This window comes from Aedes aegypti, chromosome 3, assembly GCF_002204515.2.
Source record: "Aedes aegypti strain LVP_AGWG chromosome 3, AaegL5.0 Primary Assembly, whole genome shotgun sequence".
NCBI lineage: Eukaryota > Metazoa > Arthropoda > Insecta > Diptera > Culicidae > Aedes > Aedes aegypti.
Genome location: NC_035109.1, coordinates 89,583,024 through 89,647,203, shown reverse-complemented (window position 1 = coordinate 89,647,203; position 64,180 = coordinate 89,583,024). Strand labels below are relative to the sequence as shown.

General features: G+C 38.4%; 3 protein-coding genes across 3 annotated transcripts; 2 read left to right on the top strand and 1 right to left on the bottom strand.

The window, feature by feature from the left end:
* Positions 1-8,192: 8,192 nt before the first annotated feature.
* Positions 8,193-53,800, bottom strand: LOC5566172 (pseudouridine-5'-phosphate glycosidase). Its single transcript, XM_001650482.2, has 7 exons — positions 53,443-53,800; positions 30,286-30,382; positions 30,007-30,160; positions 9,280-9,642; positions 8,870-9,206; positions 8,608-8,717; positions 8,193-8,309 (listed from the first exon to the last, which is right to left on the bottom strand). Exons 2-7 carry the CDS (start codon positions 30,369-30,371, stop codon positions 8,208-8,210), a joined length of 1,152 nt encoding a protein of 383 aa, XP_001650532.2. The 5' UTR covers positions 30,372-30,382; positions 53,443-53,800; the 3' UTR covers positions 8,193-8,207.
* LOC5566173 (EF-hand domain-containing protein 1) lies at positions 30,425-53,623 on the top strand. Its single transcript, XM_001650481.2, has 4 exons — positions 30,425-31,402; positions 31,460-31,644; positions 41,888-42,512; positions 52,959-53,623. Exons 1-4 carry the CDS (start codon positions 30,669-30,671, stop codon positions 53,377-53,379), a joined length of 1,965 nt encoding a protein of 654 aa, XP_001650531.2. The 5' UTR covers positions 30,425-30,668; the 3' UTR covers positions 53,380-53,623.
* Positions 53,801-59,216: 5,416 nt separating the features above from the next.
* LOC5566152 lies at positions 59,217-61,316 on the top strand. The gene is made up of 5 exons (XM_021853728.1): positions 59,217-59,457; positions 59,521-60,212; positions 60,281-60,614; positions 60,674-60,873; positions 60,953-61,316. Exons 1-5 carry the CDS (start codon positions 59,293-59,295, stop codon positions 61,017-61,019), a joined length of 1,458 nt encoding a protein of 485 aa, XP_021709420.1. The 5' UTR covers positions 59,217-59,292; the 3' UTR covers positions 61,020-61,316.
* The last annotated feature ends 2,864 nt before the right edge of the window (positions 61,317-64,180 follow it).

The following is a 64,180-nucleotide window of genomic DNA, read 5'->3' as shown; positions in this document are numbered from 1 at the left end:
AAGCTATTCTGAAGGGGACGGACCTGGTGTAGGGGTTAGAACAGGAAGGGAAATAAAGCCGTTGGTCCCGAGATAACCTGCCCAAGGTTAAAAATCTCATTAATAAAGATAGAAAAAAGAAGCCATTCTGGATTCATTAGCTGGTAACATCGAAGAGTTCCAGTTTAATTCTGAGCGATGATCGAAGGCCCATTGGGCCAGGGGCAAGCAATCAAGGGAAGTTCCACAGAACCACAATAAGTTCCGCAGACGTTCGAAAGATCAGCGGAAAGCTTCTCCAGTTTCAGATGAGCAGAAGAAAACTCCAGCCACTACGTGCTGGAACTGCGACACAATGCATTTTTCAAATCACTGCAGTTTCCGAAACCATCGACGCATCATATTCAGATAGTTTGGCCATAAGGAGGGTTACTGCTTCAGTGCAAAACGGTCATCAAGCCAAAGAAGCAGCGTAGCGGTAAGTTCTCTACGAAGACCATCGCACTATCCGTCGGTAATGTCCAAAGCAAGCGTAGGTTTGTGCAGGTGCAAATCAACGGTGTGCCTGTGCGTTTGCAATTAGACACAGCATCGGACATAATAATTGTGTCCGAACAAGTTTGGAAGCAACTAGGCCAACCAACAGTGGTTCCAGCAACACAGATCGCCAAGTCAGCATCGAGTGAACCTCTCGAATTGGAGTACGAACTTGCATGTGAGGTTTGGCTCAGCAGGAGCAAAATGGCCAATGGACAATGGACTACTTTTGCAACCAGTTCACTGCTTAACCGGTTGATATCAGTTTCTTGCAGAAGGCGTACCCCAAGCTGTTCAGCAATTCTCTGGGCCTGTGCAACAAAACCAAAAATCAAATTAGTTCTCAAATAATCTTGTCGACCGGTTACCGTCCCAGTAGACCAGTTTTCTACGCCATGCTCCCTACAGTGGATCAGGAGCTCGATCGTTTGAACATCATTACACCAGTGGACTATTCAGAATGGGAAACGCCAATCGTGGTGGTCAGGAAGGCAAATGGTAGCATACGCCCCAACCATAAGATAATTTCTCCAAGTTAGCGGGCTGTTCGGTATTCAGCACAATCGATTTGTCCGATGCGTTTCTGCAAATGGAAATCGATGAAGGTTCTCGTAGCATTCTCACCATCAATACACACCGAGGTCTGTATCAATTCCACCGACTAGCACCAGGGTGAAGGCAGCTCCAGGAGCATTCCAGCAAATGATAGACACCATGCTGGCTGGACTCCCGGGTACGTATGGCTATTTGGACGATGTCATCGTCGGAGGCAAAAACGCCGAGGAGCACCAACACAATCTGCACGCAGTTCTGCAGCGGATTCAAGAATATGGATTCACCATAAGGCCAGAAAAATGCTGCGCAACATCAACTCGGGTATTTGGGTCTTCTGTTAAATCGCCATAGAATCCGCCCGGATCCTATCAAAATCGCAGCTGCCACCGCCAAAAGACTTCTCCGTCGTGCGTTCCTTTCTGGGGGCCATAAATTATGATTAGGGTTACCATCCGTCCTGATTTAGCAGGACATGTCGTGATTTTAAGCTTTTTAGACTAAAATTGTTTAACAAATCCGATGAGTTTTGCAGATTTTTCCGAAAATACATGAAATGTCCTGATTTTCTCAACTGATCAGATGGTATCCCTAATTATGATGGGAAATTTGTCGCAAATATGAGGACTCTGCGCTATCCGCTGGACGAGTTACTCAAAAATAGCTCATCGTTCAACTGGACGGCGGAATGCCAGCAGGCATTTGTCAAATTTAAGGAAATATTGTCCTCGGACCTACTGCTCACTCATTATGACCCTTACTTTACTTTACTTTTGCTGGCTCTTCGTCATTCAAGACATGACCTGCGCCACAATGTTACGCCAACTAACTCGGTCCATGGCTGCTAACCTCCAATTCCTCGATCGCCCCACACTTCCAAGATCCTGCTCCACTTGGTCAAACCACCTAGCTCGTTGCGCTCCCCTTCGTCTTATACCGTCCGGATTTGAGTTGAACACCATTTTTGCGGAATTGTTGTCCGACATTCGCACAACGTGTGTGATACTGGGTTCACCGTAGAGTTGCGCAAGCTCGTGATTCATTCTTCTCCTCCATACGCCGTTCTCACATACTACGCCGAAGATCGTCCTAAGCACACGTCGTTCAAAAACTCCTAGCGCTTGCAAGTCCTCTTCGAGCATTGTCCACGTCTCATGCCCGTAGAGGACTACCGGTCTTATTAGCGTCTTGTACATGGTACACTTAGTACGGAAGTGAAGTTTACCAGACCGCAAGGTCTTGTGGAGTCCATAGTAAGCACGACTTCCGGCAATGATACGTCTTCGAATTTCTCAGTTTCCAGGGAAAACCATTCTCGTCCATAATCTTCCATAGCTCTTCGCGATAGACCGCTTTGAAAACGATGAATACGTGGTGCGTAGGGACTTGATATTCGCGACACTTTTGGAGGATCTGCCGCAACATAAAGATTTGCTCTGTCGTTGATCGCCCGTCCACAAAACCGGCTTGATATCTTCCCACAAATCTGCTTGCCAGTGGCGATAGACAGCGGAAGATGATCTGGGAAAGCACTTTATAAGCTGCATTAACCCATATCCGCCCAGCGTCCTAAAAATAGGACAGAAGCCCCGAACGCCCAGCGTCCTATAAATAGGACAGTACTTGTAGTGCAAATATCTTGAAAATACAAAGGTTTACGAGAAAACTGTCTTCTGCAAAGTTGATCACAGGACTGCTGACTTCCACTTGGTAACTATTTCAATTCAGAATTAACTCACCAGGTGGCGCACAGACGCCAACAAATGTTGCATATATAAGCAACATATGAAACAACTTTCCGACGTACAAATATTTGCTTCGTTTATATCTCAGTCCAGCGATGAGATACAAAATTGGTGTCTTCGACAAAGTTGAACAACTAAATAACATCTATTTGCATAGAACCTTATAAATTCGGAAAACACTCCCGAGATGGCGCTAGTGAGCCAAAACTTTATCTGCTTATATCTTAGTCCAGTTATGAGATACAAAACTGGTGTCTTCGACAAAGTTGAACAACTAAATGATACCTATTTGCATAGAACCTTATAAATTCTGAAAATACTCCCAAGATGCCGCTAGTGAGCCAAAAAATTATTTGCTTATATCTTAGTCCAGTTATGAGATACAAAACTGGTGTCTTCGACAAAGTTGAACAACTAAATGATACCTATTTGCATAGAACCTTATAAATTCTGAAAATACTCCCAAGATGCCGCTAGTGAGCCAAAAAATTATTTGCTTATATCTTAGTCCAGCGATGAGATACAAAAATGGTGTCTTCGACAAAGTTGATCAACTAAATGAGACCTTTTCGCCTAAAACCTTATTAGCTCGGAAAACACTCAAAAGATGGCGCTAGTGGTTGAACATTTTGATTGTTCATATCTCAGTTCAGTGATGAGATACAAAATTGGTGTCTTCGACAAATGTGTTCAACTGAATGAGATCTATTTACCCGAAAACTTAATAGTTTGGAAAACATTCACTAGATGGCGCTAGTGGGCAAAGATTTTGTGTTGCTAATATCTCAGTCAAGTTATTAGATACAAAGTTTGTATCTTGGGCAATGTTGAACAACTAAATGAATCCTATTCGCCTAGAATCTTATTAGTTCGGAAAACACTCACAAGGCTCTAGTGGTCAATTTTTTTTTATATCTCAGTCCAGTGATGAGATTCAAAATTGGTGTCTTCGACAAAAGTGTTCAACTAAATTGGATCTATTCGCCCAGAAACATAGTAGTTTGAAAAACTCTACCAAAATTATTTGCTTATATCTCAATCCCAGTGATTGGATACAAAGTTAGTGTCTTTGACAAAGTTGAAGAACTAAATGAGACCTATTCGCCTGGAGACTTATTACTTCGGAAATCACCTAAATGGCACTACTGGGCACAAATTTATCAGTCCACTGATTTAATCCAAAGAAAGCTATGCGCCTAAATCCTTCTTATTTCGGAAGTCATTCTCATGATGGCGCTAGTCGGCAAATATTTTATTCGCCTACATTGAAGTCCAGTGATGAAAAATTTGGTATCTTCGAAAACAATGATCAACTAAAGAAGATATTTTCGCAAAAAAAAACTTATTAGCTGGGATTTGCTTTTCTTGCGAAATATCAAGGAAACAATCAATAATTGGCCTGCCTAGATCAAAACAATCGATACTTACTATCGTGTCAAGCAACAATCGCTTATTTCGGATGCAATGCTCCTTACATTTTTAGATGAACCTTGACACCATTTGTTGATGACTAAAAGAAGAAAACACATGTTTTCTTGTCGTCGAATGAAAAAGATGATCTTTTGAAGGGTATGAAGAACGAAAAAACCGACAAATTGACTTATCCATCCATGCACTGAACTCCAAGGGTGAAGGGCGGCTGTCAAATGAGAGTTAAATGAAATAGCCGCCAACCTTAGTCCAGAACCAGTTTTATGGCTTAACGTGGAAAAGTAAAAATGATTATTCGCAAAATTACAGGTAATAAATGCGCTTGACAGATATCATTTGCAAGCAGTTTTTTACTACGCGCTACTGCAATGCGTTGTAGCCAATTCAATCAGAAAATTCTACTATATTCCTAAAATGAATGTTCGAGAAAATTGATTACGCCTTCACCTTTGTTGGGTCGTATTTTTGTTTGGTTGTTCGCCTTTTAGAACCAGCGGCATGTTGAGGTAGCAGTACAGAGTCTCCCTTGCTGAACTCACTCGGTCCAAGAATTTTGACATTCGAGCGGGCACGCTTCCGTATGCTCCCCAGGTATTCTGGCCCGTTCTAGTGTCAAAAATCTTGGACCACGTGCATTCGGTTCTATTGGTGGATAAGACCATATGCATCAGTGATGCAGTAACTTCAACGTTATAGACGAATAATGGTGACTTCAAATATTCACGTCTGTAAAGCATGTAATAGTTGGAGTGCAATATTTGACTGTCAATGGACTGAAGGACTATCTTTTGATTAGCACTAACGAAATTCTATTATTGAAAAAAATAAATTTCGATAGCTGTCAGATCCGAGCCACATTGTATACTAATAACTTGACCCAGCAAAAAATATGTTGATAGTTATGTTTTCATTATCAGCTGGCAAGTTTTATAGAATCTTTTTGAAGACTATTGTGATAAATCTGTAGGTTTTTTTTATAATCAATATATTTGACGTAAGATTTTATTTTGTTTTTGGTATAAAGGGTGTATGTATGCATAATTGTACATGTACATGTATGGAAATGTATGTATGTCTGTATCTTACTTACGTGTAGAGCAGAAAATTGAATTGAAGTCACTAAATGATTTAGTTCTGGCATGCATCTTTCGCCTCTGAAATTTTTATTCTTTATGTTGCAATTTCTTTATCAGGGTACGTCCATAAATTACGTCACGCAAAGTTTTGACATATTCATCCTCCTCAATTTTCTTATATATCACACTTTTTGTATGGATTTCAATTTTTATATGGGTAGTCACGTTTTTTTGTAACCCCCTCCATCCTCTTCTGTACGGGACGTAATTTATGAATTACCCCTCACCTGCAGTTTTTTCAACTTGTTTACATTGTAATGGGTCGAAGAGCATGAAAATATTTTTGATTATTTTCGAAAATAATCTTTTAGAACTACTAGATATGGACGACACACTTTCAAGAATTTTTTTGGATCCCCACCATAGACTTGAATTTTTTTGGTGAAATAAGGTTTAATGTATGGGAATATGACTATGAATAACAAAAACGGAGCTGAATTTCAATTGTGAGATACCTTGGGCGTTAACGGGTTAAGAATGGTGATCGCTCGATAGTTCTCACATTATAACTTGTCACCCTTTTTGTATATTGGGTATATTATTCCCTCCTTACACTCCTCCGGTAGCTGTTCTGTATCCCAGATCCTGGCTATCAATTGGTGCAAACAAGTGGCCAACCTGTCCGGGCCCATTTTAATAAGTTCCGCTCCAATACCATCCTTTCCAGCTGCTTTGTTGTTCTTGAGCTGTTTTAAGGCATCCTTAACTTCGCCTATTGTGGGAGTTGGCACGTCTCCCTCATCCGCCGTACTGATGAAGCCATTCCTCCTGCTGTCCTGATCTTCCTCCTCTGCACCGTTTAGGTGTTTATCGTAGTGCTGCTTCCACCTTTCGATCACCTCACGTTCGTCCGTCAAGATACCTCCATCCTTATCCCGGCACATTTCGGCTCGTGGCACAAATCCTTTGCGGGATGCATTTAGTTTCTTGTAGAACTTACGTGTTTCTTGAGAACGATACAGCTGCTCCATCTCTTCGCACTCCAACTCTTCCAGGCGGCGCTTTCTATCCCGGAATATATGGGTTTGCTGTCTTCGCTTCTGTTTGTATCGTACCACGTTTTGACGGGTGCTTTGCTGCAGCATCATCGCCCACGCTGCATTCTTCTCGTCCAAAACTGTCTGACACTCCTCGTCGAACCAACCGTTCCGTCGATTTGCTTCCACGAACCCAATGGCACCTTCCGCTGCGTTGATTATGGCTGCTTTGAGACTACTTCAGCAGTCCTCAAGAGGGGCTTCGGTGAGCTCTCCCTCTTCCGGCAACGCTGCTTCAAGGCTTTGTGCGTAATCAGTTGCGACTTCGGGTAGCTTGAATCATTATGACCCAAAGCAGGAAATAATAGTGTCCGCCGACGCGTCATCGGTTTGATTTGGGGCAACTATTAGTCATAGCTTCCCTGACGGCAAGATAAAGATCATTCAGCACGCTTCTCGGGCACTTACTGCAGCTGAGAAAGGCTAGATTCCGGCTCCAAACAAACCATGCGCCGTTACTATGATTTTTTGGGTCCAAAAAGGTTTTCCGGTTTACAGGTCAGTAGCGGTCAATAGCGTAAATTGTTTACCTCTCAGTTTCAGTATGGTCTAACAAGCAACCAAATCCGATCAGTTCTTCGCAAAGTTTGCCGTTTCGTCCGAGACGATTGGTCAACGTCAAAGCTCGATTCGCTGGACAGCGAAGTACGGCGATTCCGCGACCGTCAATCATCCAAGACTGCATTATGTTCGGGGACAGATTGGTGACCCCCACGTCGTACCGGAAAAGATGCTTGAATCAACTTCACAAGGGTCATCCAGGTGTGCAATGGATGAAAACCATAGCAGGCAGCTATGTTTACTGGCCGAAATTAGACGAAGGAATGGCCAGTTTCGTTATGAGATGCCAACACTGTGCATCAGCAGCACGGTCTCCTGCAATAGCCAGGGCAGAACCGTGGCCATCTACAATTGCTCCATGGCAGCGCGTTCATGCTGACTATGCGGGCCTTTTGGACGGAGAATTCTATCTCATCGTTGTCAAATTTATCGGTTATCGGTTATTTTTTTTTTGCTTTTCAAAACTACCAGGGCCTATTGAGGCCAATAATATTACAAGGGTAAAACCACAACAATCATAACATATTTAAAATTACAAATTTAAGCTCGAAGCTGAAGGACCTCTCAGTCAATCTCTTGACATGCACACCAATTACTTAAAATTAATGAAAATAAACATGAATATAATGCAAGAATAAAAAAAATCTTGATCCTATATAGCGTATCTATCGATCAACAACCAAATTGATATAGATTTACATATTTAAATAATTTTTATTACGTTTTCTATATATTTGGGCAATTTATTTATCATTAAAGTATTTCCCTATTCAAACAACAGTCAACACTCTTGCTGTTGTCATCTCTGGAAACGTAGCTTCGTACCATTTAATACAGTATTTTCATACCTAAAGCATTGAATTAAGAAATGTATTTCGTTATTATTATTTTACAAAATTCTAAATTTTAAAAGAAATTTGGTGGAAGTCTATCTATTTAGTTTGATACAGAACTATATTTTTCATGGGTAGGTCGCGAGCCTGATGACGTAGTGGATCGTGCATCCAAAAAGTTTGGGACCTTTGCACTATTAAAAAAAATCTAGCACATAAAATATCAATCTTCTACATTCTGGCATTACGTCTAAACTAAGACAAAGCCTGCTTCTCAGCTTAGTGTTCTCGAACAGTTCCACAGTTATTAACTAAGAGTTTGTCAATTGGCCATTTTTGCATATTGTCTAAGAAAGTTCCAACCCGAAAAGATCTTCGACAGTCGAATTGCCAGCTTCACCAACATATCGAAGCATCATCGTAGCTAGAAGTACTTACCTTCCATTCATCATCCTTCACCGTGATACAAGTGTCGACAATTGATCCACCGATAACCACCTAAAAAGACAGAAGACTGTTCAGTTCTAACCGGAAAACCCCCGCGCGCAACGCTCAGTCAAAATGAAGTACACTCTGCAACAAGGTGGCGATCTATATGTCCTTCCGCTGTTCTTTCAAATTGGCGGACGAATTTCTTTCCAAGGGGAGAGACATTTTGAAAAAACCAAACCAATCCGATTACTATCGCTAAACACATTACTTTAATCACATTACATTTGCATTACTATGAGGTAGATAAATTAGATGTGTACACAGCAAGGAGAATGATTATTGCTAGACAAGATATTTAACTGACCGGTGCTCGTTGGCTGCCGGACTTGGCAGCGCCCCCGCCATTCTCCAAACGTGCCAACTCGACCGCGATTTCCGCCGCGACGCTCGCGTTGTTCTTTACCAGGGCAATGTCTGAAACGGGAAAATGGTGCATAATGGACAAAGGTGTTCAAATCTTGCAACGCACAGTGTTTTTATTTTTTCGATTTTGCGCGCTATTCAAAAATTGCACTAATTCGACAAAATAAATCACTATGCAACGGGGTCACAAAGAATAGACTTACTCGATTCAAGGCTTCTTCCCTTAGTGTGCAGTGAGATAGCTGCCAAAACGAACGGAGTCATTTCCTTTCCGCCGACGGCATTCTGGCCAGCATCGGACAGGGCCTGCTCGGTGGCATCCTCAATCAGTTTGCGGTCGATTGCGTGCTCCTCGGGCAGTGGTACGCCGATCAGGAATCCGGACTGCAAACCCAGGGAATTGTTGGCGCTGAGCAGCTCGGCGGCTTCAACCGGGTTGTTCAGGTTGCAGTTCGCCTTGCATCCACTGGTGGGGAAGTAGAAGGCCGGGAATTCCATGTCCGGGCATTGGTAGGACGCAACGCAGACACCTTGGGTTTCCTGGAGAGGGCGGAGGAACATTGCGAGAGGATTAGGTTGGAAGATTGCCGAAACAGTCTGCGAGTAGTCCTACCAAATACTCCAAAGTTCTCGGAATGTCCAGAATGGACTTGACGCCGCTGGAAACGACGGCGACTGGCGAGCGACCGAGCTCGATCAGATCGGCGGAAATGTCCAGGCTGTGTTCTCCACCGCGGTGAACACCACCGACTCCACCAGTGGCGAAAATTCTTATTCCGACCATGCTGGCTACCACCAGGGTTCCGGCGACGGTTGTGCCACCGTTGAGCTTGCGGCTCACCACATAAGCCAGATCACGGCGCGATGTCTTCAAGGTGCTCTCTTTGTCGACGCGAGCCAACACCTTCAGCTCGTCGGAAGTGACGCCGACCTTGACGCGGCCGTTGACAACGCCGATGGTGGCCGGGATGGCGCCCTGCAATGGGAGGAAATGCGTTTGTAAGTAGTGTAGAAACAATTGGAGTAAGGATCAGGTATTCAATATAATAAACATATCTGGCAAAGTACAGATAAGAATACCGTACAGTGGTCGACAATTATTTTGCCAAGTCAATTTTTTTACAAAAAAGGAGCTGACATTAGTTTTATTAGAAACATTTCTGGACAAACATTTGAAGAGGGCCCAAGACGTCTTAAGCCTTTTTTCAGAAACGTTGCTGTTGAGCCCTTTTTAGCCCGCCCACGCAAACTAACGCCCCTATCAGAAAGATTGGTATGAGCTCTTCCTGATAGTGGTATTGGTGAACGTGATCAAGTTGAGCTGGGCGTCTTGCAAAGCCAATGTTTACCAATGTCGGTGTACTCTTTTGAAATGTTTGTCCAGATTTATGCTTGTAGTTATACTATTGGCCAGCTGCATTCCTGCTTCTAGCAATCAGATTGTTCTAAGATTTCAACTGCATGATGGCATTAAGGGCTTATGAAGTATCGAATATGCTTCATAAGGGCTTATCTGACTTCATGGTTCCTCTCTTTCGCTAATAGCTTCGTTGCTTTTTAGAGATTAGGAAAATGGTGTGTTAGTTGAAATTTGTGAAATATGAAATTGGTATTTTGTCTACTAAAGTATCAGAAGACAGTTCCGTCGAGAAATTGAAAAAAATACTTTTAGAGACTTGCATTAAAGTATTGATCAAGTATCTAACAAGAGAGCTTCTATCAACCCTGCCATATACAAATAAAATATCATAAGTAGCATCGCACTGCAATCTTCCCAAACCAATTTTTCGAATTTCAAACTCGGAACGAAAATAAGCCCAGCATTGCTCAAAACCGCCTAGTTATTTAATTCAACAAGTTTTCCCTAATTCCAACTTTCGCCTACATCTCTAGCATTTCTCCTACGGCCGAAACGATTATTCCATCCCCACATACCTTCCATACCTACCCGTCTCAACGTAGAGCTGTCCAAGAATAATAATAAATCCTATCCATTTTCCGGTCCCAATCCATATTTTCTTTTCCGGCAGGCCGATGCGGTTGCAATATAAATTCGAAAAGTTGTACCATCCCCCACTTGCACTACATAGGAAAAGCCACAACTGCACAAAGGCTGACCCAGGCTCGTCGACGAAATCGGTCTTCTAATTGAATATGCGGTTTATGCAGATTTGGCCTCCTCCACGACCGAAGTTTACATTGTATCAATTTGGTCCGCACGCTTACTCTTGCAGCAGCAGCAGCAGCAGGTCGACGCCATTAACCCAAACCCCTCTGCAATCTGGGTCATCCATTCGAGTTACTGCTCTATGGGATGTACCTTTTTCTTGTCACACAAAACTTTACCCAATCCGCTTTTAAGCGAACATCCAGCAGGCTTCTTCACTAACAGCACTTCACGGAAGATGATGAATTAGGGTGTGTCAACTTTTACATTAGTCGTATGAAATTATTGTCACAAGGCATTAATGAGCCTAATTTTTGATAATGTAGGGTGCCGGTACCAATGGTTGTAATGTACCAGTAGATTGGACTATGGAATAAAACATACATTTTTCGATAAAAATGACATGTGCTATTTTTGGTGGATAGATCGCCTCTAGCTTAGTCGATATGCCAAATTTCAGCTTTTTATTCTATCAAAAAGTCATATAAATAATTAAGTTTACGCAAAAAATTTGCTCCCTTGCACCAATAGTCGCCGTTGTGTTCCAGTAGTGGATCAACGGATGGAAGCAGTTTTTAAAATGGATGTATAAAAATTGAGAAAAGTCCCAGAGATGTACTTTATGCTTCATTCGAAAGATATTAATTGCTGTTTCGAGGGAAAAATGTAAAAGCTATGTAAAAAATTACCATTTTGTTTAAAATTCCTTGTATCAATCCTGAACGTCTACTACTGGAGCACTAGCGCAACTACTGGAACACGTGTACCAATAGTGGCTCAAGCGATTTTATGTTAAAAAATTAGTTTTTTTACTCTTTTTATATTTTTCCCACATAGTAGAGGATGAAATCTTTCTGTTGACGCCGAAAGATCTCTGTTACAGCTTTTCGTTATTTTGTTATGATTTTTTAAAGCTTAGGTAGTCCACTAATGGCACCGGCACCCTATGCTCCGTGTTAATAGATAATGGAATTTTAGAACATGACAATTAGATGTTCGAGCGTTCGGGACCATAACCTTCTGTTGGTTGGACACTTTTATTCAAGAGTACTTAACAATTTAAACATTTATCGAAGCCTTTGCTGTTTTCGTTTGAATTTTCAGCGTATTTTTCATGAGATGCAGCGTGATCCTTGTCGAAACTGGCCGAATGCCGTTTGGTTGAATTGGCCTAATTACGAACAAAAATCAAATTGCTTCAACGCTGATGAGTTGGATTCTTAAGCGTGGATCAATAACTGAACAGCAAATTAATTTGTTGATTTTTATGATGTGGCCGAACGTCATGTTTGTCGATATATTAGTGGTCCAAGAAAAAAAAACAATTCAGGACGAAGTTATGAACTCGCGTCAAGACTCAGCAAGAGAGCCTAAATTTTGAGCAAAACTATTCATTTCGATCATTTTTGAGCAAAATCAAGCTGTGTATCAATGGTAGGGTGATCAGTGAGAACTTGCAATTTTCCCAGTATTGCAGTGAATGATGCTGATACAAACCAACACCAAACAATTCATTCTCAAAACGGCTTTCGCATTGTACAATAAGATTTTGATTATTCTTGATCTCTTTTTGGAAATAATGCAAAGAAAATGTATCTTGCCGTATTCTCAATTCGTCGTATCGTTTTCATTTCTGTCGCAATCAGTTTCCAGATTCGTCTCACAACTTACGGCTCACTGTGATGTAGTGAGTGGTCAAAACACAACATATCAACGCTATAATAAGTTTTAAGGTACCGTGGGGCAAGTGGGTAATGGAATTCGCATAGTTGAGATTCTTCCAATTCTAGAGACTTTAAATTGAAACAAATGAGGTTGTGTATATTTTTTAGCTTGACTCCCACCATATATAAGCAGCATGCTGAAATTGATTTTTATGAAAAATTGAAGAAAAAATACAGAAAATGTTTTTGAAAAATGTCTCCTTACATTTCACTTGCCCCAAAAGTGGGGCAAGTGAGAAGTTTACCGTTTTGAACAATAAATTCAAAAACAAACAGTTATATTCACGATTTCTATTACTTTTAACACTTGTTAAGGCTTCCCAATGAACAATAACATAAGTAACATGTAAACAAAGAAAATGTTATTCTTTTCACTTCAATTTTCTTCTGTTTAGTCATGTTAGTTGAAATGAATCGACAACATTATAACTGCAACATTTCCAATGTTAGTTTTTACATTATAGTACAGCAATTGCATTTCTGCTCTGTAGAATTTCCACCGCTCGTTATTTGTTTTTGAGAAAGTCGGATATGACGTCAGATAGCTTCTTCTTCTTTATTTGGCTTTACATCAATTATCTTGATAAAGCCTCGCCAACAATATTTCGCCAATTCCCTCGGTTCATGGCCGCTTCTCTCCATCCTCGACTGTGACCCACGCTCTCCAGGTCCTGGTGTACCTGGTCAATCCACCTAGCTCGCTGCGCCCCACGCCTTCTTGTTCCGACCGGATTCGTGGCGAACACCATCTTTACAGGGTTGTTGTCCGGCATTCTTGCAACATGCCCTGCCCAGCGTATCCTTCCAGCTTTAGCTACCTTCACGATACTGGGTTCGCCGTAGAGTTGAGCGAGCTCGTGGTTCATCCTTCGCCGCCACACGCCGTTCTCCTGCACGCCGCCGAAGATCGTCCTTAGCACTCGGCGTTCGAAAACCCCAAGAGCTTGCAAGTCCTCCTCGAGCATAGTCCACGCCTCATGCCCATAGAGGACTACCGGTCTTATGAGCGTTTTGTACATCGTGCATTTGGTGCGGGGGTGAATCTTTTTTGACCGCAGTTTCTTCTGGAGCCCATAGTAGGCACGACTTCCGCTGATGATGCGCCTTCGTATTTCCCGACTAACATTGTTGTCAGCCGTCAACAAGGATCCGAGGTAGACGAACTCGCCACCAACTCGAAGGTATCCCCGTCTATCGTAACACAGCTTCCTAGGCGGGCCCTGTCGCGCTCAGTTCCGCCAACCAGCATGTACTTTGTTTTTGACGCATTCACCATTAGCCCGACTCTTGTTGCTTCGCGTTTCAGGCGGGTGAACAAATCTGCCACCGTTTCAAATTTTCTCCCAATAATATCCATGTCGTCCGCGAAGCAAACAAATTGTCCGGATCTCGTGAAAATCGTGCCTCGACTGTTAAGTCCGGCTCTCCGCATGACACCTTCAAGCGCAATATTGAACAACAGGCACGAAAGTCCGTCGCCCTGTCGTAGTCCCCGCCGAGACTCGAACGGACTGGAGTGTTCGCCAGAGATCTTCACGCAGTTTTGCACACCGTCCATCGTTGCTCTGATCAATCTTGTGAGCTTCCCGGGAAAGCTGTTCTCGTCCATGATTTTCCATAGCTCTATGCGGTCGATACTATCGTATGCCGCCTTGAAATCGATGAACAAATGGTGCGTAGGGACCTGGTACTCACGGCATTTCTGGAGGATTTGCCGCACGGAAAAGATCTGGTCCGTTGTCGAGCGGCCGTCGATGAAACCTGCTTGATAACTTCCCACGAACTCGTTTGCTATAGGCGATAGACGACGGAAGAGAATCTGGGATAGTACTTTATAGGCGGCGTTTAGGATGGTGATTGCACGATAATTTTCACACTCCAGTTTGTCGCCCTTTTTGTAGATAGGGCATATAACGCCTTGCTTCCACTCCTCCGGTAGCTGTTCCGTTTCCCAGATTCTGACTATCAGCCGATGCAGACAAGCGGCCAACCTGTCCGGGCCCATCTTGATGAGTTCGGCTCCGATACCATCCTTGCCAGCGGCTTCGTTGTTCTTGAGCTGTTGAATGGCATCCTTAACTTCCCCCATCGTGGGAGCTGGTTGATTTCCGCTGTCCGCTGTGCTGACGTAGCCATCGCCTTCGCTGTCCTGACCTTCTATGCCTGTGTTCTCTGCGCCATTCAGGTGTTCATCGTAGTGCTGCTTCCACCTTTCGATCACCTCGCGTCCGTCCGTCAAGATGCTCCCATCCTTATCCCGGCACATCTCAGCTCGCGGCACGAAGCGTTTGCGGGATACGTTGAGCTTCTGATAGAACTTCCGCGTTTCTTGAGAACGGTACAGCAACTCCATTTCTTGGCATTCCACCTCTTCCAGGCGGCGCCTTTTGTCCTGGAATAGGCGGGTTTGCTGTTTCCGCTTCAGTCTGTATCGTTCCACGTTTTGCCGCGTACCATGCTGCAGCATTGCAGCCCGCGCTGCATTCTTCTCCTCTAAAACCTCCTGGCACTCCTCGTCGAACCAATCGTTTCTTGAGCTCCGTTCCACATATCCGACAACGCTTTCGGCAGCGTCGTTAATGGCTGCTTTGACTGTCCTCCAGCAGTCCTCAAGAGGGGCCCTATCGAGCTCGCCCTCATCCGGCAACGCTGCCTCAAGATGCTGCGCGTACGCATTGGCGACATCCGGTTGTTTCAGCCGCTCGAGATTGTACCGGGGCGGGCGTCGGTACCGTACATTGTTGATGACGGATAGTTTTGGGCGCAGTTTCACCATCACCAGGTAGTGGTCGGAGTCAATGTTGGCGCCACGATAGGTTCTGACGTCGGTTATGTCGGAGAAGTGCCGTCCATCGATCAAAACGTGGTCGATTTGCGATTCTGTCTGCTGAGGTGATCTCCAGGTGTACCGATACGGGAGGCTGTGCTGGAAATAGGTGCTACGAATGGCCATGTTCTTGGAGGCGGCAAAATCTATCAGTCGTAGGCCGTTCTCGTTCGTCAGCCGGTGGGCGCTGAACTTTCCAATCGTCGGTCTGAACTCCTCCTCCTGGCCAACCTGAGCGTTCAAATCTCCTATGATGATCTTGACGTTGTGGCTTGGGCAGCGGTCGTACTCGCGTTCGAGCTGCGCGTAAAATGCGTCCTTGTCATCATCAGTGCTTCCGGAGTGTGGGCTATGCACGTTGATTATGCTGAAGTTAAAGAATCGGCCTTTGATTCTTAACTTGCACATTCGTTCATTGATCGGCCACCACCCGATCACGCGCCTTTGCATATCACCCATCACTATGAAAGCTGTTCCCAGCTCGCGTGTGTTGCCGCAGCTCTGGTAGATGGTATGATTACCTCTAAACGTTCGCACCAATGCTCCTGTCCAGCACACCTCCTGCAGCGCTACGATGTCGAAACCGCGGGTCTTCAGTACATCGGAGAGTATGCGAGTACTTCCAATGAAGTTGAGAGATTTGCAGTTCCACGTACCGAGTTTCCAATCGCTAGTCCATTTTCGTCGCTGTGGTCTTTGCCGATTGTTCCGGTCCGTATTCTCTCGTTGACGTTCCTGTGCTGATGTGTTTTTACGGTTGGCTTGCAGGGCCTGACACCAACCCCCTAGATTTCCGGAGGACCATTCCCCCTAAATGTTCGGAGGGCCATAGTGCGCAGTTTAGCTTAGAGTCCTTCTCTGGCACTCGGACGATGATCAGCCGCCCCTGACATGGGGAACAGACGCTGTTGTGAGCCGCTCCTAACGTGGAGTACAGACGCTCCAGGTTTGCAAAAGCAAACCCCCCCTTCCCTGTCAGCATACGACCAAAGTTCCCACCGGGGGTTGGTTACCCGATCTTCCCCAAGGTTACTCGTACCCCGGCCAGTACCACGAGGAGGTAGGGATAGGAGTTGCTGGGCAAGAGGCTAAGGACCGCACAAAGGGGTCTATTTTATTCCTGCAGGTACGCGAGGTACCAATGGTACGCCATGCCCAGCCATTTACCGCGCCAGATAGCTCTTCGGGAGAAATCAAACGGAATCCTTCAATAACGTATTTGGGATCTTTTTTATGTGGATAGACCTATACCCCATTTTTATGTTTTGAGCTAGCTTTACATAGACATTCCACGAGATTTCCGTGTGTTCTCTAATATTGCAATTTTTCAGTCAACGTCTTCCTTTTAATTGGCTGCCCGAAATAGACATATTGATATTGTAATGTTTGGCAACATCTTCTAGAGAATTTCCATGATTTCTAATAGCTTTTAACGCTTGAGTATAGTGTTTCTTGAATTATCAGCACGTTATGTTTTTCTATGATCATTGCGAACCATGTTTACTTATGGCTACTTAAAGAGAAAACACAAATTCAATCTCTAATGATAAACTTTTCACTTGCCCCACCTGATAAGAGAATTAACGGTGTTTAAATTTAGTTATTTTTAGGTCTACGTCGAATTAATTCTAAAACTTTTTTTATTGCAGTTTGAAACTGTCACAGAGGACAACTAAGAAGTGGTACAGAAAATTATTTTCCGCAACTTTTTTCCACTGAAAACATTAAAATAAGATTGTACGCCGCCAACTTGTTACGGAGTAACAGTTGACAGGTTAACAATTTTTCACTCTATTATGCAATAATGGCTGAAAAATCTCAGAAATCTCTTACCTATCGTAATGTTCTCAATGACCTCAAAGGTTTACGCATGAGTTTAAAACGTTAATTCACATATTCAGTAAAATATATCAATTGTTTTCACTTACCCCATTTACCCACTTGCCCCGCGATACCTTACTAGAATATATAGATGTACGGGCATCTCCCTCCATTCCTTCAGCATGATGGAATATACTAATTTCCTTTAAAATTCATTGTTCGCTATCAAAATTCAGCCCAAACATATAAATACAATTCCTTGTGACCGCATACAATTATGGCATTTGCTCACAGTTCAGCGAAAACAACACATTTTTACATCGAGTATCGCGCACACATTTTATCTCAGTACTACGGATTGAACATAGTTTACATTCTCAATTTAACGAGGTCGTTGAGGAAATTTCATGAAATTTCGTGAGTTATAGAACTTTTACGGCGTGTGATTGGAATGAAATGCTTAAGTAAAGAAGTACGAAGGTTTTCCATATAGTAGTAATTTATCGAAATACAGTAGTTTTATTGCACTTTTTGGTGTACAAGTGAACGAACCTTCACTAACCTTAAAACATCCCCATACTAACATAGTTATTAAAATAAATAAAATGTAAACAATGTAAAAAAAGAAAAGATTTCGGCTCTGTTATGCCCTACGGCACCTGATAAATAAACGAATTAAGTAAAAAAAAGTGAACGAACCATAACAGCATTCATAAAATTACACTTGGAAAACGAATCTATGTTGCAGGTAAGTTGGAATGTTTGCCTTAGTGGAACATTTTAAGTTTGATACGACGAATAATAGCGTTTACGACGAAGTAGAACGAAACCCTACTTAGATAAAAAGCTCCTGACCCCTATGTCAAAAAAACATTTTGCAACGATTCATAGCAAAACGGCCGTAAAAAGCCACTAGTGCGACTATAGGGGACTGACTACTAAGAAAACACCGACCCTACATGTTGAATAATTTTTTGATTTAAAAAAATGCTATTTAATTTAATTTATGGTAATTCTATTTAATACCAATCGGCAATACATCGCAAGATGTAAAGTTTAACAAACATGTTTTCTTGTCTTAAATATATTTTTAGCGTGTTATTTTCAAACAAAATTAAACAAGTGAAAGCCGCAATTATCTCATAATTCAATGAAGCTCAATAAGCGAGTCAATATGTTCTAATCAGTTTACTTTAAATTATCAACAATTATTATTTAGTATTTCAATTCAAATGAAAATTTGAATAAAATTCACAAGAAATTTTAAACCCATTTGTTTCGTAAAACTAAATTTGAGTATTTTTGTTCCGATGATTTTAAATTCTGATTCTACTAAGAATGCTGGAAAGAAGGATGAGCATCCTAGAAAGTTTCTGATGAATCCTCTCAGGGATCTCTCAGAATTCTCATCAGTATCCTTCCCGAATTTTCATTGAATTCCTCGCAGAATTCACATAAGATTTTTTGCAGGATTCTCATCAAAATCATCGTAGGAATTTCTTCAGAATTCTCACAGGACTATCATCAGAATCCGATCAGAATTTTCTTCTTAATCCTATATAAATTGTCATCAGAATCCTCGCAAGATTCACATCAGTCTCGTTTAAGTTTTTCATTAGAATTCTTAAAAAAAAAATCTGTTTAAAATCCGAGGAGGCTCATAAGAATCTTCTCAAGATTCTCATCAGAAACCTCTCAGAATTCTCATCAGATGCTTGTCAGAATCCCCGTAGGATTGGCATCAATTGTTCAGAATCCTTAAGTTCTCATCAGAATTCTTACAATATTTTCATCAGAATCCTTTCAGGATTTCATCAGCACTGATGTCAAATTTCCTCAGAAACGTAGGAATCTTATCAGAATCGTTTCAAAATTCTCAACAGAATTCTTACAGGGTACTCATCAGAATTGTTCCAGGATTTTTACCCAAATCTTTCCAGGATTTGCATCAGAATCATTCGAGGATTGTAATCGAAATCCTTCCAGTATTCTGTCTAGAATTCTTCCTGGATTGTCCTCCGAATTCTTCTTGGATTTTCATCAATTTGCTTCCTGGATTTTCAACAGATACCCTCCTAGATTTTCATCATTATTTTCCACGACTCCCATTAAATCTTTCCGGGGATCTTACCCAAGATTAATAGGATTCTCATCAGAAACATTGCAAAGATCGCATCTGAAATTAGGATTTTCATCACAAATCATTCATTCCAGGATTTTCAAAGAGAATCTTCTAGGATTATCATTAGAATATTTAGGATTCTCATCAGAATTCTACTAGTTTTGATCAAAAACCTTTTAATATTGAAACCGTCCAGGACTCTTATCAGGACCCTTGCAGTGTTCTTATCAGAAACCTTCCGAGGATTTTGTCAGAGTCCATTCAGGATTCTCATCAGCTTTCTTCAGAATTATCATTAGAATCCTTTAAGGTGATTATAAAACGAAGCCAAACTTAGAATTTTCAAGTGCACAAGACTGGAGAATCTGACAACAGTTCGCGTTGAAAAACCAATCCAACTGCTTGCTTGCTGGTGGTGACCAATGGAATAAATTTTCAACGCGGAGCGCTGTTTGGTTCTCTCGTCTTGTGCTCTTGAAAATTTGAGTTATGGCTTTCTTTCTATAATCACCTTAAGGATGTCCTACACCATTAGAGTGTCCATTTCCCGGCCACTTTGCTCGTCGGGATTCGGGACAAAAATATATGCTTGTCCCGGGAAATCCCGGGATCCCGGGATTTATCAAATTTTCAATAAAACTAGCTTTTCGGTTGAAATGGAAGTACAAATTCAACAATACAGTACAAAAGTAAACGGATGTCAGTCCCACTGTAGATTTTCGCATCGTGTAACACAAAAATTAGTCGTTATTTGGTCATCTTTATATTTTTCTTGAAAATGTAACGGAATGAAAGACAAATTCTGAAAGTTTCATTGAGATCGAAACATGTTCCAATTCCTGGAAGCTTTTGAATATATGTATGGAAAACGAGATTGAAAACTTCTCAGTCAATTTTCTCAATGCCTTCTTTTTACAGATGGCACTGACTTGCGATTTGCGTCAGTTTAGGTCTTCTTCTTCTTCTTGGTATTAACGTCCTCACTGGGACAGAGCCTGTTTCTTAGCTTAGTGTTCTTTTGAGCACTTCCACAGTTATTAACTGAGAGCTTTCTTTGCCAAAGTTGCCATTTTCGCATTCGTATATCGTGTGGCAGGTACGATGATACTCTATGCCCAGGGAAGTCAAGGAAATTTCCATTACGAAAAGATCCTGGACCGACCGGGAATCGAACCCAGACACCTTCAGCATGGCTTTGATTTGTAGCCGCGGACTCTAACCACTCGGCTAAGGAAGGCCCCTAGGCAGTTTAGGTGTACTTTCAAATTTGTTATCTCAGCATAGGGGTATAAAGACGGTTAATGTTGAAAAGTAAAGCATTAGAACTTTGCAGCTAGACAAATAAAAATATGTGTTTCTTACTTTGTAAATTGATCTTTTCATGAAAATTGTTACTCGTTCATTCTCTTTTTCATTATGCTTTTCTACTTTATCAAATTAGGTTGATAGTGAGGAAAAATGTCATTGTTTTCCATTGAAATTCAGTGTTTTCCATCAAACTCTACGTACATTTCGGGAAACCCGGGATTCCCGGGATATCAAAAATAAAATCCCGGGAAACGGGAAATCCCAAAATTTGTCGAATCCCGGGATTTTTTGTCCCGGGATGGACACTCTATACACCATTGATTCCCAAAGTAGGCGAATTCGTAATTTGTATTTGGCGAAAATTTGTAATACAGAATTTGGGGGGCGAAAAATCCAAAATGGGGGCGAAAAAGCTAACATGGGAGCATTTAAAAATAGTTACTCATAACCATTGGAGGACACACACGCTCATACTAATGCATCTGAAAGATAATCAATTCTAAACTTAACTATTTCCCGAATTATTTTACCTTAGATCGTCACCCAGGCGATTGCACTTATTCTTGAAAAAAAAAACAGACAAAAATTGGGTTCCATTTATTATTCACAATTTCTGAAAATTATTGCAGTAGTTTTAGAAATAGCAGATCACAATTAACGAATCATATCACATATATTCATACGCGCCAATTTGTGACGTAGTTGGAGAGCGAGGTCTTCCGAAAACCCAGAATTGATTCTATGAAAGGGGGTCGAACTTGCATCGAAAATCGATTAAGTAGCCTGTGATACACGCCAGATGTTGCCCAAATTATAAATTACAGTCCAGTTAATGATTGCTAATAGTTGTCGGTTCTGATATGTAAGGAAATATTTTTTAATGTACATGATAATTATTGCATTATGATTCTAAGGATATGCGAGTCTTAGCAATGCATAGCATAGACTGACTGTACATGTCAATGGTTGCTACTCCGTGATTGATCCGAACCGGTAAGAATTGCACTTCGATCCAAATGAATAAGGGATGGGATTTTCCGCATATTCTCGAAGTGCAATTTTAGCAGCTCTCATATTATTGATCAATAACGGCGCCGGCCAAGTCCTTACAGTCAGTTGGGAAGGGTAAGGAACGTTATTGTGTAATGATCGTTGCTTCTAAAGACCGAGAATACCTCTGCATCTCCACAATCATCACGGGACAGGTTGATTAGTGAGGAAGGAAAAAGATCTGGGAGTCACCTTTGGTCGGTGATGCGATCCATGGATTAGGAGGGAAAATACGAAACTTAAAACTAGTGTTGCATTTTTGTATCGCAGTAAAAATATATTGAGAGAAATTATGAAAAAAGTCGACATTCATAATATCGAACTATTCAGAGGTTATTTTTGGTAATGACGAAGACAGAAAGGATTGCGTATTTTAAAAGTGTATGTAACAGAAATAAGGGTATTGTCGACACATGTAATGACGAACCATTCAAAGTATGTTTGAAAATTGAAATAAAATTTAAAAAAAAAAAGTTACGTTGCAACAAAAAAATGTCTTACGTCGACATTCATAATGTCGAACTATTCAAAGGTTATTTTGATCAATGACGAAAACATAATGGTATATTAAGTTTGAATGAAACGCGAAAAAGTCGACACTTGTAGTGACGAACCATTCATAGCTTGTTTGAAAATAAAATAAAAGCTACTTATAGCAACGATAAAAATGAATTATCATAAGCATGAAACGATCTCACCAGTACTTCGTCCTCGGCTGAACACGAAGCTTTTCGCACTTGATCAACACGAACCGAACACGATTGGTCTTGACTCCGTTGCGCGTCCCACCGGAACATGCAACCGAATCAAAAGACCACGCACTATTCTCGTTTTTTTGTCCGCACTCGAATGACGCGAACCGAACACGCTTTGTTTTGATTCCGTCGCGCGTTCCATCGGAACACGCAACCAAATCAAAAGACCACGCACTCTGCTCTGGCCTCTGCAAAGCACTGGGCAAACGAACGAAGCCACCGAAATACATTCCGAGCGCGCGAAAATGAATCGGATTGATCTGGTCTTCGCAAAGCACTCTATGATTCTAAGGATATGCGAGTCTTGAACAAAAAAAAATACGCTAAAATACATTTGTTTCAAAAGCACATATGTTTGATATTTTTAACATTTTTGATAATTTGATCGAATTTCGTTTTTGAAAAAAACTAACGCCCAACTAAAAAAATTGAATAAGGGGGGCGATTCCAGATAAATATTATCCTCAAGGGGGCGAAAGTTAAAAAAGTTTGGGAAGCACTGCCCTACACTAAACTGTCAAAATTTTGAGAATTGATAAATTTAGTCAAAATATATGAGCAAAACAGTACAACAAAGTCAACCACGTCTTTTAATAACTGTGGAAGTGAAAATGCTCTTAGAACAGAGTTCAAAAGCAGGCTCTGTCTCAGTGGAAACAAAATGCATAGAAAAAAAAGAAGAAGTTGAAAATGGTTGGAAATTCGAAAAAAATAGTTAAATTCAAATGTATTGGAAACAAAAAAATGTCATATAAAGGCAAGGAAGCTAATTTCAGACAGAAACATAAACAAATAAAAGTAGATTTGAATGTGCCCATATAAAAGTATACGAACACCACAGACAATAAAAATTATGTAAAAGTTAGTAAACGGGACAAAAGTAACATCAGTCAAAATTAACAGATTCAATTATTAGTAATGAAATATTGGTATCAAAGCAAATGACTAAGAATCATGAGTTAACAACAGCGTAGGGGAAAATAAAAGCATCAAAATCATACAGTAGCATGCAATGAAAACCTTTCAAATGTTAACTGTAGTAGTGCTAATAAGAACAATGAAGTTAAACAGGTACTGTGAAAGGAGGTGAAAAAAATGTGAGGAAAGCAAAACGACCTACATGTAAACATATGATGTAATAATAAACTTTAAAAACATACTAAACATGTTTTTCCATAGCAACCGAGTATCGCAAAATTATTCTTAAACTGTAATTTTTATTATATAAAAAGAAGAAAAATTGAAATCTCAAGCGTTCATGATATCTTGAAAAATTCGCTTTTTTCAATTTCAAACATGATCAAAAATTAAAATTGATTTTAATCATTATTGATTACATTTTGATATTTCTCCAAACGTCGCTTAAGGTGAAATATCTCGGAATCCAAAGATGGCCGTCACAATGGCCGACTTGTGCCCCTACTGACGTTTTCAAAGGCACAAAACTGGAGAAATAGTTGGCAAACGTTTCTGATCTTCTTATTTTAAGCTTTCTGCTAGTGCACAAAGCCAAAATAAAAAGTTCACTGTTGTTGGACGCTTTCTTCGCGAGATTTGTGCCTTTGAAGTTTCAGTGCAATCTTAGAAGTTGATTCCAAACTGTGTCACCTTAAGCAAGTGTTCATTTGAATACTGAAATGATCGTAAGATTTTTTACGTGAAATAGAAAAAAAAAATTCTAATGACATACTCAGACATGAAAACGAGCTCCCGTTATTTTTTGGCATTTTTTTATATTTACCGATACTATTGCCACTATTACTGGCACATACGCCCTATGTATTATGAGTTAGTTATATTACTTTTAAATTTCAAGCTGCCAAGATATCATGAATACCAATCATCAATCATTACCCACACCATTTGAGGAGGCAAATTCCGTTCTATTCCATTTTGAAAATGTATCGGCATATTTGTACAGGAAAGTGCATAACCTATTAAATTTTCAGCTTCATTGGTCCACTAAAACTCGATATTTGTTTCTTCAAAATTTCGATGATAGTGCTTAAAACATGCAAGTGTGCTTTAAAGGAAAATAAAACAAGCTACCGATTGTGTAATTTATGAAGAATAGAACATTGTTCTCCCCCGGTTCGCGTTAACAGATTTGCTGTCTAGCTGTGAATCGCTGAACGAGAGTGGGAGATTTTTATCGACACAGTTGAGTTTTGTTACTCGATCGATGCCCCACAATCGTCGTTAATTTAAATTTTAATAGTTCCTGAGAGCAGATACTCGCAGATGTGTTAGGTTTAGAAACCGTCTACAAGTGAACGGAAAATCACAGCATATGCATCAAGTTTAAGTCAGAGTTTGCAATGCTAGAAGCCCTGTGGAAAAACTCGGAACTGCACAATTTCAAATATGCATCCGGAAAATCAGTGCAAGTTTCCATGGTGGTTGCAGGTCGCAATATTGAATACGTTCGTGTATTCGACCTGCCACCGGAAATCTCCGAGACGACTTGTTATTGGCATTTCAACCGTATGGAAAGGTGGATCGGATAGAGAAAAGATTCTCGGGAAGCTGGGCTTGGATCATGTGTATCCCCCCATCAATTTTAATAAAGAACCAGAAAGCAAATAGTGATCAATGATGGTTTAAATACTAATTGGTTCCTGTGCCAAAATCGAGGACATCGGATGAACTCCTGTACAAAGAGGAAAAATGCGTATGCTGCTGCAATTGCCAAAGCGGCGGAAACGGTGGAGAAATTAAACGCAACTGAGGATGAAATCGAGAAAATGATAGAGGAGGAAATTCTCGAAGTAAGAGCCAGCACAGGGTGTCTACTCGTTTACAGAAATGAAATTCCCTGATATTTCCAGATATTTTCCAGGTCTTGAAAATTATGTCTAGGTTTGAAAAAATCTCCAAAATACATAAATGATTGGCGAGTAGGTAATGATGTTAGTTATTTAGTTAGATGACTAAAAATATGTTTTCAAAGATTGGTAAATTATGTAACGATAAATTTCAAAGTGTTTTTCCCAAAAACAGTCTATTCAATCTTAAGGAAAAAAAAGCTTTTCGACGTAGGTACCCAGAATATTTCTCTGGAGAGAATGTTTTGTATTTTTTCCGAATTGATATCTTGGAAAACTCTGGGTTGGTAGCGATTTATCGCTTCGAAAAACAGGACCTTAGAGACTTCTTGTTTGAAAAAGAAACAATTATGAACCAAGACCTCGTTTTGGTGGTACATGGATTATGAATACAAAACGAAACCTAACAGGAACCACGACATGAGAATTAGATTCCTAGGTTGAACAGACATTTTTATAAAATTATTTCTAGGACTCTTTTGGAATTCCTCGTGACAATACAAGTATAACTGCTCGTTTTACTGTAGATTTCCTCCACAAAAATCGTTTCAGACATTTTTCAATGAAGCAGGGCTGTCAATGATATACGAATGCGAAAATGGCAACTTTGGCAAAGAAAGCTCTCTGTTAATAACTGTGGAAGTGCTCATAAGAACACTAAGCCGAGAAGCAGGCTCTGTCCCAGTGAGGACGTTAATGCCAAGAAGAAGAAGAAGAAGAAGAAGAAGAAGAAGAAGAAGAAGAAGAAGAAGAAGAAGAAGAAGAAGAAGAAGAAGAAGAAGAAGAAGAAGAAGAAGACGACGACGACGAAGAAGGGATGTCAATGAACAGGAATGTCTCCAGAGGAATGTCAAGGAAATTTTTCAGATTGATTTGGAGAAAACTGTTAAAAATATTCACGTGGAATATCGAAAGATAATCCTAGAGTAATTTCTTTTGAAACTTGTGTGAGTTCTAAGTATGCTTTGATAAATTTCTACTAGGATATCTAAAAAAACTCCTATATTTTTGATAAAAGTAGACTTGTAATTTTCTTGATAAATTGCTAAGATAACTGAAAAGAACTACAATCTTTGAGTAATTTTCTACGAGACGTTTTGAACAAATTCTTTGATGCAATTCGGACTGAATCCCTGTAAAAACTATCTATGAATGATCGGAGCAATAACTGTAATAATTGCTGTAGTATTTACTGGTGTGGAATATGAAATAAAGTTTTGAAGAATAAATGGAGATTTGAAAATTTTAATTGATTTTTTTAGAAAAATCTTTGAACCGCAGCAATAATATTCTGATAAAATGCTGGAGAAATGCAGTGAGAAGTTCTGAAGGAACTAAATGAGGAATCCCAGGTCAAATTCATCGAGGAATTCTTGGGAAAGTTTATAATAGATTTCATCGAACAATGCCTGAATGTTTTTTGGAGCAATTCCTGAGAGTAATCGCGAAAGAATCAAAATGAAAATGCCTAGAATAAATGAAAAATAGGCAAGGAATTATTGTAGGGTTTCTTGGAAAACATGTCGATTTTTTTAGGAACTCTGCAATAAAAAGAAAACCTGAAGGATCTGTGGGAAATCTTCTAGAAGTAAGTGAAAAAGCATCTGAACGAAATCCGGGGATAATCGCTAGGATTTTTTCAGGGTTATCTCTGTGAAAATTACTGCAGGTTTTTTTTCTTAACTCTAGAATAAACATTTGTGGAAGCGTTGGAGTGCTCTAGGATTTTCTGAAGAAATTCTTCTAAGCATCCATTGAAAAATCGCTGGTAGCATTCCTGGAAGTAGGGGAACTTACGTATTCTCGGCAGTCTAAGCCGATGCCGCGCTTCTATTGTGATTTTTTCGGACATCAGCAGACAAATTACGTGTATGTTTGTTTACATTTATGCGCTGCTCAATCCTTTATCGATTCACACCGACAGACTTGTTAAAAGCTTTTTGGAAACGTTTTTACAACGCTGCGAACATCTCTTGTCAGTGTGACTATCGTCGGCAGCCCCATTCTGTTCGGCAGCTTTCCCATAAGAGCTGCAAACGAATCACTTCGGCAGCTCCAAATCAGTCGCATTTTGAGGCGTGTTCATTTGAATTGCTGACATCTTTGTCGAAATTGTTTGTTCCGCCTCGAAAATCTCGTTAGCGGGTAGCTGAAGAACAAAGAATCATCTGAATGTTTCCATTAGTGTGTTTTTATAGAAAGATACTGTGTATTTGGCGTTTGAAATTTGATTGCCGATAATAGTCGCAAGGTGCCGAAGCCGTAAGTCTCCCTATTCGATAAGAATTTAGAATAGTTACACTTATGTTTCATATGCTCATGAACGACACACCAAACTGGATCATTAACTTGCCGTTACCAACTTGTCAATTTGAAGTTCAGCTTCCTTGGCTATACATGTTGTATGCTGAATAAATACAAATCATTAATAGCATCAAATATGTCAACTAGCGTTTTGATAGCGGCGCAGCAAAAAATTGTTTTTGATTGAAAAGATTTTGTGCCACGAAACGACATTTTCTACCATGTAATACTGCTTCAAAATAATTTCCCTGAGTGTAGCCGAAATTCCCTGAGAATTCCAGTTTTTTTTCCAGGTTGGATAAAATTTCCTGATAATTCCAGGTTTTCCAGGTTTTTTAGGGTCTCAGCAAAGGAAGACATGACCCATATTTGGGACTGATAAAATTGTTTTTTATCCACACGGTTTAAGTTTTACACATTCAAATATGTCGGAGAGTGTTTCTATTCGCCCCATTTTACGGTACTCAGTAGTAATCAGACTTTAAAATAGAAGGCTAGTGTATTTTTCAAATAGTTAACAATGATTTAATGATTTTTGGGTAAATCATGAAACTATAGAGGGAACAAAGAGAAAATTGAAGCAATTTGAAGAGCAAAGATATCGTAAGAGATGGTAGAACTCCGAATACGGTAAAATTTTAACTATTTTCTCCAATACATATACTAAATTTGTGATGCCTTTTTCAGGATCATAACAAAACATAAAGATGAGTTTTTAGGGTGAAGATGAATTAAAGCCAAATTTAAAATTTTCAAGAGCACAAATATGGAGAACCAAGCACCCCCAGCTAGTGACCAATCAATTAAATTTTCAGCCCAAACAGATGTTTGGTTCTCCAGATTTGTGCTTTTGATAATTTGAGGTTTGTCTTCGAGTCACGTTAACCTTAAATAACAGCTTTTAAAACATGTACCGTTAAGTACCCATATTTAGCGTGCGCTCCTAATTTCGCTCACTGACATTTTAAAAACGTTTTGCGAAAAAAATTCTAATAACTAGTATTTTGAATAATTCTACTTCAGTTATGGTTACATAACATGCAATTATATAGTTCAATTTGAATCAACAAATATGGATAAAATGGCAGTGAGCGAGATTAGGAGCGTGCGCGAAATATGATAGCATCACGGAAGAACTTTTTTTCAAGTAGATATAATCAGAACAAAAGCTTAAAATGTAATTGATCGTTGGATGTAACCATTTATAAAAATAAAATGAAAAACAAAATCCAATTAGGGAGCCGGATCCTATTCTTGGCACTTTTGATTCACTTCGGCAGTGGGTTACTTAAAAGCTACTGCCACAATATATGCGTCGTGCTTAAGTACATCTTATTGTAAAGTTTCAGACAATTCGAACGAGAAAAAACCCCATGCCAAAGTGAATCATGGAAGTGCCCAAGTAGCTCTGCACCCTACAACATTTTTATTAGCAAAACCTACAGTTTATAAACTCAATATAAAAAGGCTTCGGTGAACCACTCCTTTTCTATTTGATACAGTTTATACAATTCCCATGCGGATTAGATAGGAACAGCTTCCTTCTTGACCTGAAAATTAAAGTTGAAACAGTAACATTGCCGATAAACAATCAATTAATCCCAGCAACAATATTTACCTTGCCTGTCGAAACATCCGAAATCTTCCCAAAGCATTTACTTACTCAACCAATTCGCAAACGTGAAAAATCACACAAATGGCGATTTTGACCAAATTGGCCAAAGTTTCGTCACGCTGGAATGAAACAAAATTTCAATATTAATCGTTCATCATAACCTATATGTAGTTACTTACTTGAGAGTCGAGATCATCCTCAGGAAAGCGATGTAGTAAAAGAGTCGTCATCACTAATTGTCCACTAGCAATCCAGTGATCTACTAGACCGGATTCCTATTAAAACCTTACCGTATCTCGTTTTTTCACTAGATAAGTTGCACTGCAGTTGTGGTGACGCTTCGGTAAATATATTTTTGGTTTGATAAATACGTACATCTGTTGATTTATTGAAATCATACTTAATAAGAGTTATTTACTTAGAAATTCTATAACGATAAAATCTAATTACAAATAAATCAAATTTACAAAAATGTAATGAGTTTGGTGGATCAATAATAGTATCATAAGACATTTCTACTCAAAGTATGAGGAAAAAATTTGATAGATTTTGTTAAATTGCAAACAAGTGTGAAGTTTGAAGAAAACGATAAGTTGGCCCTCACCATGAATCTTCTTGCTAAATATCTAGCTGTCACGGATAGCTAAATAGGTCATGATTTTCATTGTACAAATAATGTATTCCCAATGTGACACACCCTAACCGAAATGCAGCATCGCGACATAATCATGCTTCTCGCAAAAGTTTCATCTTCTCCGTGCTTTTGCGCACAGTTGTAGGTCGATGTCTCTGCATTTACCTGCTACACAAGCACAAGCTTACCTTTTGGCGAACGATCTGCTCCACTTCGAGGGCCGTCTCAAGATTCTGCGGATAGGGCATACCGTGGGTGATGATGGTGGACTCGAGGGCCACTACCGATTGAGGTGCCTTGGTCAGGGCATCACGGACTTCCGGTTTAATGTCAACCAGGGAGCTGGTGTTTTAGGGAGAATAGGATAAGAACAGAGTTTGTGAAACTTTGCAACGGCCAATTAATCAAGGACAATTTAGGCATAGACTGATAGGCATGATAATAAAGATGTGATGATTGATGCTTACCTCAACTTGGCCAAATCTACCAATCCACGCTTGGACAAACAGCTGCCAGCTGCCAAAGTGGACAACTTTGATGGAACACGAAACATTTTGTCTGAAACTGAACAAAGAAATGCGTTATCAATTACAAATACATATCGACTGTGGCGGAACATGCAACAGGTAGTTCTGAAACCCAGGTGTTTGCTTTCTCCCTCCCAAACAGCTTTCGCGCTGAAACCGTCGTGTTGACGATAAAACGCCAAATGCTTACTCCTAGCAACCATTCATACAAATTGTTTATTTTCTAGTACATTCTCTCCAGTCAATTTTCTTAGCGTTTAAATTTTCCTCAGCAAATTCAGTATTCCCAACCGACCAAAGACTGAAATCCCACCGCCGCCACAATGGATGATCTTCCGAAACTGCCGGGTAATGATTTTGCCAACCGGCTTCGCCAGAAACACCACGTTCCGCAGTGCTTCAAATACCTCAACGGCTACCCCATCCCGGTGAAACCGATCTGCGGCCTCGGCGGTGAACAACTGAACGAAGATTCCATCTACTACTGCACGGACGAAACGGATGCCGTCCTGTACGATCCGATTCTGACCTATGGACGGCTGCGGAAGCTCCCGGCCAAACCATACCGTCCGCACTTTGTCCTGTACGACCAGAAAACGCTCAAGTTCAACGCGTTCTTCCGCCAAGCGGTGCCGGAATCGCCCAAGGAAACTTTCCGCATTCGGTACGTGAACATCTTGTACTTCCTAGAGGACGATACCATGACCGTGTTGGAACCGGTCATCGAAAACTGTGGCTATCCGCAAGGCCGCCTCGTCAGGCGTGGTCGAATTCTGAAGAACTGTCTCGGCGAACCGTACAGCTGGAAGGATTTGAACATCGGAATCGACCTGGAGATTCACGGGTACGTGTTCCACGTCACCGATTGCGACCCGTTCACGAAGGAGTTCCTGCTGAGCAACGGGATCGAGCTGAATGAGATGGAATTTCCGCCGCCGGATCCGGCCATGAACGAGCGGTCGATCAGCGAGAGGCAGAACTTCAAGCACCACAAGATGTATCCGGTGCCTCAGGATAAGCTGCGGAAGTATCTGGAGTACCAGGGGAAGGTGCTGCAGTGAGTATAATAAGTGACGGTTTGAAACGAATAGGGACTAATTCTGTACAATTGCAGCTTCGACTGTCTTCTGGATGAACCGGACCAGCCCGGAGGGGAGCGAATGACCTATAAGTTGTTTTACTTCCTAGAAGATGATACCGTGTCGATCAAGGAGCTGAAGGAGAACCAGGAGGGTCGCGACTATTTCCCGATGTTGCTCAGGAAACAGAAACTGCCGAAGAGCTGGAAGGACCTACCGGGTAAGTTGAGGTGCCTTCATTTGCCTAGTGGTTAGAGTCCGCGGCTTCAAAGCAAAGCCTTGCTGAAGGTGTCTGGGTTCGATTTCCGGTCGATCTAGAATATTTTTCCTGGGCATAGAATATCATTGTGCATGCCACACGATTTACGAATGCGAAAAATTGCAACTTTAGCAAAGCGAACTCTCAGTTAATAAGTGTAGAAATGCTCTTAGATCACCAAGCTGAGAAGCAGGCTCTGTCCCAGTGGGAACGTATTGCCGAGGATAATAAGATATATTGGCGTCATATTTTTGTGAGGGATATTTTTATTCCTAAATTTATTTTTTTACAAAGACAAAGGCTAATATGTTATTTTAGGGCCCAAAACCAACTTTAATAATCATTTCTTTCCCACAGTTTTCTTCGACAATATTTGATTACATAGTGCGTGTGATGCACGTACATTACATTTGTGCAAGTTGCACGAATGTTTGCGCAAATTGTTGGTTCATCGTACTTGCGTTGCATAGATAACGAAAACATTCTTGTTGGAAGAGAATTTCCCCAGGACTTTTTTTGGAAGATAGGGAGCCGGATCCTATTCTTTGCACTTTTGATTCACTTCGGCAGTGGGGTTTTTTGAAAGCTACTGAGCTCATATTTGGCCTCAATATGCGTCGCATTGAAGTGCTTCTTGTCGCAAAGTTTCAGACAATTCGGCCTAGAAAAAACCCCCAAGCCAAAGAGAATCTTGGAAGAGCCCAAATAGCTCTGCACCCTACTCTAGGGATTTTACTAGAAATTCTTCCAAGATAATCTCTACAGTGATTTATACAACGATTTCTCCAAGGATTTTGCCAAAGAATGCACCATGAAGAACTTTTGATCGCAACCAAGTTCTTTTAGACCTGATCAAATAGGGCTTCAGAAGTATCTTTTGCAATTCCTCTAGGAGTTCCTCCAGAGATTCTTTCACAGATTTCTCCAAGAAATGTTCCAGGGATTCTATCAGGAAAACCTCTAGGGATTGCTTCAGAGAGTTTCCTAACGAGTTCGAGCAGAAATGCCTGTAGCAATTTTTCCATAGAATCGGTAATATTTTTAAAAAGATTCCTCCAGGAGTTTCTCCAAAAAATCCTCTATAAACTTTTCCAGGGATTGGAGTATGGATTGCTCCAGAGATTTTTCCAGGCGTTTTTCATAAAAAAAAATCTCATGATACAGTCATCTCTCCCTTACTCGATATTCTGTAACTCGATATTTCCCCTAACTCGATGGAATGCGCGGTCCCTTCAATCTAGCATGCTTTGATACCTCTGTAAGTCGATACCTCTCTAACTCGATGCTATCTGTTTCAGTTTGTCAAGTAAGTTTACCTATCTAACTCGATATTTTCATGAAAAGTTCCAAATATTCTCGAAACGTTAATAAATTTCATGAATTTGATTCTTATGATTAAATTTATAGTAAAATTGAAGTTTACTGCCAATTTCTGGGTGGTGAAATTTTTAATTTTTGCTGATCGTTAAAAAAGTGTCACAAAGGTAAATGTGGTAAAATTGTATTGTTTTTCACGTAAAAATAACTATTCTGAATGTGTTTTGTCAAAATAATAAAAAGTTTAAAATTTGAAAAATATGTGTTCTGTATCTTGATACCTCTCTAACTCGATAGTCCCTTCAATATCGAGTAAGGGAGAGTTAACTGTATTACTTCAGAGATTTCTACAGATATTCTTCCAGAAAAATATCTACAGGGAATCTTGCATAAATATCTCCAAGGAGTTTCCCAGGGGTTACATTAGGACAATTTCTTAAAGAATTACTCCAGATATTTCCCCAAAAATTGTTGCAGGGTATTTCACGGGTCCTTCTCTTGAGATTCCTTCAGGAATCACTCTGGAGATTTCTCCAGGAATTCTTCCAGTAATTTTTGCAGTGATTCTACCAGGAATTTCTCCAGAGATTCTAAGTTCAAAAGTTTCCTTCAGCAATTCTTTCAGAGGATTCTACTCCATTACCCCTAATGCCATGACCTCGAATTCCATTTCCTCGATTGAGCCATTACCCCGAATTCCATAACCCAGAATGCGCAATTAATCTGCATGACAATGTCCCGATCTAATAGGATTTGGGGTAGTGGAATTCGGGGAAATGGAATTCGGAGTCATGGCATTCGAGGTAATGGGGTAGAATGCTTTTAGAGATAGCATTAGCTAAATCGCTACAGTAATTACTCTAAAGATTTTTACAGTTTATTCCATAGGGATTTACCGAAAAATTTCTGTAGAGAATTGTTCTGAGCCTCAAAAAAATATCTCCGTGGATTCTTCAAGGATTTTCCTAGAAATTCCTCCAGAGATTCCACCAGGTATTTCATCACAAATAATACCAAGAATTCTTCTAGGGATTCCTTAAAAAAATTAAAAAAACTCCTTCAGAAGAAATACCGTTTTGATTCATATAACGGACACTTAAGGCCTCAATGGACTATAACCCATCAGGAAGCATATAAAATAAAACAATCTGTATGATTCCTCGGCGCTATCGAGCCTTCAAAATACTTAACTTTCGAATGGTGGGCAAAGACTTTGATTTCGCTACATGAATAATTTTAAATGAATAGAAATGTAAAATAGGACTTTTCATGATTCTTATTCCGGACGCTTCCTTACTTTTGCCTCATATTACGGGCACTATGATTCAAATTCCGGAGAGCTCATGAAAATCATATATAGAAGAGTCAAATCATTATTTGAAATTGGCAAACCACTAAAGAGGCGTCTAAGGCAGTTAAGTATTATAAATTTTTATAAATATCTGTGGAAAATATTGATTGAAACAAACCTCAAAAGTGTGAACTTTTGGACGGCAAAAATTGAAAAATTTCCCATACAAAGTAGAGTGTCCGGAATAAGAATCTGTCCGAAATATGAATCAAAACGGTACTTGGAGGGGTTCTAGCAGCAATCCCTAGAGGAACCTGTAAGAAATTCCTGTCGGATTTTATGGAGGAATCCCTAGAGGATCATCTGAAAGAACCCCTTGAGAAATCTCTAATTAAATCTCTGGAAAAATCCCTGGAGCATTTCTCGCCGTAGTTTTTGGAGGAATACCCGGGGAAATCCTTGGAGTAATTTCTGAAAAAAATCCCTGGAAAAACTTTTGGAGGAACCATAAAGAGTGTTTGCTGGTGTAATCCCTGGACAGATTCCTGAAGAAATTGCTAGGGAAATGTCAGGACGATCACCTAGGTAAATTGCTGAAGAAATCCTCGGAGACATCTCTAGAGGCTTTTGGAGAAGGTTCTAGAAGTAATCCTTGACAAAATTTAGAAGAATCACTCTAGAGGTTTTGCTGTGAAGATTTTTCTATAAAATCCCTGGAATAATCCTTGGACGAATTGCCAAATTTATGGAAAAACACTTTGGAAAATCTCTGGAAGAAGCCCTGGAGGAATCACTAGAGGAGTCAATGGAAAATTCTCAAGGGAAATCCCTGGAGTAACCCAAATAACTGTGGAAGTGCTCATTTAACACTAAGCTGAGAAGCAGGCCAATGGGGACGTAATGCCAGAAGAAGAAGAAGAACTCAAGTAACCAAGTAGCACTTTAATTCGCCCTCCGTGCTATTGTAGGGCTATTATAGTGCTGACATGCCCTTTATTAGCTGGATAACAGCCCTATAAGCCCAAAAAGGCAAATTAGCGAGGCAGTGGTTACTTGGGAATGGAATAGAGCTGTATTGGAACTGGTCTAGAATAAACGGTTGTGAATTAATGTTCTTTCGAAGGGAGCGAGAATCGTTTGGAGAAATTCGTTGAAAAGTTCTTTGAACAATCTCTGGAGAAATAACTATTGTAGAGATTAGAAGATAATCTATATAAATAAAAACGAAATGGTGTTTGTATGTCACGAAATAACTTGAGAACGAATCAACGGATTGACGCAAGTTGTTCATTGTTGCACACGACAACGGATGCGACGTGATCGTGTGTGGAAAAAGTTTAGGAAAGTCTCCGAAATACAGCAGGAAATTGGGAGTAATGTGTAAGTTTGTATTGCTGTTTGCGTTTGACGTGCAAATCCATTCTAACTGAGCTCCAAATGCGGTAACACAAAGTAACCAAAGGATATTTAGCAACCATGATCCATATCACCGCCAACCTAGCAAATAAAATCAAATTTTGACTTCATCTTCCTTATTAAAAATCTTACCGCATTTGCTGTTCCCGCATTTGATATTTGCATTTCAAATGCACACAGCAATATCTGGGATTATATGACGTTTCACAACAGCCTACTTGATGACGAAGACGAAGTTTGCCGAGACCGCTAGTTATGAATAAAAAAATACTTAATGGGTGGCAATGAAACGTTATCCGGTTCAACCAGTCGGAATAGAAATCCCGGGAGGATTTTTTTGTGTAAGTCCTAAATAATTTCCTGGAATATACATTTGAAAAAATCTTTCAACCCTCTCTTTCCCACGACTTTGATCGACTATTTCTTTAAGAAAAAAGCGTTTTTATAAGAAGTACTTCAACAAATAATGTGGCAAATGTGGTCTACATTTTTCGAAATCAGTGTAAAAAAATTGTTTTTCATTTGTAAACTGATTGTTTAGCAATAGTTAACAGTTAGTTGACTTTCGGATTAATCTGATGAGTATATAACCATATTCGAGTAACCATTCTTAAGTATTCATAAAATTCGGTTTGATTCAAGTTCATCGAAAACCACTGGAGCTCTGGAGCTACCATGTTAAACAGAGAATTAATAATTCGTTAAGAAGTGCTTTAATGAAGTTCTTAATTAACTTCGTAATACATTAGCGTTCAAGAATTCGTCATCCTAATGATCGAAGCAGGTTTTTTCTGTACACAACTGAAATTTGTTTGATGAAAATTTGTTCACAGCGTTTCGATTGAAAGAACAAAATATAGTGAACACATTTTCATGTAAACGTTATCGTTTTCAAAACAAAAACCGCTTTTTAAAATTAATGACAGATCTTGCGTGCATAATGGTTTTTTTTTTTCTTAAGATTCATCAAACAATTGGGATTTGCAATGCCCGATTATATTTTTCAAATACATTCAAAAAACAAATAACTCAAAGCATTTTAATTGAATTTTGAAAACGAGTAATCCGTTCCTTATAGAATCATTAGAAAAATCTCGGTAGTTATTTTTGGTTAAAGCCTGGTAGTGGTATTCTAGTCATAGTAGAAAAAAATCTAGAACAGGCTAGTTCGTTGCAATGACTAATATAAGTATAAGAAATGTTTAAATCAATCCTCGGTATGTTTTTTAAAGAAATTCAAGAAGGTACTATCAAAACAACAACACGAAGCATTGGAGGAAACTCTAGGAAAATTTGTAGATCTTTCGGGACAATTCTGTATGAAAGCGAAATATAAAACTTTATATATATGAGAAATGCAACATGATATTTCCGTAATTTTTGAAGAAACGTTGAATAAAATTCTACATAGTTTTTAGACGATTCTCTTAATAATAGCAGGATAGATCCGTGAGGTAACTTCTAGAAATAACTGCCAAAGAATGTTGAAACAACTTATAATATTTTTGAATTATGTATTGAAGATTTACAGTGGAAATTTACGTAGAATTTGTTGGGATGATTTATATAAAACAGATGTAAAATCCCATTAAAATTTATATAAAACATATGTAAAATCCCAAACAAAAGCTTTTGGAAGCAATCTTGACAAAAACGCAGGAGAAAAAACGCATAAGCATGTAAATGAGTTTCGCAAGGAATCGCTACAACATTTAATGGACGATATCTTGAAAGAAATTTCTAAAAATCATGAAGCTCTTGAGTTTTCGTTGAAATTTCCAAAGGATTCCTGGATACCGCTAGAAATTCACAAGATTGAATTGAATGTGAAACTTCTAGTATAGTCTAGTATACTAATACACAACAGCAATCCCCAGATTCGGATAATGGCCATCACTCTAAGAATTGCTAGATTTTATTGGAGTCCCGCAGAAAATGCGCGAGATTCCGCTTGAATCTCAGGATCCCGTTAGTTATCCACAGTATTGAGCTGGAAGCTCAGAATCCCTCTGGAAATCTTTAGGAATCCGCAGGAATCCACATAATGGAAATGGGATGGGAATCCGTTGCGATTCCACATAAAATTCTCAAGATTCCAATTGAAATTTCAAGAGTTCGTTGAAAATCCACGGATCACACTAGTAATCTCGAATCGTCGAAAACTCTCAGAAACGTAATATACAAACCCAGAATCTTGCAAGAAATCCCCATATGCCGCTGCTGTGAATCGTAAAATAATATTTTACGTTGAATTGTATTAATTGCATTGATATTCTGAAAACTATCCAATGTTATAATGTGATGAAAAATCGTGATTTGGTCCGCGGAAATCTCCAACTTGAGCAACATTGGACTAGCGAAATGATCTGGAAAGTTACATCAGAATCATACTTTTCACATTAATTGATTAATCTCTATTTAATCATTCCAAATGTGTTGACAACAAAACTTATTTTCTACAAAAAATCGCTCTTAAAAAATAAATACATACCCGTTCGGTATTAGGACGACTCGATTATGGCAACACGAAACCATTCGATTTTGGCAACATTCATTTTTAATCAAAATTAAGCTTATAGGTTGTACTTATAAGTTACGGTCTTAAGAGCATAAAAGAGTAACAAATTACTAAGACCCACCTATTCGCCCTAGATGATGACGAGGTTGAAATGTAAAAAATGACTCAATCAGCATCTGAGACTATTCATGAGACAAGTTCTTTCGAGGTTCAAGTGCTTATCTTTTGATATCTTGAGGTAAACCTCTTGCTCTTACCTTCTTTAATAAGCTTCTTGTTTCTGGAATGAGATAAGAAACCAAAATCGAACGGACACTGTTGCTGCAGGTATGTAATCTTTGCAATACAAACCTAAGCATCTTGAGATGTAAAAATCAGTAATTCAAAACCCAATATTTCTTTAACCTAAAAGAACTTGTGTCTACGTTAGCTTTGTTCGCCCGTAGGAAATTTTTATCGGCCAAATCGTTCTATATTCGGCCGTTGGATGCGTTCTATTCTATTCTATTCTAAGTGCTTGCACAGCCAATAATGAAAAGCATCCTGGAAATACTAGAACATCTTCTGGTACTTTCTTGTCAGTATTAATATTTGTAGCATATCTGAAATATGATACAGATATTAAAATGGCCAGGCCCACTGTGCAGACTTCGGTTTTAAGGTAGTTCAAAAATTTACGGCAATCAGATTATTCACGTATAAATAATATGATTGACGAAAATTTTCAAATGTTTGAGGAAGAAACGGTGACAACCGTACCAACCGTTTCAATACAGGGATAAAGACAAAATCGTTGCTAAGAATGTTGATGCGCACTCCGTTTCTAGTCCTTTTCCGTTTCCTGGGATGGGACACGGGTATTTTTTCCTCATGTCCTAACTATAAAGCCTAGGCTAAAGCGCCATTACTCGCTCTCTGAAACGAGAAGAAAACTCATTCTGACCTCTCTCCCGCAGTAGTCAGAGATATTAATAAAAAGACATTATTTGTGATAATATGTCATGACTTTAACTAAGATTATTAAACGTAGTGGAACTGTTTATATGATTCAACTGCACTTAATTGTGTAAAATATAAAAAATATAGAACTAACTGTAGTTTGTAAAACTATTTTATATGAAAGGTAGATGACAAGTTTTTTTTTTATATGGCGAGTTTGTATTACCTTCGTGTTAAGAAAAACTAAGAAGACTCGTGGACTTGTTTGTGGAGGGCAAAAGAGATAACTACAGATGAAGCAGGAACGAACTCACCAGAACAAATCCAAGCTGTAAAATGATCGCAATCAATGCTGGTTGCTTACTCTTCCTCGCCGACATCGGAGACATATAGGGAGCTGGATCCTATTCTCGGGTCTTTTGATTCACCTCGACAGTGGGGTTTTTTGAAAGCTACTGAGCTCATGTTTAGCCACAATATGCGTCGCATTGAATTGCTTCTTATTGCAGTTTCAGACAATTCGGCCAAGAAAAACTTGCCATGCCACCCTATGTTGTAATTTTTCACTGTTTTCATAAGCCGAGAGCTGAAAAATTCTGATAAGTACAAGCGAAACTAAACACGGCCAAGAAAACTTTTCACGATAAAAACGACAATTCAATTGCTGGTTTTTTTTTGCTCCCTTCATCTTTGTCGTACCGTAATCCGGGGTAACATTGATCAGCGGGGTAACATTGATCGGTATGACCCTTCTCGTAAAAAGTGCGATTCATCCTTTATTGATGGAATATTTTCAAAGTATGAATGGTGCCTCTCCTTCTTACATTCATAAGCTAATAAAAACTAAGGTTTTTGCGGAAATCGCATCTCGTTCATGCGTAAATTTATCAACTTTTTGAATCGATGATTTTTATCATTATGGATGACACTACCGAAGATTCATGTCTCACATGAGTTCTGCAAATGGTATGAGCATACAAAATGTGGTTGTTACTAAAAATGACATCGCCAAAAACGATTCCGTTGTCAAATCTCTTTTAAGTTTATTCAATTAAGCAACATTAACGAACTACTATTAAGAATGCAGAATTTCCTTAGGAAATTGCCTACCTTCAGGCGCATTCCGCGGTTCAAAGTAATTTTCTTTTTAAAAATAACTCAAAAAATAAATGACTTGTAAGAGTTTGGTCTTCATATCAGCTAAATCAAAAAATCACTTAAAACATTTATTTAAACTTACTTAAATCTTTTGAAAACCGAAATACAGTGTACAGTCACGAGCGGTGGGTGCCAGTACTTGTTTTAAAAATATGAAACTTGCCACATTTGCATTTTCAAACGAACAGTTTAAGAAAAATCCCAAAAACTGATCAATGTTACCCCGGATTACGGTACAAGTAATCAGTCATTATGACCACGCGTCTCACACAGATTCTGTCAAAATTCTTCTATCTCTATTTCCCGACACAATGAAGAAAATCAATTTTCTCACAACGCTTTGGTACTAGCTAACTTTTTGTTCCTATCACTTGAATGTTTAGAAGCATCTTCTTATTCGGCCGTTGGATGCGTTTTTATGCGAAAAGTACTAAATGCAGGACAATAAATTTTGAAAAATCCTCCATCAAAAAGACGAACAAAGCTGCTAAATCACATCAAGTTAGAGAAAACGCTCCCTTAGTGGAGGTAATGTAGATGAAGTTTAATCGTAAAGCTAATGCAAACAACAACTATGCTTGAAATTTTGCTTCATTGCACCTATACTGCCGTGAATCGCAAGTCAGTCCCATCTATTAAAAGTAGAAATTGAGAAAATTGACTTAATTTTACAAAATCGTTTCTTTCAGAGTATTCAAAAAATTCCAGAAGATTAGAGTTCAAATCTAAATGAAAATTTCGCAATTCACTTTTCACTACGATATCATTTTGAGACAAACATAAAGAAGATCATAACACGGTTCTTTATAGTGTTACACGGTGCTGATACTCGTAGTGGCCTAATATGCGATTACCTTTCATTATGGGACAATTTGACCTGTTTTTTCCTAGGTTTTCCGAACAAATCATATTGTCTAAATTCGTGCAGCTGAAAGAGCTTTGAAAGATAAGCCATAAATTGCACTCAACTCAATTCAGCATAGGTATTTTAGCTGTTTTTTCCACCGCCACTAATACCTTACACACTATCCCGTTTGCTAATTGAAATAAACAACCGAATCTACAAACAGATGGTGAGTAATCTTACCATGCGTCTCCATACACAAGAAGTTATGATTGAAATCATATCTGGTTTCAAACAGCCCACATTCACGTGAGCTATCCAAAAAAAACATGCCCTTGACCTTCCTTGCATATCAGTTAGCATAGTCCCGAAAAACAACCCTCAAATCAGGGTTATTTATAAGTTTAACGCTCCCGTGCAAAATTCGGAACGCACCTCATACCCAGTAAACAACCAGCCAAATCAAAATCGAATCAGAAATCATTATTCAAGGTCATCAAGTATTTGCGCCTATACGTTACTCAACTCAACTCAACTCAACATCACCGCAGATAAGCGAGCAGGCAGACAGTGGCCCTTTTCAGTTACCTTCGGCTATTTTTGTCCGCTCAAGCGAAATTCGTAAACAAACAACAAGGCATTTTACACGTATTTGTTATTTACTCGATCTCACCAGTTGCTTCCCTTCGTGCCCTCTCTGTCACTGTTCCTATCTTTCCAGTTACCTACCCTTCGATCAGCATGGAGCTATCCGATCACGAAGTGTCCGAGTACTACTCCCCCAGAGATTTGCTGGTCGGTGGAACAATTTTCGTGTTTGGACGGAAGTTCCTCTTGCTAGACTGTGACCGCTTTACCCGGAGTTACTACGAGAAGGTGCTGAAAATGGTCCAACCTGATGCGGTCGAACTTGGTAATCGCGAAGATCGAATCCCACGCAAGGAACTGCCCACCTATCTGGGACTGGGGACTCCGGAGGATTCTATCGCATCGCACCACAGCCTGGTTCCGAAGAGTCCCCGTAAGGACGTGGTCACCTATCTGGTAAACATGAATAAGTTCCTCCGGTATGGGTGCGTTCTGGACAACGCCCACCCGGAAGATTCCATTCGTCGTTTTGTGCTGAGTTTGTCGTTGGCAGACGGGACCATTTCGATCATGGAATCAACGATCCGAAATTCGGGAATTCGAGGAGGTCGATTTTTGTCTCCCAAGAAAGTTTGGAAACCGGACTGCAATCCGGATGCTCCGGAATACTATACGGCGAAGGACTTCTTCATCGGGGCAATTATTATTGTGTTCTCGCATCGATTTAGGATCGTTAGCACCGACCTTTACGTGTATAGGTAAGAGGGTGGTTTCGGTACAGGGCTCATTGGATTCTAGGCCAAACTCTGAGTGTCCTCCCAAATTTAAGCTAATTTGGGAAAAATGAAATATAGCTGTCAGATAAAATGCTTGAGCGTTTATTAAGGTGAAACAGTTTGGAATCTAACTTCTAAGATTGCACTAATACTTCAAAGGCACAAATCTCGCGAAGGAAGCATCCCACAACCGTGCACTTTTTATTTTGACTTTGTGCACTAGCAGAAAGCTTAAAATAAGAAGATCAGGAACGTTTGCCTACACGCAGCGAACTGGACTATCGAAATTCATACATTTTGCCTTATGAAAGATGGAACGATTATCGCAATACGAACGCTTTATGTTTCGTTTTAGCATCACTCCGCACCAAGGCGTCGATAGGCACGTGGTGTACGCACGAGCCTATCGATCGCAAGGTCCTTGGTTCGATTCCAGGTTGCCGCGATAACTATTTTTGTTTTCAAATTTCGGTTTCATAAGGCAAATTTATGAATTTCAACCCGATTCCTTGTGGCGAATTTTCATAAGGGGTTCCTATGTTTATCGATGGTCCATTTGCCTGAGTGTACTATTTCTACAGTTTTGTGTGCCTTTGAAAACGTGAGTAGGGACATAAGTCGGCCATTCTGACGGCCATCTTTAGATTTCGAGATGTTTCACCTTAAAAAGGTGGTTGATGGACAATGATAAGAGTGTGACGTCTGTTTGTTTGTGGTAACAGTGTTGCGTCTTATATAATAAAAGTGTTAGTCAGGTATGATCAGGAAGATGTCCAAAATGATCGTTTATGCCTGAAATTTGTGAAATTATATCTGAGCACTCCCGCTAATTTGAGCGATACCATCGGGGTTCATTTTTAATATGAACTTCTAGTTTCCCTACGCACAACAAACAACGTGTTTCCGATAACCTCATTGACTGAATGATGTGCAAATTAGCGGGGGTCAGATTAAAAAGTGTTCAGATTAAAACCCGGTGGTTCAGTAGACGAGTACATTCCAAGCTTGAAAAGTGAATTGCTCAGTTTTACCACATCAACTTTAAGGTGAAACATCTCGGAATCTAAAGATGGCCGTCAGAATGGCCGACTTATGTCCCTACTCACGTTTTCAAAGGCAACCAAAACTGTAGAAATAGTAGGCAAACGTTTTTGATCTTCTTATTTTAAGCTTTCTGCTAGTGCACAAAGTCAAAATAAAAAGTGCACGGTTGTGGGATGCTTCCTTCGCGAGATTTGTGCCTTTGAAGTATTAGTGCAATCTTAAAACACAGACAAGCAGACGTAACACTTAGAACAAATTGCGATGAAAATCATAGTCGCGAGAACATATACGCCCAATGCTAAAATCGGTGTGTTTGGCCGATCGGCCAACAGGTGGCGGTAGTGTGTAAACGTCAAACACGAACAAAAACGCCGCGAGCGCTGCGGGTGGTGTGTTGGCCACCTACAATTTATTCAAATCGACCGTTAAAAAGGTGGTCGATGGACATCGATGAGAGTGTGACGTCTGTTTGTCTGTGCTTAAAAGTTAGATTCCAAACTGTTTCACCTTAACGGTCGATTCAAAAATATGGTGGGTGACCAATCCGCCACCAGCAGCGCTTGCATCGTTTTTGTTCGTGTTTGACGTTTACACACTACCGCCATCTGTTTACCTGTTGGCCGATTTTAGCATTGGGCGTACATGTCCTCGTGACTATAATTTTGATCGAGATTTGTTTTAAGTGTTACGTCGGTTTGTCTGTTATCCAGAAATTTGGCCTTTTTTCAGGTAAAATTCTAGCCATTGACAAAGAACTTTCTCGGCGAATTGCTTCAAGGAATTCTACATAGATTTGTAAGAAATGCCTCTAGAAATTCTTAAACATATTTATCCATATACAGGGTGTCGACTCAATTTTGAAAATAAAATTCCCTGCCTTCCAGACATTTTCCAGAAAAGTTCCAGACCAGAGTTGGTTAATTTGAACCGAAATAATTAAAATTTTTACAAGAAGATACATATTCGTTATGTTATAGGACTATACTGCCGTGAATCGCAAGTCAGTCCCATCTGTAAAAAGTAGGCATTGAGAAAATGGGCTGCGAAGTTTCCAAACTCGTTTTCCATACGAATATTTAAAAATTTCCAGAGGATTGTAACAATTTCAAATCTTAATGAAACTTTCACAATTTGCTTTTCACTACGATATCTTTTTGAGAAAAATATAAACATGATCGAATCACTATTCATTTTCGTGTTACACGGTGCGGAAATCTGTAGTGGGACTGATTTGCGGTTACCTTTCATTATGGGACAATTTGACTTGCTGTTTTTGCCTACTTTTTCGGAACAAACCTCATAATCTTATTAGGGCAGCTGAAAGAGCATTGGAAGATATGTTGAAAACTGAACTCAACTCAATTATGACCAAAATGCAGATGGGACTGACTTGCGATTCACGGCAGTATAGGTCCTATGAATAAACTGACCAAAAGCTTTTATTTTATTGAGATATACTGCCCATACTCGCATAACAGTCCCATTTATATATGAAATCCCATATACATGTAATATGGGACTGTTATGCGAGTATGGGCAGTATATGTACCTGCCATGTATATGATAAAACTGAACAATTGAGAATCTATTTACTTTTCAAACTTGAAGATCCGTATGAACAAAGATGTTCTCGGCTAATGAACTACCTCAGACTTAATTTAAAATTTTAGGCATGAACGAAAATTTTGGGCTCCTTCCTGATTATAACTTTTTTATACAAGAGGCAACACTATTACGACCATCCACCATACTTTTTTTAGTGGAAGAAAACTATCCAATAATTTGGCTTTTCTTTTTTCAGGCAAAATTCTAGCCATTGCTATAGAACTTTCTTGGAGAATTGCTTCAAGGAATTCCACATACATTGCCCAGAAATTCTTCTTGAAATTCTTAAGATATTTTTCCATATATTCCTTCAATACTTCTCAATGAACTCTTGAAAGATTTCCTCCAGAAGCTCCTCATCTCCAAGATTCTCTAAAAATTGATAGAGAATTTCTTTCAGTCTTAAATAATTCTAAAAATAGCATTTTGATTTCCTAGAACTATTTCAGGAATGCTTTGTAAATTGTTTTTATTTATTTTTTTCTTAGAATATCTTTGATAACTCTTCACGATGATTCGTTACAGTTAATATTTTAGGATTTCGATATGAATTACCCCTAGCTTTTCTACCCGAGCAAAATATCTAAATATTCTTAAGGTGATTATAGAACAAAGCCATACTTAAAATTTTTAAGAGCACAAGACTTAAGAACCAAACAGCGCTCCACGTTAAAAATTTATCCCTTGAACAATGCGCTGATTAGAAGGTTTCTGATGTTTCTTTTGTACTTGTCGTACCTTAAGCAATGCTCCGAGGAACTCTTCTAAGAACTCATCTACGAGTATCTCTAAGTAATATCACAAATTGTCAATAGCAGGGCTGGGAAAAATTTTGAAATTCACTCTACAGTAGCCAAACAAAGCCAATCACAGTCAGCGAAGCCAGTGAAACTCACGTCCATCGCTGCTGTAGGCAAAAAGCCTTGAAAATTGCAAAACACCCATTGCTAAGGGCAACCCAAAATTACTGTAGAAAAATGTTCCGCTGCATTTCCCGCATTTAGAGCCTTCAATGACACTAACGTTTTAGCAAATTCATGCACCCAACATAGGCTACTTGATGAGATTCACGTTTTTGAACTACTGTACTGCCGCGAATCGCAAGTCAGTCCCATCTGTAAAAAGTAGGCATTGAGAAAATGGGGTGTGAAGTTTCCAAACTCATTTTCCATACGAATATTCAAAAAATTCCAGATGATTGGAACATGTCCAAATCTTAATGAAACTTTCACAATTTACTTTTTACTTTTCACTCTTTCTGAGAAAAATATAAAGATGATCAAAACACGGTTAATTTTTGTGTTAGACGGTGCAGAAATCTGTAGTGAGACTGATTTGCGGTTATTTTTCATTATGGGACAATTTGACTTGCTGTTTTTTCCTACTTTTTCCGAACAAATCTTATTATGTCATTAGGGCAGCTGAAAGAGCATATGAAGATGTGTTGAAAACTGAACTCAACTCAATTTTGACAAAAATGCAGATGGGACTGGCTGAGAAGAAGAAACGCAGATGGGACTGACTTGCGATACACGGCAGTGTACTGGGAAGAGTCACGTGATTTTCGCGAAATTCAAGCTTACTACTATTGAGGGGTTCCACGGAGGCATGCAAGTCGATTCTGATCGACCATTTCAAAAATATCTGAAACTTTGCACAGTTTTTCAGTTCCATCTAAATCGTCATTTTCCGATATCAAATCTTCAAGTTGAGTCACGACTAACTTTTCAAAAGGGTGTATGTGAAAATGGTTCAAAAATATTCAAAATGCTGCACAGCAAAAACGGTTCGTTCGATTGTTAGACAACTAAAGAAACAAAGTTAGACAACTAAATAAAGATTCAAAAAAAAAATACACACAGTAAAAAAAAATTTTTTTTTGCATTAAAAAACATCATTTTTGTCACAAAAACTCAAATATCTCAAAACCCTATCGGAATACCAACGTAATTTTTTGAGGGAAAACGGTCCATTATATTAGCTATCTACCATAAAAATTTGGTGATGGTAAGCCAATAAACGAAAAAGTTATGACATTTCAAATATTTCACAAATTTGACACTTAGTGAATTTTTTTTTTTCATTGTTAATTTTTTTTAGGACCGCAGTTTGTTGCTGAATTTTTTGTTAAGGGTACCACATGAGGTTAACAAGTTGTTTTCATGATATTTTATTTAATTATTCATAACTATTATAGCATCTATTAGAAAGTTAGACGCGATCCAGTGTTGTGATCTAAAGTCTTGATAGTGTCATATTTTTTTATTGTACGTAACTGAAGATAAATTCTCTCAATAGTGTTGAAACCTTTTGATAAAAGAAACCTATAAGAAATCTAATATTGAAGACAAAAGCTACAAAAAAAGTTTTCTATACAGGTATACGACTAGTTTACCTGCAAAAAGTTTACCTCGTAGAGAACAAGGCGGGTCTATACCCAGGTGATCTAGTATACGTAAGACAGGTCGGTTTTCTCGGCGCTGGTTTTCTCCACAAAGTTAAAATCTGATTACACCTGGGTATAGACCCGCCTTGGTAGAGAATAGACTTTGTTAATCATATTTGGGAGAAAGCGAGTAACTTCAACAACATCAAAAACATGATAGGTACATACCATGAACATACTCACGAAAAAGCTAAAAATATACTACCACTATGGTTATAAAAGATTTAATTGTAAAATTTTTCTTCAGTCAAGCAAACGACACCAAACCAGTCAGTAAAAACTTAAAAGTGATTTTGTTTATTAAAATCTAACGAGCAACATGAGTAGTCGCTTTCTCAACTGTTGCAGGCCGTTTGCAGAAAAAAAGTGTTCGAAAGAGCTACGAAATCTCACCGAAAGCACCATAGATAAACTGAAAGCGGCTGGTTATGCTCCAATGTCTACATTGAATACAAATTTACGCATTTGTACGTCCTGCCGTTTAAACGTTGACAAACGGGCAATCTGTACATAATCGGTAGATCAGGTTGCAGGAAGTTCGAAAACAACAACAACTGAGGAATTACTAGATGCACCGACAACAACTGAGGAGTTACCAGAAGTACCAAGTGCAGATAGTCTTGCCACGGTACCATCAGCGACATCTGTTTCAACAAATCAATCAGAAGATGAGTGCATCCAGAAGGTCAACATCGAACGCTTCAACGAAGGGATAGCTGGAATAAAAGTGACTCCGATTAAATGGACGAAGATGGATTACGTCAATTATCCCGAGAAAAAATACCGTGAAATCAACGAAGCTGTACGAAGAAACCTCTTCAAATTAGGACCTGAGGATGTGGAAAATACAGACTACGATGAGGTAATTATGAATATGAAGGAAAGGTTCTTGAATCTAGCCACGACAAGGAAAGAAAAATTATTGATTTTGTCGATGCTGTCAAGCTCGTGGTCTATTCAAGACGCCATTGATGAGTTCAAAACCAATAGAAATACAGCAAAAGAGGCAAAACAATTCAAAAATAACTGTCTTGCAACCAAAAATGCTAGGTCGAGTACTTCATTAACAGATGAGACAAAAGAAAAAATATTTCAATATTTTGAAGACGATGAAGTAAGTAGAGCTATGCCTGGCCAAAAAGACTATGTATCTGTAAAAAATGATGGAAAGCGTCAAGCAATCCAAAAACGATTAATGATGACTACTTTGAAAGAAGCGTATACACGCTTCAAGGAAATTAACGAAAATATTAAGGTAGGTTTTTCCTCATTTGCAAGCCTTCGTCCAAGGCAATGCAAGCTTCTATCCAATTCAGGAACACATAATGTTTGTGTGTGCACAACACACGAAAATATTACCCTAATCTTACATAGTTTGAAAAGAATCAATTTATCAAAGGATATTAAAATGTTAACTGGTAGTCTTTTGTGTGAAAATACAACATCAAATTGCTATCTACGATCTTGTTCGGATTGTCCAGATTCTTCATTATTGGAAAATACTTTATTCGCTGAGTTTGAAGAAAATATATTGATCAGTTATCATTTGAGCAATGGGTGACCACGGATAGGTGTGACCTAGAAACTATTATAAAACTTGTAGATGAGTTTGTGTCATTTTTTTGCTTGAAATTAGAAAGTTTAATTCCTTACGACTTTATTAAAACAGAGCAATTCCGCTTTTTAAAAAATACAAAAAATACATTACAAGATGGTGAATTTTTAGTCATTTGTGATTTTTCTGAAAACTATAGCTTTGTATTGCAAGATGAAGGGCAGTCCCATCACTGGAACGTACAACAAGCTACAATTCATCCATTCGTTATTTATTTCAATGGAAGTACGCAAATTGAACATTTTAGTTTTATTGTAATTTCCGAAGATTTAAGACACGACTCAGTATCTGTAAATTTGTTCATTGCCAAAATGATTAACTAAATAAAGAAATCAGAAAGATATATTTCATGTCTGATGAAGCAGCATCGCAGTACAAAAACCGTAAGAATTTTTCGAGCCTATGTCAATTTAAATCAAAGTACGGAATTGATGCAGAATGGCATTTCTTTGCTACGTCACATGGCTATTGGAGGAACCATAAAGCGCATGGCCACAAGAGCAAAGAACGTGAGCATCCAATTAAAACTGCAAAAGAACTATTTGATTGGGCGAATCGCAGAAAAGAAGAAGATTTAACAAAATTATCATTTTGTTTTACTACTACTGAAGAGTACGAATTAACGGCATCAGAGCTCAGCGAGCAATATAATAACGCGAAAACGATCCAAGGAACCCAAAAATTTAACTGTTTCATTCCATTGTCAGAAAATAAAATTAAAGCAAAACTATACTCGAACTGTACTGATAATGATGCAAAAGTGTTCGATATTGTAAAAAAATTGAATAACAATAAATAAATAAATAAGTATTAATAAAATGTTTTCATGATCTCATAACGCATACCCAAATCCAAATCTTTTAAAGTTTATATATAACATTTAGAAACTCATCGATCATACTCTAAAAAAAATATCCTGGTAAAAAAAAAATATTTTCGTGCAATCTGGTAATTCATTTTAATTTATACATATATACATATACATATAATATTTATGCATATACATAATATTTATACATATAATATACATAATACTAATGAATACATGAAAACGACTTGTTTAATTCACGCAAGGTCCTTAACAATAAAATCAGCAACAAACTGCGGTTCCCGTAATAATTTACACCGAAAAAACATTTTTTTTCTACTAAATGTGAAAATTGTGACATGTTTGAAATGTCATAACTTTTTTGTTTATTGGTTTACCATCACCAAATTTTTATGGTAGATAGCTAATATAATGGACCGTTTTCCCTCAAAAAATTACGTTGGTATTCCGATAGGGTTTTGAGATATTTGAGTTTTTGTGTCAAAAATTATGTTTTTTAATGCAAAAAAATTTTTTTTTACTGTGTGTATTTTTTTTTTGGAATCTTTATTTAGTTGTCTAACTTTGTTTCTTTAGTTGTCTAACAATCGAACGAACCGTTTTTGCTGTGCAGCTTTTTGAATATTTTTGAACCATTTTCACATACACCCTTTTGAAAAGTTAGTCGTGACTCAACTTGAAGATTTGATATCGGAAAATGACGATTTAGATGGAACTGGAAAACTGTGCAAAGTTTCAGCTCAATAGAAAAAAAAGAATTAAAAAATTTACCAAATTTTGGTGCTGTTGCTTGGAATCACTCTATTACCATTCCCAGCACTGGTCAATAGATTATCAAGATTATTTCAAATGATATTCCTGAATTTTCTGCTTTTCAATCATTTTCTGGATTACTAAAAATAATCGAGGAACTTTAAGAATCATCCTCGGATTTTCTGGTGAATTTTCTGGGTCCTGGATCCTTAGTCGAGTGGTTAGTGTTCACGGCTGCAAAGCAAAGCCATGCTGAAGGTGTATTGATTTAGCATGATCAATTACTTTGCAGACAATAAACTCGTTTGATGTTCCCTGTATTGATATTTTTTCCCTGACCTCAAGTGAAATTCCCTGATTTTCCCTGACTTTCCAGGTCAAAAATAAATTTCCTGACATTCCCTGACTTTCCAGGTTTTTCCAGGTAGTCGACACCCTGCATATAATTCTTCAATACTTCTCCATGAGCTCTTCTAAGATTTCCGATAGAAGCTCCTTATATTCAGGACTTTCAAAAGATTGTTAGAGAATTTCTTTCAGTCTTGAATTTCTCAAGAATAGCATCTGGAATTCCTAGGATTATTTCAGGAGTATATTAGGAGTATATTATTAGGAAAAAACTAGGCACATCTATGATAAAGCTCCTGAGCAAGATCCTGAAGAAAGGCGGTATTATCTGAAGAAACTATTTTCAGAAACAACCTTGAAAATCAGAAAATATATTGTCCATACCCTCATATCTGAAACATACGTATTTTCGACAACATTTTCGATTGTTTTTATTCATTTTTTCTTTTAAAATTTTGCATCAAATATAACAAGAGTAAAATAGTCCAAAACATTGAACCGAAAAAATGTACCGCCATCAGTAGCACAAATCTAGAAAACCAAACAGTGTTCATAGCAGAAGAATTTGACGATTGATCACCACCAGCAAGTAACCAATCGTTTTTTTTTTTTTTTTTTTTTTTTTTTAATAAATGAATAAATGATTTGATTCACCAAATTTATGCTCTTGAAATTTTGAGTTATTGCTGTTATTCCACTTAACTTAAATACGAGAATAATCATTAGTTTTTCTCTATACACAGTTTCACCATTTTTGCTTGGATATTTTGAGCAAACTTGTAAAGATTGACATGATTTGATGAGTCCCATTTTTTGTCTTCCAGATTATGAGCAAAATACGCGAAGCTAGTCAATGAGTTGATCTAGGAAACTGAGAACAAAATATGTTGAAAGCAATCCACGCCCATTTCGAAGAAGTTGTTTGGAGAGCCCTGTTGATGCTTATTATATCAGACAATTTGAGCTCTGAGAATAAAGAATATAGGCAGTAAAGTGCAGTTTACTCTATTATGCATAAGAGCTATTTTTAAAAGATTGATTACCCATTTTTTCATACCTCGTATTGGATTTAAACTTCATTATTATCAACTATTGTATTGCGGAAAAAAAAATCTGTGTGAATCTTTGGAAGATTTGTTGTTACACTAGGAACAACTGGAGAATTCAGTTGAAGGATTAGTGGCAAATATTAGAAGAAAATCCTAGGATAGTCGTTGGAAAAAAACAAAGTGATTTCTGGAGAAGTTACTATAGATAGTAGCGTTGGAGTGCTCAAGGATTTCATGGAGCAAATTCTGGAGTAATTCCCCCAGGGAACCTTTGCAGTATGAATTTTGAAAAATTGATAGAGTAATCTCTAAATCTCTAATCAATAATCATAATTCGCTTAAAAATAGAGTCTTAATCATTAATCATACTTAGGCTGGAATCTCCTAGAACTTGACAATTTAAAATGTGCAAATAATGATATTTTAGCTTAAGCATGACTCGAAAAATTCTAAAATAGAATTAAATTTTATTAAATTTAAAATTAATATTGATTAAATCACGAATAATAAATCATAATAATTCAATCATCGTAAAATTGAATTTAATTATATGTATATCATCAAATTAATCTTTGCTATTTGTTAACCATTAACGCTCTGCTTTGAAGGACTTGTGCTATCTCAGTTTTCATTCAAATCCGCTCAAATTTTGGGAGGACACTCAGAGTTTGACCTAGAATCGAACGATCAGTGTGCTTGGACCCAAGGCAAAAACACTATTTTTGTCCCACCCTAACAGGTACATGCAAGCTCACCCGGAGATGTTTGCCAGCAATGCCATCGAAACCGTTAGAAACTATCTGTTGGCCGAGGGCCACCTCAAGGACGACCTGCGACAAGCAGTGGAAGACGACTACCAACGATATGGACCTCCACCTGAACCCGCGCCAGAGCCTAACGACGACAAGGGCGTTGGCGAAGTGGACAAACGACTGCAGGATTTCAAGCTGAACGAAAGCAAAATGACGGATGACACACCTCTGGCCACGCTGAGGGTGCAATCCGACAGCCACCCATGTCCATCTCCGATCATCCCGGACGAGGAAATCAAGAAAACCTATCACTCGCACGAGCACATGGACCTCTCGCTTCAAGGACAAATCGAAGGCGAGGACGTGATCAAAGTGGGCAAATCGGTTCGCTTCGAAGATGGCTGCTAACCGACCACATTCAGAGAAAGAGATAAGGGATTTCTACCTACTTTCTAATCAAGGGGTACTCACCGAATTTTAGGACACGGACGCGTCGTCAAATTTAAGGACGAAAAACTGTTCACGATTGCACACCAGAAAATGGCTTCGACTTGATTTAAGCACTTGAATGTTTGTTCGCTTGCGTTGAGCATAAAAAGCACTAAATTCACCGTTTTTCAACCGAATTGACACACGTGTAACTTTATTTAACTTCGAATAATCACTGCACAAATAACCACTTTAAACGACGTGCAAATACGCACTAAAGAACCTTTCGATACAAGGAACCGTTCCTTTGACTCGACCGAATTCAGCGAAAGCAAGGACAATAATAAAAACAATGTCCGTCCGTCCTCTCGAGGCGCTGAGGTTAGGTTTTTGCGTGTCGCGTTTTGCGTATTTTGGTTTGTTTTATGAATGAACTGCGGGGCGAGCGTTTCAAAAGAGCGTAAATTGATTTGTAAATAAATGGAATTTAGGGAAAATTTAATTATTTTCCATTGTTGTCAGTGAAATTTTGAACAACATGATAGAAACGATGTTGAACATGCATGTATCCATAGAATTAACAGTTGAAAAGGCGCATATTCCTTCAAAAATCCAAAACTAAAAATCTTTATTTTCCCCATAACTTACGCCATGATGGTAAGTTTCTCCGGAGGTGTGTTGATTTCAAGACGATTCTGAAGGGATGTAGGTGAGTGCGTGCGGAAGGCCGACTTTACTTACACTTTGAAAGAAAACGCATTTGTGTACGTGCTGTTCATCAGCGATGCGCTCGGTGCGTAAGGTGGGGTGGCCAATTTTGAACTTTTTCAACCCATGTAACCTAGTGCTCAAGCTACAATAATGTATCCAATTTATGTATCGTGTATATAGAGATAACTTCACTGTATAAGTACAATTGAAGTTGATTTAATATGGGATAGGACCCCACTAGAGCCATAATGAAGGTATAATTTACAACATTACCAAGACCTTCTTATTTTGAATCAACTTTAGTTGTACTTATACAGTACTGCTAGCATTATATACACCGTTTGTATACATTATTTGCAGTTTGAGCATGATGATTAACTAAACATTATCGTTTTAATCCTAAACATTTCCCAAGGTATTTTTAATCGGAAACCCAAAGATTTCAGATTCGGAATCCCAATAAATTACAAATTAAAATACCAAAAATTCCAAATCGAAATCCCAAAAAATCTCAAGCGTTTTCATTAAAAAATCCTAAGATTTTCATTCAGAATTCCAAGGATTCCCAATTGGAATTCATAGTGTTCCCAAATCAAATACATAAGGATTTCTAAATCAGAATTTCAGAAGTCACCAAGTACTCTCAAATTGAACTATCAAGGATTCTCAAATCAGGATCCCACGAATTACCAAATCGGAATCCAAATGATTTCTAAATGGAAATCTCTATAATTCCCGACTTTCAATACCAAAGATTTCTAAATTGGAATCCCAAAGATTCCAGAATCAAAATCCGAATCTGAAAATAGCAATCCGGAATATTTCCAAATCCGAGTCCCAACGATTCCCAAATCGAAAACCCATGCATGGATTTCCAAATTAAAATCCAAAATATTTCCAAAACGGAGTTCCGAAGATTCCCAAATATAATCCCAAGATTCCTTAATCAAAATTACAAGCATTCACATTCTGAATCCCAAGGGCTCCCATTCAGAATTCCAAGTATTTTTATTTGGTATCCCAAGTCAGAATCTCAGGGATTCTCAAATCGGTATCCCAAAGATTCCGATATTGGAATCCCAAGGATTCCAAATCGTAATCTTTAAAAATCGAAATCTCAAGGTTTTCAAGGATTCAAGGAGTCAAATCGGAGTTTCAAGGATTCAAGGAATCAGAATCCCAAGTACAGTCAACTCTCCACAACTCGATATCGGACTATCGAGTTATAGAACACAAGATCGGTGCAACTACATTTCAAGGGAGCATCGAGATAGTAATGAAAATCAAATTTTACTCTGCTGGCTACCAGGCCTAGCCGTCAAACAGCCTAAACTGATCAAAATAGTGACTTCTAAATTACAAATATTAGTCTTAAAAATGACTAGAAATGGAAATACGTTCTTTGTGGATATTAACCACAAGACTTGACAAGATACAAGATTGTCATTATAAGACAACAAGACAAGACTTGATTGTCATTATAAGACAATAAGATAATACATTGAAGATTTTAATTCTCGTTTTATTACGAGACGAATATTGGCTTGGCATAGTATTTTAACATAGCTACCATTTCAAATTTCTGATTTCAGACTTTAGAAAACTCTTAGTTTATTGAATCCATGTACTCTAGAAAACAAACTCGTGATAGAAATTTTAGCAAAATTCATGTTCATGAGGAACTCACTGGCCACAATTCATCGATGATTTTGAAGTAGATGAACGAAACGAATTACTTCAAGATATATTTTACAAATTTTTCGAATAATTCGAGGGAAAATTTTTGATTGTACCCAACATTATGGCAGATTTCTTAAAAAAAAAATCGTGAGTGAACTTCAGAATATTTCGAAAAAAAAAACTTGGCAGAATCTAAAATTCAAAAAGTTAAATATAGAGATTCAGGCTGAACTTGTGGCAAAATTTCTGTAGAATTGATCCCTTTTTCCCCCGTAAACATTAACTCCAAAACACGACTTATTTTTGACGAACTCAAGACAAGACGGATAAGATTAATGTTGGGCACGCATTAGAAAATGATTTCATGCGTACTTAAAATACCTATCTAAATCTCAAATCTCTGTTAATTAAATGCATATTTGTTGCTGAGATTCATGAACAGATTGATTTGACTTTAGGGAATCGCCACTGATATCACTATTTTGTTATTTATTATTGCCCAACAATGTTCTAGCATTCAATTTAGAAAAGTATTTTTTTGTAAAAAAAAGTTGTTAACCAACGTCGTGGAAAATCTTATCAAAAAGTGTTTAGCTCGTTTGTTGTAATTCTAATGTAATTTCTGAATTGATCGTGAAGTCCTGGACGAATTTTCGATACTGCTTACATTTTTAAGCGGAGCAGAAAGAACTTTTGAAAAAGGGGCTGACAAAATCGGGTCATATATGTAATTTATTCAGCAAGTCTGTTAGGTAATTATTCTGGTTTTCACCAACATTTAGCCAAATATTTCGGCCAGAAAATTCAGCCCAAAGTCGTTTGCTAAGTTTTGCCAGAATCTTCTCGAAAACTTTTCCCAACTTTTTTTAAACATTTTCCGTTGAAAATGTCCACGAAATATTCATCTGAATTCTTCCAGGAAGTAAGCCAGAAATTCCTATTATTCTTGATACTTTGATTTTCAAATCACACTACATTTGCCTTCATAATAACAAATATCTGTTTCTTGCTGCTTGAGTTATTATCATCTGATCACAAAAACAATTGCTTTGGTGACCATTTTTCTGAAAAAAGTGACCAAGTCACGAAAATATGACTCATTACCAGCCCTGCTAACTCGATATCGAGTTAGGTAGAGTTAACTTATTTCCTAATCGGAATCCTAAGGATTCCAAATAGGGAGGTTCCGGATTTTTATTGCATTGCTTAATTGGAATCCAAAGCATTTCTAAATAAAAATCCCGAAGATTCCCAAAACGTGATCCTAAGAATACATGAATGGGAATCTCAATCATTCCCTTTTTGTATCCAAAGAATTCCCATTTAAAATTCCAAGAAGTCTCTTTAGAAATCCCAAAGATTTCCCAACCGAAATTCAAAGGCGTCCCCAACCGAGCTATCCACGATTTCCAAATTGGAATCACAAGTGATCCCAAGTCAAAATATCAGAAATTCCCAGTTCGATATCCCAAAAATTTCAAAATTGGAGTCCCAAGAATTTCAAAATCGGAATCCCAAGAAGTCTCAAATTGAAACCACAAGGATTCCAAACAGAATCACATGGATTTCCAAATCGGAATCCATTCATTCTCAAATTGAAAATACATGCATTCGCAAATTGAAATCTCAAGTAATTCCAAAACGTAATCCGTAGAATTCTTGAGTTGGAATCAAACCCTGGACTTCGTGGCCGCGGTTAGTGTTACCAAGCATTTAGTCGATTGATCCAAGGAGTGTGGGTTGGATTCCCGCTACAGTCCGGAAAACTTTTCGTAAGAAATGTATTTCGACTGTGTCACTGGGCGTTGCAAATCGTCCACTGGGAGCATTAACGTGTCGATGTCTTATTTTTTAACCGTTTCAATTCTGAATCGAAAAGATTTCTATTCAGAATCGTAAGAATTCCTATTTGGAATTCCAAGGATTCTCATTTGGCAACCAAAAGGTATCCATTTCTAGGTTTTAAATTTCAAGGTTTCAAATTTGGAATCATAAGGATTCCCCAATTGAAATATCAATGATTCCCAAATCGGAATCTCAAGGCATACCAAGTTAGAATCCCAGGGATTCCCTAATCGGTATCTGAAGATATCCTAAACGCAATCCCTAGGTTTCCTGAATCGGAATCAAAAGCGTTTCCATTCTGAATCCCAAGGATTTCTATTCAATGTCCTAAGAATTCCTATTAAGTATTCCAAAAATTCTCATTTAGCAATCAAAGGATTCCCATTTGCTATTTAAATATTCCACATTTGAAATCACAAGGATTCCCCAATCGAAATATCAATGATTCCCAAATCGGAATCACAAGGGATCCCAATGTAGAATACCAGGGATTCCCAAATCCATATCCCAAAGATTCCAAAATCGAAATTCCAAGGATTCTAAAATCGGAATCCCAATAATTCCCAAATCAGAATTCAAAAGGCTCCTAAATTGTAATTTCAAAGACTTTCAAACCGGAATTCCAAGGAAAACTCATTCAAAAGCTTAAGTAACCAAGTAAGATTTTCAGTTTTATAACAGTTTATTCAGCTCAAGTATACTCATTTCAGCTGACTAAGCTGTTACTCAGCTATTAATGTTACTTGGGTATTCACATTCTAAATCCCAATGATTTCTAAGTTAGAATCCCAAAGATTCTAAAACGGAATCCAAGATTCCCAAAATCCTAATCCTAAGCAAAATCACAAAAAAATCCCAAATCAGAATCACAAGGATTTCCCGAATAACAATCTCAAAGATTCCTGAATCTGATTTCCAAGTATTTAAACCCTAGGATATCAATTACTTAGTTTTTGGGAATTTTGATTAGAGAATCCTTGGGATTCATTTTGAAAATCCTTGAGATTCCGATTTCGGAATCTTTGGGATTTCGACCTAACAATCCTTGAAATTTAAATTTTGATAACCCATGAAATTCAAAATATAAATTCTTGGTATTCTGAGCATCAATCCTTAAAATGTTGGATGGGAATCATATGGTTCCCTTTGTGGGCAGCATCCTTGGATTTCCAAAAGGGAATCCTTCCACGGGAATCCAACTGGAGAAATGAGGATTCCAAATTTGAATTTCGATCGGAAATCCTTGGGATTCCAATTGCGAATCCTGGGGGTTCTGATTAAGACTTCAAATGGAATTCTGATTAAAATTTCAAATGAGAATCTTTGGGATTATGAGTATGAATTCATAAAATATTCCACATGTATCACTCTGACGATGCTAAATAAGCATCGAAAATTGTTAAACAAGCCATCTTTCATAAAAAGAGGGTGACCAATGATGCGTGAAAATTATACTCATGTGTTACCCTCAATTTCAAATGCAATCAACAGGTGCCCCAGGTGCGACATGCGCAAACGGTTTCCACGGTAACCATCCGCAATACACAAATTGAACCGCTTACAGCACTTCCAATTTTTAAGTCCTAGGGAATTACAACTCATAGTCATAAGGTGTTAAATCAATAGAAAATTTTTGAAACGTTTTTGGTTTGCAAAATGAATCTAGAACGTTTTACTCTGGTGTCCAATAAAGTTGTGGAGTTTAAATCTACGTGGCGTACCGGAGAATCACTAAAACTGGTAGATACTTCCATTGGTACCGATCCACCGGCACCAAAAGTCGATGCAGGAACGGCACCGATTGAACGAAAGGATGTTGCGGTCGGTATTTCATTGCATACATAATGTACATTACCTATCTAGCTAAACATCTTTCAAATTCAGATTCAAACTGGAGGTTCTCCTCGGCATGTTTCAGTCACGTGTGACGATGCCAAGTTATCCAATTGGTTGCAAAAAATTTACCCTCTGGTTGACGAAGAGCTATCTGCCGGCGTTACCGAAAGCTTCGATGTCAACGATAACTTCTGCGATTCGACCGAAAGGGTAACCATTCGTAAGCATCAAGAGCTAATGTTGAAACCATCGAACCCCGGTACGTCCCAGAAGCTTAGCATGGGCGCGGCCGCATGGCTTTCGATTGCAACAAGAGACGCTCCTCTATTAGTTCTCGCATGTAGCTCATACCACGAGGCTTGGTGTGATCATACTTACTCATCAATAACGGCATTCACTCCACGACGTGACTCCTATGGATCAGTTCAATGGGTCGAGCTGTGCAGTAATCCCGTCAAGGCGTGCATTGAAACCCTGGAAACCAATCCGTTCAATAAAGACATGTTCGCCGGAGGAACCGTGTCTGGCGATGTTTACATCTGGCACTACGAATTGAACCTCAAGAATGAACAAAATTCATTTTCGGAATTGTTCTCCGAAACAACGGACTTTGGTAAGGTGGTTGACATGGCGTGGATGAAACCCAATCCGTTGACCAAAGATTTTGGTTTGCTGTCCTGTCACAGCGATGGAATAGTAATTTTATGGAAAATCGGCAAGCATATTGGGAAAGATAAGACGTAATACAACTTCTCCAACATTTTTCATAAAATTTTCAAATTAAAGCTATTGTTTTTCATTCGTACAGATTTCGTATAACGACATCTGCTTCCCCTCAGAAAGCAATAATGCTCACGCAAATTCTGGCCATTTCCAATTCGGAGTTTGTAGTCGGCACCGTCGATGGAAGCATCTTACTCTGTTCAATTACTCAACTCATACCAATAGGAAAAGGTTCAAATGGTTCCGGAGCACCATCATCTTCCAATGCGAAAAGTTTCTTTGCCCCAGCGATTACAGAACTGCAATCGCACTCGTTTGCCGTAACGACGCTACTAAAAATGGAAAATTCGAGGCAACAATTTCTTATCAGTTGTGATCTAACTGGAGAAGTTTACTTTCACGACATCTCGGATGCTATTGTAAGGAGTCTATAGTATTCACGGATATTTTTTCAGATATAAATTTGATTATGTTACAGAATTCGACACCTACGTTGATTATAAAGATGCCTCTACCGTTTAAAAATAAAATCATTTGCTCGGACGATATGCGCTTTATTCTGAGTCCCAACAATGATGGGATTTTGGATGTATACAAAATTGATAGTGGCACGCAAGAAAGCATTGAATCGGGCGGATTAAGCGGAAAACCCGGTTTAATCAGGTCTAGTACTAATGGGTATGTATTACTGCCATTGATGTTAAACTTTCAGAGCATTTAAATACACTAATTTTGATTCTCATTTTTCCACGCACAGGAAGTGGCTAATCACAGGACCTTACGATGGAGGCTTCATCATTTACTCAGTCTATAAAGACGTATAAGCAATATGAGTATTGTTAGTTAGTTACTGATTTACCATCAATCACAGACAAATCTTTCAAACGGTAAGTATAACAAGAGCAGCAATCAACCATTAAAAAGGTGAGCGATGAACAGTGACGAAAGTGCGACACGTATGTTTGTCTGTGATTTAGTTTAGTATCGGAATAATTGAATACTTCCAAAAACAGGATGTCTGCTCATTTACAGAAATACAATTCCCTGATATTTCCAGGTTTAGAAAAATAATTGCAGGTTCAAGTAATTCTCTAAAATACATAAATGATTGACGTATGTTTCATTTTAGATGATTAAAAATTTAAACTGTTTGGTTCTCTAGACTAGTGCTTTTGAGAATTCCAGGTTTGGCTTCATTTTATTTTTTATTTTCTTTTGTCAGTAGCGATAGGGGTAGTACTGGCACTTTTAATCTGCCCTAAGCTCCTTCCCAGCATTTGCCTTTATAAGCCTCTATTGCGTTCATCACACAGACGTTCCTAAGCAATGTTGCTCAAATGGTCACTGTGTATTGTCGCGCCGCCACCAAACCGGATCGCGCCAGTGTGACTCGCGACGCGCCTCAACTCGCCACTTTTTGAAATCAGTTTTAAAGTGTGGAGCTGCATTCTTACGATATTTATAAACACAGCGCACTATTCAAATATTAGTCGCAATGCTTGGAGATTGGGAAAAATAAAATTAAAACAAAAAAAGTTTGTCCTTATTTCTGCTAGATCCAGCAATCAGCCCTAGCCTAGCAGCCATCAGCCCTTACCGTAGTTTTGCAGTCTAGTATTTCAGACTATTATCAAACTATGATAAAGCCTGAAATGCTACTAGAGTGGTTAAAGTGAAGAACAAAATAGTTTTATTAAAAGGTCCTCATTCCCCATTTCGTTTCATCACTCACTATGGACACTTTTATTTTCGACACTATCACGTATATCGCCGATTATCACTCATAAACTTTTATAATACACTTCAGATATACTTTCCATTATATCACTTTTCATTATCACAGCTACAAATTTTCATCAAAATTACATCACACCATTTTCATATAAATTCATTGTTATTACCATTTACCATCTGCTACCATTACTAAGTAATTAAAAGATATTCAATTTTAATTTTTCATTATTTTTATTGCTGTACAGTCATTACTATTCAAACTGCGATTTAGCACTACGATCAAGAAAGTTACAGTAAAAAAATCACTTCGATCCATTCTTTTGCACTCGCTGTCATTATAAACACTTTTATCATGAATGTGTAAAGAACTGGGCAATAGTGTTTATCTCAAGAGAAATGATTGCAAAATGTATTATGGCCATTATTAAATGATTACGGTTCACATAATTATTATACATATATTTTAACAAAACTCTCGCAATCACTTCCAATTTCATTTTCAAATAATTTTCATCACCATAGGTTTTAATATAAAATCACTATTAGCACCGTCACATTTACTAAATTTAATAACGACACGACACCTCCAAACACCCATTGTTATGTTACATTATCAAACGATTGATCTCACATGTAAACGAACTGAAACATCAACAATCAGCACTGATTTATAAGCAACTACTGAGCCCTGGCGGTCCCTCCGTTCGAAGAGAACCTGATATTATGCCGAAACAAATTAACAGATCCTCCGCCTGAAAGCAGCCGTTTCATGATAAATCATAAACTGTTAGAGGTGTGCCAAAGTATTGGCAAGGTGATATGTTTCACAGACGGGTATTATTATGGTGCACCTTCTACTTTAGCACCGTCAAATCCTGTGATCTTGGCCAGGGCGATTTGGCTTCGTTTTATAATCATCTTAATTATTAAACTCAGATATGAAGTAAATAGTCTATTTAAACTTTAGAGAATGAATAGCCTTTTCACTGAAATGGGATTCAGACGAACCCAGAAAAAATCTCTGGAGGGCATTTTGTATGTATGCATGTATTATATCATGAGAAAATCAGAGCTAGTAGTGACTGACTATCTTGAAAATAAGAACTGTAGAGAACCACACAAAAATAAAGATAACAGGAACCACGACATGAGAGTTTAATTTCTCATTTGAACAGGCATTTCTTAAAGGTGAAACAGTTTTGAATCAACTTCTAAGATTGCATGGAAACTTCAAAGGCACAAATCTCGCGAATGAAGCATCCTTCAACAGTGCACTTTTTATTTTGGCTTTGTGCACTAGCAGAAAGCTTAAAATAAGAAGATCAGAAACCATTGCCAACTGTTCCTCCAGTTTAGTGCATTTGAAAACGTGAGTAGGGGTACAAGTCGGCCATTGTGCCGGTCATCTTTGGATTCCGAGGTGTTTCACCTTAATAATATTCTCGTGACATTAAGCAAGTAGGGTGCACTGCACAGCTACTTGGGCACTTCCATGATTCACTTTAGCATGGGGGTTTTTCTCGATTGAATTGTCTGAAACTTTGCAATAAGAAGCATTTCAGTACGACGCATATTGTGGTCAAAAAGCTCTGTAGCTTTCAAAAAACCCCACTGCCGAAGTGAATCAAAAGTACCAAGAATAGGATCCGACTCCCTATAACTGCTCGTTTTGCTGTGGATTTCTTTCACATATTACTCCCAAGATCTCTTCAAATTCTTTTCCCCGTTGCCATAAAGCCTTTTCAGTTTACCCAACTAGTTAAATTTCGATGCGACATTCCGGTCGGTAATTCTTTAAGATTTTATTTTTATTTTATGAATTCAATCTGAAATTTTTCTAAGAACCAGGAATCTGTCCAAAGATCTTTTAATTTTTCAAGAAAATTCCAATTCCATTGATTTTTCTAGGATTTTCTTCAACATTCCCGTTCAAAGCATCTTCAATTTTAAAATCCTTCCTACAGAAATTCCTCCAGTTTTTTAATTCAAGAAAGTCTTCAAATATTTTTTTCGACCGTTCATCCAGGAATGTCTCCAGGGAAATATCAATCAATTTTTTTGGGGAAGATTACTGAAAAAACACTGGAATTTGCAAATAATGTTCTACAAGACTTCTTGAATAATTCCGTACAGAATCACTGAAAAAAAATCGGAGCAATAACTGTAATAATTGACGTAGTATTAACTGGTGCGGGACGTTGAATGAAGTGGTAATTTAATTTGCAACATTATTTTAGATTTTTTTTATTTT

Bases quoted from the DNA above. Each gene is read 5' to 3' on its own strand.
- LOC5566152 (XM_021853728.1), top strand. From the start codon at position 59,293: ATGAATCTAGAACGTTTTACTCTGGTGTCCAATAAAGTTGTGGAGTTT. The intron at 60,213-60,280 runs GTAATACAACTT...TCATTCGTACAG, and splicing joins CATATTGGGAAAGATAAGAC to ATTTCGTATAACGACATCTG. The intron at 60,874-60,952 runs GTATGTATTACT...TTCCACGCACAG, and splicing joins ATCAGGTCTAGTACTAATGG to GAAGTGGCTAATCACAGGAC.
- LOC5566172 (XM_001650482.2), bottom strand. From the start codon at position 30,371: ATGTTTCGTGTTCCATCAAAGTTGTCCACTTTGGCAGCTGGCAGCTGT. The intron at 9,643-30,006 runs GTAAGCTTGTGC...CTCCCATTGCAG, and splicing joins AGCAGATCGTTCGCCAAAAG to GGCGCCATCCCGGCCACCAT. The intron at 9,207-9,279 runs GTAGGACTACTC...CGCCCTCTCCAG, and splicing joins CGAGAACTTTGGAGTATTTG to GAAACCCAAGGTGTCTGCGT.
- LOC5566173 (XM_001650481.2), top strand. From the start codon at position 30,669: ATGGATGATCTTCCGAAACTGCCGGGTAATGATTTTGCCAACCGGCTT. The intron at 31,403-31,459 runs GTGAGTATAATA...GTACAATTGCAG, and splicing joins TACCAGGGGAAGGTGCTGCA to CTTCGACTGTCTTCTGGATG. The intron at 42,513-52,958 runs GTAAGAGGGTGG...CCACCCTAACAG, and splicing joins ACCGACCTTTACGTGTATAG to GTACATGCAAGCTCACCCGG.